At 35.4% G+C, this 72,089-nt stretch overlaps 1 pseudogene; it reads left to right on the top strand.

The window, feature by feature from the left end:
* The first annotated feature begins 26,193 nt into the window (after positions 1-26,193).
* LOC140507647 (GTP-binding nuclear protein Ran pseudogene) lies at positions 26,194-59,393 on the top strand (annotated as a pseudogene).
* The last annotated feature ends 12,696 nt before the right edge of the window (positions 59,394-72,089 follow it).

Raw genomic sequence — 72,089 nt, 5'->3', positions numbered from 1 at the left:
GTCATAACACCTAGTCTCTACCACAGCCCTTATTATGATCTGTCTCTATTTTGAAGTTCTTATTATTTTCTTATCATCCATCTGGTTCTTTTTCTCCTACCACTCTGACTAGGCAGGATGTTGTTTAGGGAAGTACAAATCTTTCTTGGACTATGAATTTCCCCCAGGTGGAAGCTATTATGAGGTCCTGGTCTGTTTTTGTTGCTATCGTTTAGTCATTTCAGTCATGTCTGACTCTTCATGATTCCATTTGGGGTTTAAAGATGCTGAAGTGGATTGCTATTTCCTTCTCCAGCTCATTTTATAGATGAGGAACTTGAGACAAACAGGGCTAACTGACTCAACCAGAGTCACACAGCTAGTAAGTGTCTGAGACCAGATTTGAATTCAGGGAGAAGAATCTTCACTGCACTGTCTAACTGTCACCTAGTTGCCCCTTCACTGTCACTGCAGTAAAATACTTCCTCTCCTTTGGGGATGTTTTTTTGTTGACACGCTTCCTCTCCAACTTTTAGAGAGAATTCTGCTATGTGTTAGAGCTAGCTCTAACCAGCTCTTATGAATTGATTGTTAAATTTTTATTGTGAACATATCTACTTCAAAAATCAGAGGTTGTTTTGTTGATGGTCTAGACTTAAGAAAGCAATGGATTTACTCTTGCATGTTAAACTTTAAAATGTCATGCAATTTCTCTTTATAGCTAATTAATAAAATGTTCCTATCACAATCCTAGGTGAAACCACCCTGCTCCTCCTGTTTTTCTTGTCTAAGTTCATCTCTTCTAATGACTTGATCTTACTTTCTCATAATCCTTATTTCTTTTTTTGGACTAAAGTATTTATTATCCTTTGATTATTCACGTGATTCAGAAGAGGTGAATCACAGAATCTCATCTATCACATCTCTCCTCTCCTCCTTCTCTCAAGTTCCTATTCTTTTATTCTTCTCCATTAAAGATAATAATCCACTTTTAAGGAGTCAGGAGATTTAATCCAGGGACAATTAATTCTTCACCTTCCTTCTTTTCTCCTGATGCTTCATATTCCCCTTAAATTGCTGCTTCTTCAGTGTTTCTATCTCCTAATAATCCCTGTTTATTTTCTTATATCCTATAAATTGATCTCTCTTCATAAAATCCTATAATATGGGAAAAATATGTGACAAACTATTTGGTTATTTAGTCTTTTATATGCAATTGTATTGGTTTAACTTTTGTGAATATATTTATTTTGATTTTTAAAGTTTAATAGTTGAACTTACTTTAAAAAAAATCTATTTGTAGAAATATTTTAAATATCTCTCTTTTGTTCAAAGTACATTTACTCCCTTGCCTATTTGGTTCATACATACAGGATATGTTACTTTGCATTGCAAACTGAATTCCTTTGCTGCTTTAGAAAATATGATACCATTTCCTTCCTTAATTTCTCTTGAATATAAAATAATCTTAGGTTATTTGAAATTCCTTTCCTTTATTCTAAAAGGTCTTTTTTACCCTGAATGATCAAAAATATATTTTTATCAATTATTGTAAAATTTAATTGCTCTGCACTTTGGAATTTGAAAATTTTTGATGGGAAGAAAGAATGCCTGGGTGAGTTGGCAACCTTTGGATTGCAGTTAGATATTTTCTTTTCATTTATAAGCTCAGTAGAGTTTTCTGGTGTTACTGCAAGGAGTATGGTATTCAGACATTTTGACTAATTATGATTATTCATAAACCTTTGAACTGTAATTGTGTATGTGAATCTTTTTGTTTGTTTATTTTTTCAGAGGTAGTGACATTGATTACATAGAATTCATGGTGTGTGTGGGGGGGTGGGGGGCAGGTGTTTCTGTTTTGCTTCCTTTATCCAATTACTCTTCCATTTTAACATGTTTGTGGTTCAAATTTTTCAGCCTCTTTTTCAGAACCTCTAATCCATAAGGAAATTTTTAGTGTATATTCAATTTCTCTTATGTTTCTACTTGTGTGGTTTTATAAATCATCATTGAGAGCCCTAATTTTTTAATCTAATTTTTAATTTCTAATTTTAAAAATGTTCACTTCTGCAGGAGGAGACAAGGTGGCAGATTGAAAATTCTTAATCACCTATCTGCTAAGACAAATTCCTTCAGACACATCTAAAAAGAAAATCTGAACAAATTTTAGAGTGACAGAATCCACTAGCAGAGAGAGTGTGGCAGATTTCTAGCCTAGGATAGCCTGGAAGGTTGATAGAATGGATCTGTTGCACAGGACTGGATGGTTGCAGAGTGCACAGCACATAGGCTGTAACAGTGTGGACCCCTTCATAGCAAGCAGGAAGCGTGGATGGTCTGAAGCAGAGGCAGCAATGTGGTTCTCAAACATATCAGCCCAGGACCAGAGTTCAGTGAAACTGAGAGAGAAGCACAGAACCCCAGGTAATGGCAGCAGCCACTCCAGAGACTATCAGTCCACAGATTAAATGTCTGTAACTCACTAGCTTGAACTTTGAGATCCAAGATGGCTGAATGAATTGTAAATGCTCTCCCCCTCCCCTTCTTGATCTTGAAAAACCCAGAGAATATTTCCACAGGAAAAATCCTGTAATACTGGGATCAGCTAATGTGGTAAATAGTTTCTTAGTCTGACACATTAGGAAAATTGAAAATGGAGGTCCCTCTTGCTGTGGCTGAAGGGGACTAGTGCAGGACCAGAGCTGTTGCAAATAGTCACACTTTAGTGAACCAGAAGGAGACTCTGAGCCCCAGGGGGTAGGGACTTCTAAGTTCCAACATTAGGACCCCAGGAGTGCCCTAGGAGAGCCAGGGGAAATGGTCAGACAACAGCACAGATGAAGTTTCACCAGTCCTTGAGACAGCATGCTCTCTAGATCAGGAGAGGAGACCTCTTGCACCCAGATCAGCCCTCCCTCACACATCATGCAGGGAACTCCAGGATAACTCCAGGGAAACTCAGAAAGACTTCACCTGATCTCTGCTTTGGCACACCAGTTACCTCAGCACCAGGTAAGCTGCATCATTCTAGCTTCTAACTGAAAGAACCAGAGGACACAATACATAAATCCTCAAGTTCTAAGCACAAGAAACATGGGGAAGAGTTCCCAGGGTGCCAGAAACAAAGATCCACTCTAAAAATCAGGAAAAAGACAATCATCATGAGCAAGAAACAAACTAGAAAAGACCATAGAATCTTACTTCGGGGACAAGAACCAGGAATACCGAAGAGATGCATCTTAAGACTATACTCCCATCTGAAAACTCAGAAGGGAATATGAACTAGTCTCAAACACAAAGAGCATTCCTGGAAAAGCTCAAGAAAGATTTTAAAATTCAAATTAGAGAAGTAGAAGAAAAAATGGATAATGATTTTAAAAACACGCAAAAAAAATTCACAGAAGAATATAAAAAGGAAATGAGACAAATGGATAAAGAGGTAAAAACCTAACTGAAACAATTGCACTAAAGGAAAAGGAGATTCAAAAGGTAACTGAAGAAAGCAAATTATTAAAATTAGAATGGGGCAAGTAGATGCTAATAACTCTATGAGACATCAAGAATCAGTGAAATAGAATATAAAGAAATAAAAAAAATTGAAGAAAATATAAAATATCTCATTGGAAAGACAACTTACCTGCAAAATTGATCCAGGAGAGAAAAATCTAAAAATTATTGGTGTACTAGAAAGCCATGATGAAAAAAGGAGAATGGACAATATCTTCCAAGAAATCATGAAGAAAAATTGCCCTGAGGTCTTAGATCCAGAAGACAAAATAGTCATTGAAGAAATCCAAGGAAAACCTCCTGAAAGAGATTCCAAACTGAAAACACCAAGGAATATTGTTGCCAAATTCCAAAATTATCAAGATAAGGAGAAAATACTGGAAGCAGTAAGAAAGAAATTATTCAGATACCAAGGAACTACAGTCAACATCACAAAGGAACTTGCAGCTTCAATATTAAAATTTGAGAAGGATTGGAATATGATCTTTCATAAAACAAAGGAGCTTGGACTACCACCAATGATCAATTACCCAGCAAAACTGAGTACAATGTTTCAGGCAAGAAGAGGGACATTCAATGACATAAGTAATTTTTAGACTTTCCTGGTGGAAAGGCTAGAGCTCAACAGAAAACTTGATCGTCAAATACAAGTCTCAAGAGAGACATAAAAAGGTAAGCAGGGGGAAAAATAACTTGTTATTCAATAAGGGCAAATGGTTTACATCACTATAAGGTAAGATGATACTTGCTAATATTAGGAATTGTATATTTATTATGATATTTAATAGTGAAATACATAGATAAAGGGAAGGGTATAAATTAAATGATGTGATTATAAAGCATGTGATTTAAGGATGTGAAGGGATTGTAATGGTGGATTTGAAAAGAGGAGGCAGAATAAGTTACATTATATCACAGGAAGAGGCATAACAACATATTACAATAGAGGGAAAGAGGGGAGGGAGATGAGCACTGTTTGAGATTTACTCTCATCTGATTTGTTTCACGTAGGGAACAGCAAATTTAATTAAGTATAGAAACCTAAATTGCCCTATAGGCAGGAGGAGGGAAAGGGGACAAGAAAAGGGAGGGGAAGCTAAAAAGTAGGGATGACTGAGGCAGGTGGTGGTCAAAAAATAAAACTGTTATGGAAGGAAAGGGAGAAGGGAGAACAAAAAGCGTAAGTGGGAGAAACAGGATGGAGAGAAAGACACAGATAGTACTTAGAACTGTGAATGTGAATTGGATGAACTCTCCCATAAAAAGGAAGCAGATTGCAGAATGGATTAAAAACTATAGTTCAGCAATATGTTGTTTATAAGAAACATATTTGAAACAGGGAGATGCATAAAGGGTAAAGGTAAAAGGTTGGAGCAGAATATATTATGATTTAGCTGATGTGAAAAGAACAGGGGGAGCAATCCTAATCTCAGACAAGTAAAAGCAGAAATAGATCTAATTAAAAGTGATAAAGAAGGAGACTACATCCTACTAAAAGGCACCACAGACAATGAAGCAATATCATTACTAAACTTATATGAACCAAGTGGCATAGCATCCAAATTCATAGAGGAGAAGTTAAGGGAGTTACAGGAAGGAATAGTCAGCAAAACTATACTAGTAGGGGACCTCAATCTCCCCCTCACTGAACTTGATAAATCTAACCTCAAAAGAAACAAGAAAGAAATAAAGAAGACGAATAGAACTCTGGATAAGTTAGATATAATAGATCTCTGGAGGAAACTGAATAAGGATAGAAAGGATTATACCTATTTTTCAAAAACTGATCATGTACTAGGGCACAAAAACCTCACAATCCAGTGTAGAAAGGCAGAAATAGTCAGTGCATTCTTCTCAGATCATAATGCAATAAAAATTATATGTAATAAAAGGTCATGGAGTGATAGATCAAAAATTAATTGGAAACTAAATAATCTAATCCTATAGAATGAGTGGGTTAAGCAAAAAGTCATAGAAACAATCAATAACTTCAATCAAGAGAATGACAATAATGAGACAATCTACCAAAACTTATAGGATGCTACAAAGGCAGATTTTAGAGGAAGTATTACATCATTGAATGCCAACATGAATAGAGAAAGAGGAGATCAATGAATTGGGCATACTGATGAAAAAGCTAGAAAAATAATACATTGAAAATCTCCAAGTAAATATCAAATTAGAAACACTGAAAACAAAGGGAGATATTGATAAAACTGAAATTAAGAAAACTGTTGAACTAAGTAAAACTAAGAGTTGGTTTTATGTAAAAACTAATAAAATTGATAAAACTTTGGACAATTTGATTTAAAAAATGAAAAAAGAAAACCAAATTACTAATATCAAAAATGAAGATGGTGGACACACATTCAATGAGGAGGAAATTAAAACTATAATTAGAAATAACTTCATCCAACTGTATGCCCATAAATTTGAAAATCTAAGTGTCGTGGGTGAATATTTAAATATATATATATATGTAAGCATGTATGTATATATGTAAATTTTCCAGATTAACAAAAGAGGAAGTTCAATGCTTAAACAGCATCATATCAAAAAAAGTAATTAAACAAGGAATCAATGAATTCCCTAGGGAAAAAATCTCCATGGTCAGATGAGTTAATTCCAATACTATATAGACTATTTGTGAAAATTGGTGAAGAAGGAGTCCTACCAAATTCTTTTTATGACACAAATATAGTTCTTATACCTAAATAAGGGAGAGTCAAAAAAGAGAAAGAAAATCATACACCAATTTCTCTAATGAATATAGATGCAAAAATTTTAAATAAGATATTAGCAAAAAGAATACAGCAACATATGATGAGAATCATACATTATGATTAGATAGGATTTGTACAAAGAATGCAGTGCTGGTTGCATATAAAGAAAACTATCATCATTATTGATCATATCAACAAAAAACCATCATATGATTATCTCAATAGATGCCAAAAAAGCTTTCAACAAAATACAACCACCATTCTTATTTAAAATGCTCGAGAGCATAGCAATAAATGGAACTTTCTATAACATAATAAGCAGTATCTACCTAAACCCATCAACAAGCATTATATGCAATGGGGATAAGATAGATGCATTTCCCACAAGATCAGGGGTGAAACAAGGATGTTCATTATCACTACTGTTATTCAATATAGTACTGGAAATGTTAGTTTTAGCAATAAGAGAAGAAAAAGCAACGGGAGGAATTAGAATAGGCAAAGAAGAAACTAAATTATCACCCTTTGCCATTAATATGGTGATAAACTTAGACAATCCCAGAAAATCACGTCAAAAACTACTTGATATAATAAACAGCTTTAGCAAATTTGCAGGTTACAATAACAACCCAGATAAATCATCTGTATTTCTATATATTACAAACAAAGTCCAACAGCAAGAAAAAGAAAGAGAAATCCCATTTTAAGCTATAGCAGACACTATAAAATATCTGGAAATCTATCTGACAAAACAAACCCATTGACTATATGAACACAATTACAAAATACTTTTCACATAAATAAAGTCAGATCTAAGTAAGTGGAAAAACAGTTGCTCATGAGTTCATATAATAAAAATGACAATTCAACCTAAATTAATTTACTTAGTGCCACAACAATCAAACTATTAAATAATTATTTTGTAGAGCTAGAAAAAGTAATATCAAAATTTATCTTGAAGAACAAAAGGTGCAGAATATCAAACTAATGAATGAAAAAATGCTAGGGAAGGCAGCCTAGCCCTACCAGATCTCAAATTGTGTTATAAAGCAGCAATCATCAAAGACACTTAACAATGGCTAAGAAATAGAAAGATAGACCAGTGGAATTGGTTAGGTACTCAAGGCATAGTAATCAATGAAGACAGCAATCTTCTGTTTAATAAACCCAAGAAGTACAGCTTTTCGGACAACAACTCACTGTTTGACAAAAACTGCTGGGAAAACTGGATAACAGTGTGGCAGGAACAGGGCATAGATCAATGCCTGACACTGTACACAAGAGTAAAGTACATAGTGATATACGATCTAGGTATTAAGTCTGATACTAGAAACAAATAAGGGAAGTAATAAATAGCTTGTTTGTCATATTTATGGAACATGGAGAAATTTATAACCAAGCAAGAGACAGAGAATGTTATGAAATGAAAAATGAATAATTTTGACTACATTAAATTAAAAGGTTTTTCACAAAAAAACCTTTTGCAACCAAGATTAGGAGGGAAACAGAAAACGGAAAGAATTTTTGTGACCAGTGTCTATGATAAATATCTCATTTCTAAAATATATAGAGAACTACGTCAAATGTACAGTCATACAAGTCTTTCCTCAATTAATAAATGGTCTAAGGATATTAACAGAGTTTTCAGAGGAGTAAATTAAAGCTATTTACAGCAATATGAAAAAATGCTGTAAATCACTATTTAGAGGAATATAAATTGAAATAACCCTGAGGTACCACATCACAGGCATCAGATTGGCTAATATGACAAAACAGGAAGATACTATCTGTTGGAGTAAATGTGGGAGAGTTGAAACACTAATTCATTGTTGGTGAAGCTGTGAGCTGATCCAACCATTCTGGAGAGCAATTCTGAGCTATACCCAAAGGGCTACAAAAACGTGCATTTCCTTTAACCCTTTTTAATGTCACTTCTATGACTAAATCCCAAAGAAATCATAAAAATGGGAAAAGATCCTACGAGTACAAAAATATTTATAGCAGCTCTCTTTGTGGTGGCCAAGAATTGGAAATTGAGGGGATGTTCATCAATTGGGGAATGCTTGAACAAGTTGTGGTATATGTATGTAAAGGAATACTATTGTGCAATAAGAAATGAGGAACAGGAATACTTCAGAGAAGCCTGGAAGGGCTTACATGAATTGATGCTCAGTGAAAGGAGTAGAACCAGGAGATCATTGTCCACATAGCAACCACAGTGTGTGAATCATTTTTCTGTTAGACTTAGCCCTCCACAACAATACAAGGACATAAAACATTTCCAAAGGAATCTTGAGGCAAAATGCCTTTCACATCCAGAGAAAGAACTATCCAACTGCAATGCAGAATGAAGCAGACTATTTTCTCTTGTGTTTTGTTTTGCTTATTTTTATCTCACGGTTTCTCCTATTCATTTTAATTCTTTCATGCAAAAATGTGTATAATAAGAATGTATATATAGAACCCATATAAGATTACATGCCGAATTGGGGAGGGAGGATGGAGGGAAGAGGAGAAAATCTAAGACTCATGGAAGTGATTGTAGAAAATTGAAAACAAATAAATTTTTTAAAAAATTCTCTTCTCTTTGTGATTTTACTAATGTACGTTTTACCATATCACTTCCACCACTGCTCCTTTCTCAATAAACTTTAGTAGCTCCCTGTTATCTCCAGGATCAAATATGAAGTCCTCTATATGGAAATAGAATTTTTCATAAGCTTACCCTTTCCAACTGCTCCAACTTTTTCATACTTTATTTCATTTCAAACACTCTATGATTAAGCCGCTCTGGCTTACTACCTTTTTTGAACGGAACATTCTATCTCCTAACTTCATGCTTTTGCATTAACTATCCATTATGCCTAAAATAATCCCTTTCTTCATCTCCACCTCATAGTTTTCTTGGTGTACTTCAAGATTCACCTCAAATCCCACTTTCTAGAGGAAATTTTTCTTCCCCCTCCCCCCATATAGGCTAATGCCTCACCGTCTGACATTACTTTGCATCTACTCTGTAAAGTGTGTATCTTGTACCTACTTAGCTAACATATCATCACTCTAATTGCCATGTAAGGTCTTCTAGAGCAGGGGTTGTGTTTGCCTTTATTTACATCCGAAGTCCTTACTACAGTGTCTGATTGTAGTAAGTGCTCAACAAATGTTTATTGAACTGACTGATTTACTCTTCTGCTTTTAAATTAAATTATATTTATTTGTTTTTAGTTTTCAACATTCACTTCTATAAGATTTGAGTTCTAAATTTCCCCCCCCCACAGATTCCCCCTCCCTCCACTTCCCCCTCCCTATAACAGTGTACAATCTGACATAGAATATGCATGTACAATCATATTAAACATATTTCCACATTATTCATGATGTAAAGAAGTTACTCTTCTATTTTTACAATGTTCTTTTCTGATTTATCTGCTGGTGAGCTTGGTTTTATCTGGCCATCCTCTGTTGCATTTTTGGTCTTTCCACTTCTTCTTTATATTCCCAGTGACTTGCCTCTGGCTTCTCTCCTCTCAGTGATTTCCCCACTTTGCATTGCTATTAAAATACCAAAACTTGTATTTGTGGAATATAAAGTTTAACCAATACCAAATTCTTGCTCTGAGTAAAATGGTGGAAGAGAGAACTAGACTGATTTAGGCTTTCAGTGTTATTTGTTTCAGGAGCTGACCTTATTTCTGCTCTATTTTATAGTTTTATATATAGGTAATATTTTCTTTCCTGGAGAGGCTTCAGCCTTCCCTCCACTAGTAGCTGTCCCTTTCTTTCCTGTGCCTGGGGTTCCCATGAGGTCATCCTATGTAATTGCCAAAAATAAATCAAACTGAAATCTCATAGTCAAACCTATAAATTTGCATGTGTTCACCATACCTTGTGCAAAGGAGGTTGGAAATAGGGATGATGAGAGGGAGTTCTAAACTTTGAAGTTCTCTGATTTGCTTAATGTAATTTTGACTTTCTTAGGTGTTGCTGTCGTATTACATGGATTTACCTTCTTCTATACCTTCCACATAATTACTTTTTTTCTTAGATTTTTGGGTTGACAAGGATTTCTGGAAATAGTTTCTCTACCATCTTACTGATTATGTGGGCTATTTCCAATGTCAAGCATGGCATTTATCTGGTGGGAACTAATAGAGGAAATGTGTCCCAAGAAATCATAAGAAAGAGAAGTAGAGAGTGTTTTTATAGTCAAAGTATGGGAGATAGGGTAGCATGGCTTCCTTCTGTACAAATTCTGAATTAACTGTGGTAAGAATCATTTGGAGATACCTTCCAGTCACTGCATAGTGCTAAGACATCAGCTCTAAGAGCTTTGATTGGCATGTGATCCCCAACTCCCTGTCCTGGGACGCTGAAGAGGAGCTAAGAACACTGAAATAGAGGTTCTGATTCTCTATATAAAGAGTAGACCTGCTGGTTATGTGACCTGAACATCACTGGTGAACTAGGTTTTATTGTTTGCACCACTTTTCCTGCTGACAGGGGTGGTAAGGGATGGGGGAAGATGGTATACAAACTGAAATGTCCCTTCCTTAAAAATGCCACTAGACAGAAACTGTCTCAATGTAAGGTAACATGAAAATACAAAGTTAGGTAGTCAATATTTTATTATATTTCTTTCCTACTTTTTTTTTTAATCATATCCCCAGCATGAAGTTCCTCTGGAAAGTTGTCTCTTTTATACTAGATTCCAACTGGGTAAATTTGGGGCATAAGACAGCATAATCATCCAGAAGGTATAGACTGGAGGATAGAAGGTTTCTGCTCCTAGAACCATAGAGAGTCATGAGGTCCTTGGTACTTCCACACTGTGGGTGAAGCACATGTGCTCTTAGTGAACATCAAACTCAAGGATTCTTGTTGAAAAGAACTGGATAGTGGCTAACAATGCCATCTTGTGGTTAAACCGCTGGAATTACAATGAAAAGTCAAGGAAATATGTAAGCAAAAAAAAAAAAATGAGTTGTTCACATGGCAAAAAAAGGATAACTATATCAGATAAACCATGTGTTCCTCTGATATAGTTGAAACTGCAATGATAATAGCTAGCATTTATATAAGCATAGTAAAAAAAAGGGATTATCAGTGCAATGGGTGGACCCCCTGTGGTAAACTTTTGGGGAATATATTGATAAGAATAACATGAAATACAAAGCTTTACTTGTCGTGCAATCTATGTGATTGGAAAGAATAGCAACAGATAACATAATTACTTAAATAATGACTATCAAAGAATACTCATAATTGAATAACCTGATCTCTTTCCTCTTTAGTACAATCTTGAATCTCTACAAGACCAAAGATTAGGAAAACTATCATTCTTAACAGATTATTGTCAGCTGACAAGGAGAAGACATTTCCCCAGGCATTTCTGGGGTCCTGTGGGTACAAAAGCCTGAGAGACATTAACACAGCTGTTTTAAACCTCACAAGTCCCTAAATCCCCTATCTGTAAAAATGTATGACAATCTCACTGTAGATAAATGTTGCTCTTTCATTTATATTTTTGACCCATTACAAAAAGAAATTTTAAAATATGGGTTGACAAACTATATGTGGCACTTTTCTTTTTAAATGATGGTGTGTGCGTGTGTGTGTGTGTGTGTGTATGTGTGTTTAAGAGGTAGTGTGATATTGTGGAATAGAAAATAGATCTTGCAGTCAGAAAGATCTGTGGTCAAGTCCTGCCTCTGACTCGTTACCATCATAATTAACAACAGAAGCAGCAGCAGCTGATTGGTCTACAATGTGATACATGTACATTACTTCAGTAATCCACGTAACAACTCCTTGAAGGAGGTGATATTATTATTTCCATTTTATGGATGAGGACACTGAGGCTTACAGAGGTTAAGTGATTTCTGCATAATCACACAGCCATTAAAGGTCTGAAGCAGGATTCGAACCCAGGTCTTCCTGATTCCAAGACCAGTGGTCTATCTGCAAATTGCACATAGCTGCCTACATATTATTTGTGCAACTCTGGGTAAATCATTTAACCTCTCAGGGTCTCAACTGATTCACATTTTAGAGTGAACTTCCTGAAGGAGTAGCTGCCCACCGTAATGAAATTACAAATTAAAATGAAAAGTTTGTTTATATTTTGACAATTATATGCTACCCTTTCTACTGTTTTTCATGCATAGAATGCACTTCTTTTTCATCTCTGTTTGTTAGAGTCTCTTCTTCAGAGGTCAGTTCAGTGCCTCTTCATATGAGAATCCTTTTCTGACCAATGATCCCCAATTGATTGTATTCATCTGTTTACATGGGTCATCCCAATACTTTGGGGAAGACTAAGAAGTTTATAAGTAAAATCTAATTTTCAGTTTTTTCTTTATGTCCACAATGCTTTTGACATTAATATGTACCTAAACAATTAAAAAACAATGTGGCATAGTGACATTGCTGGACATGGATCAGGGACACCTTATTTCAAAGACCACTTCAAATATTTAGTACTTCTAATATTTGGTATTTCTATGATAACTTCCTCTCCTCAATACATGTAGCTTAGACAAAATCTAAACTCTTTCTTTCATAGTATACATCTTACCATACAAAGGAAATGTCCAGTGATAGTGGTAGAAATGGGTATCATGGGGGGGAAAAAACAACCTGCCAATTTCCACAAGAAAACCATGACATCTGTGAATGGAAAAATTTTGCATGTCAAACAAATTAATTTTGATTTATTTGGGAATAGTCAATTAATCCATGATGTTTGAAAAAATTCTATACCCCCTATGTTTCTAGAAAACATGGATTCCTTGGGAAAACTTGGGTCAAAACTCTCTGATTTTATTTCATCTCTTATATGGAACATACCAGTCATGAGATTTGTTCTACCAGAATTAAATGGATAACCCTGATTTCACACAGTTCATAAGAGCTTTAGGTTTATCTATCAATCAATAACTGCAATTGAAATTTAGTTAAAGAAACATTTATTATTCCCTTATTCTTATAAGCCTCTCTTCTATGCATAGTCAAATTGTAATAGTTGACCTTTCTCCTATTCTAGTTCCACTAGCTCTTAAATGAAAATGTAGTTCTTGGAAAGTTTTGTCTTTGGTGAGAATCTCTAAAGCAGGCCACATCACAGACCAGTACTCTAAAAGTGACTCTCAATAATAAAACCACTCCCAGGAGTATCGATACAATATAGTACATATAGATCAGTGGGGCCACACAATGAAATTTTGAGGAGCACAAGTGACCAGAAAACACCATACTAACCACAGTCCCAAAATCATGATCATGAGCAGTACTCATGAAACTCTTATATGATGTAAATAATAACAGAAATAGATTACAGGAATATTAGACTATTACAGAGGATCAGCAAAAATAGTGGAAAAAGAGAAAATAGCATATAGGAGCATAGAGTAGAGTAGAGGAGAGTTATAGTATAGTATATATAATATAGAATAAAGTTAGAGTATAGTATAGCAAAATTTTCAAAGTACTTTGTGTGTATATGTGTATGTGTGTGTATGATATGTGTGTGATACAACATGTATAGGCTTTATATATCTATCTGCCTCTCTATCTATGTATCTATGTATCTATGTATCTATGTATCTATCTATCTGTCTGTCTGTCTGTCTGTCTGTCTATCTATAACTTAACTCATTTGATCTTCTTTTGCAGGAAGATCTGACTCTTCCTTCTTCACCTTCTGTATTCAGTGCCAAGTCCTATCAATACTGAATGAAGAAGAGTCTTCCAATCCATAGATTTCTATTAATACACAGAGCCAGAACCCTATGTCAGACTCTCGTTAACTCTTGCCTGGAATATTTTAGTATTCTCTCAATATTTGCTAATAAAGTGATTAATAAAACTTCTATTTGTAGGCCACCAAAGTAATTTTCCCAAGTAAGGCATACATCTCTCTTCTCTTCAGCACCTTTCAGTATCTACTTTTTATCTAAACTTCTCTTCGTAGCTTTAAGGCTTTCTGCAATATGTGTGATATTTACCTTTTGATTTACTATTCCAGCCAAATTCACCTGTTAGTTCGTTCTGATATCCACATGTGCTTTCTCCCATTGCTATGTGTTCCTGGGACAGTTCTCCATGCTTGAAATGTGTCTCTTCATCCCATCTCCCTTCCAAGGTTCATTTCTGGCTCATCAGTGAATCTTACCTGTTTCCCTAATTAAAATGGAATTATTGCTATATCACTTAGTATAGTTCTTCCTTTTTCTCATTTCAGTCTGTCATATCTACTTGTCTGTGTACATATTGCATCTCTCCTAGTCAAATGAAATCTCCTGGATTTTAGAGCCTTTGTTCTTCATCTTTGTTTTCCTAGCCCTTATCATACTGTTCTCCAGTTGTAAGTGGTTAATAATTGTTTACAAAAGTATAGTAAATAAATGGTCCAGGTTCAAGTTGCTATTAAGTATCACTACTGGGATCCCAAATCAGATCCATCCTGCTTTATCTAACACTCAAATGCAGTAACTTCATTTAACTCAATCCTTTTAAACATCGACTAAGTCCTAGTCCTTCAGGATGTTCAAAGCCTTTTACTGGGAAATGTAATGGACATATTCTTAAAGGATATATAATTTCCTGAATTTGAGGTATCTATAATGTGGGAACGTTTTATGATTTCATAGTTAAGTCCTAGCATATTATCTGAGAAAGAAATAGGCTAAATGACTTCCCATGGTCACAAAGCTAATAAGTACCAGACTTAGGTATGAGTTTGAGTTTTTCAGGATCTAATCTCAAGATCTAATCCACTATGTTATGCTACATGTTATTCTCAGTGACCTCTAGGTCTTTCGAATGAGTATAAATATCTCTGAATAAATATTGCAAGATAAAGGGAAGGGAATCAACACCTAAAGAGGCAGTGGATCTGGTGGTTCCTAAAGGAAGAAGGAATCACAGCAGGACCTTCCCAGATGGCTCATTAGACATAAAAATCATAAAAAGCATAATTCTTGGCCTGTAGAAATAATCAGCAGAATGGAAAAATTGGAATTCATAGGTCAAATCTCATCAAAGACATAAAAGAGAGGACAGCTGATCAGGAATACAAATAAATAGGAAAAAAGGTCACCCTACAGTAAAAAAAAAAAGACAATAATATTAGAAGAAATAAATATTGCTATATAAACAAAACACTGATCTCAACCATAAAATGTATGGAGACAATTTAAGCCTTAAATGTGCCCAACAAGAACACAAGTAAAAGCATCCTGAACATCAAAACGTGAGAAATAATGTCAAAAAAAAAATCCCTTCAGTCTACCATGTAAGGCCCTCCACAGCCTTGCTTCTACCTACCTGTCCAGTCTTGTTCCCCATGATTCCCCCATGTATATTCTTCCCTGGAGTCTATATGTTAACTTCCTATCACCTTTTACTCCCACAAGTCTTTAATACATGTGTGAGTATATATATTTAAAAACTTCTTGCTTCATCCCCACCTTTGTTTTAGATCACTAAGGAGCCACTTAAGGTGTTTGAGGCATGATAGTCAATTGTATACTGATATCCTTTGAATCCTATGGGACTTAAAGACTGTTGTGGTGGAATCACATTTAAAATAAATCTCAATAGCTGGCATGATGTCTGAAAACTGAGGTATAGAGAATACCATCAGATGGCAAGGATACTCAACTAAGGATTCTTTTGTCCTCTGCCTTATGATGAATGGGCCAGCATGATTTTTCTTGGATCTGCAGATAGGGAGGCCACTAGCAAGGAGCCTATTCTCTGTAGATAGGGCTGAGTCTAGGGCTTACAGGAAATCTGCCTTTGAATTTTGAATAGATATTTGATAGAGCCAGGAGAATAATGTCATTGTATTTTTTATTTTAATTTATATTTTAAATTGATTTACTTTATTTGTTTTCAGTGTTAGACAATCACTTCCATATATATTAGATTTTTTTCCACTCCCTCACCCTCAATCGCCCCTCCTTTCCCACTCACTCCTTGAGATGGCATACAATCTTATATAGGTTCTACATGTACATTCCTATTAAATGTATGTTGCATAGATGAATTAAAATGAATGGAAAAAAACAATAAAACAAAACAAAACATAATACAAAATAAAATGGTCTGTTAATATCTGCGATCCAATTCCATAGCTCTTTCTCAGGATGTGGAAGGCATTTTGCCTTGAGTCTACTGGAAATATTTTAAGTCCATGCATTTCTATGAAGTACTAAGTCTATCAGAAAAATTCCTTACACACTGTGGTTGTTGCTATTTACAAAGTTCTCCTGGTTCTGCTGCTTTCAATAAGCATCAGTTGATATAAGTCTATCCAGACTTATCTGAAGTCTTCCTGTTTATCATTTTTCATAGCACCGTTGTATTCCCTTACGTTCATATACCACAACTTGTTCAGCCATTCCCCAATTGTTGGGCATTCCATTGATTTCCAGTTTTTAACCACCACAAAGAGAGCTGCTATAAATATTTTTATACATGTGGGACTATTTTCCATTTCTATAATCTCTTTGGGATAGTCCCAGAAGTGATATTGCTGGGTCAAAGGGCATGTACATTTTTGCAGCCCTTTGGGCATAGTTCCAAATTTCTCTCCAGAATGATTGGATAAGCTCACAACTCCACCAACAACAAACTCAGTTAAGTGTAGAAATAAAATTAACTCTATAGGTAGTAGTAGGAGAAGGGGGAAAGAAAAGGGAAGGGAGGGTAAAAGGCAGAGAAGAAGTAGTAAAGGCAAAGAGGATTAAAAGGAAGGAGGGCTGAAAGAAGGGAGGGAAGACTGAGGGAGGCAGTGGTCAAAAATTAAAACTTTATTGTGGAGGAGGAGGGAGAAGAGAGAACTAAAAGCAGAAAGAAGGGGAAAGAGGATGGAGGGAAAGACACAGATAGTGACTGTAAACTGTGAATGGGATGAACTCTCCCATAAAATGGACATGGATAGCAGAATGGATTAAAAACCATATTCCAACAATATGTTGTTTACAAGAAACACATTTGAAATGGGGGCATACACATAGGGTAAAGGCAAAAGGTTGGAGAAGAATATTTTGTGTTTCAGTGATGTATAAAAAGCAGGGATAAAAATCTTAATCTCAGACAAAACAAAAACAGAAATAGATCTAATCAAAAGAGATAAGAAAGGAAACTATAGCCTGCTAAAAGGCACCATAGACAACAAAACAATTTCATTACTAAATATATATGCTCCAAGTGGTATAGCATTTAGATTCTTAGAGGAAAAGTTAAGGAAGTTACAGGAAGAAACAGAGAGCAAAACTATACTACTGGGGGACCTCAACCTACTCCTCTCTAACCTTGATAGATCTAACCTCAAAATAAACAAGAAAGAATTTAAGGAGGTGAATAAAACTCTGGATAAGGTAATGATAGATCTCTGGAGAAAATCAAGTGAGGATAGAAAGGAATACACCTTTTTATCAGCAATACATGGTACATATACAAAAATTGACCATTGACCATGTAGTAGGTCATAAAACCCTCGCAATTCAGTGCACAAAGGCAGAGATAGTCAATGCATCCTTCTCTGATCATAATGCAATAAAAATTACATGTAATCAAAGACTATGAAAATATAAACTAATTGTAAACTAAACAATCTAATTCTTAAGAATGAATGAGTTAAACAGCAAATTATAGAAGCAATTAACAACTTCATTTAAGAGAATGACAATATTGAGATAACCTACCAAATCATTTATGATGCCAAAGCAATTCTTAGGGGAAGTTTTATGTCTTTGAATGCCCATGTGAATAAAAAAGAGTAAGAGGATATCAATGAATTGGGCATGCTGCTGAAAAAGCTCGAAAAGAACAAATTGAAAATTCCCAGTTAATACAAAATTCGAAATACTTAACACCAAAGGACATATTAAAACCAAGAATCACCAGGAAAATACAAGAGACAAGTGGATGTCGGGGGAATGATAGGAGGGGAAATGGAAGGAGGGGGATAATTAGAAGTAAACACTTTTGAGCAGGGACAGGGTGAAAAGAGAGAATAGAATAAATGGGGGGCAGGATAGAATGGAGGGAAATGCAGTTAGTCTGTCACAACATGACTATTATGGAAGTGTTTTGGATAACTACACATGTTGTAACCTATATCATATTTCTTACCTTCTCAATGGGGATGTGCAGGGAGGGAGGAAGAGACAGAAGTTGGAACTCAAAGTTTTAAAAAGCAGTGTTAAAAATTGTCTTTACATGCAACTGGGAAATACAACACGCAGGCAATTGGATGTAGAAATCTATGTTGCCCTAAAAAAAAATAGAGGATAAGTGATAAGGGAAGGTTGGGGTGTGATAGAAGGGAGGACAGATTTGAGGAAGGGGTAACCAGAATGCATGCTGTCTTGGGGTGGCCAGAGGGAAAGATGGGGAGAAAATTTGGAACTCAAAATCTTGTGGAAATGAATGTTGAAAACTAAAATCAATTAATTAATTAGTTTTTAAAAAGCACGAACTCATAGCAAAAAAATGAAACAATAAATGAATTGATCTAAATTAAAAAAAAAGATCTTTGAATGAAATCAGTTATTTTGAATATTATACTCAAACTACCTTTGAAGAACATATGAAGTAATACACTATCCAGAGAAAGAACTAATACATGGAAGTATGTATAGATAGAATAATTTTGCACAAACACACACACAGATATGCACACAAACTCACACACACATTTGTATCTAATGGTAGCTATCTCTAAGACAAAGAGGAGAGAAAGGAAAATAAGAAATTTATATAATTTTATTACATATTTAAAATAAATAGCAAGTTGTACATAATTTGCAGTTCCATTGCAATCATCTTTTTTTAATTATACTATGTTATGGAGATCTTTATTTTATTCTATAAATTAAAATCTATTATTTTAAAAGGAGGTGAATAAATGTAGAAAGCAACAGAGTGACAAACAAAAGAACCTGTAAGAGATCTTTTCCTAAAAGTACACAAGGTGAAAATCTCTAACACCTGAGAGTCAGGAGAGTTGAAAAAGGACTGGGTGTCAGGTATGACTAATTTAGTCACTTGAAAATAATCACTTCTTATAAATCTCGCATCTGTTTATTCTATCTTCCATTTCAACTCCTTCCAACAATAACAACCAGACACCTTTCACAAAGTGAACTCTGAGACAATGAAATCAATGTTAGGGGTTTTTATGGGTGTTTTTGTTGCTTTGTTGTTGTTTTGCTTTGATTTAGGGTTTGGTTTTGGTTTTCAGTTGTCAACTAGTCAACAGTACTAGAAGAATTTGTAGACTAAGGGTCTGGATCAAGCAAGAATGATGACAATGGTGATCACAGAGATGAGTTAGATATTTGGATGGATATGATAAAAGTAGATCTATTTTTTCAAATATTCATTTCTTCTTTTTCATTATATTTGAATGTATTTTAAACTTAAACACAAAATTAGAAAAGGAAAAATAAATATTGCCATGTACACAGCAGAACATAACAGAGGATTCAAGGTAAAGCCATAAAATTCCACTTCAATAAAATCCATATAATAAATACTACGTATTATTTCCAAAGCTATCCATCTTTTCTTTGCCTCCCCATATGTTTTCTTTGGTCCTTTGTTGTGCATTTTTAATTTTGTTTTTTTCTCTTCCTCCTTCCCTCCACCCAAAGAATGCTACAATTAAGCATGAATAAGTATGTATGTATGCATCTATGCATGTGTATCTATACACATATATACATACATGTATACAGAAATCCATAAACATATACACGTTCAAATGCATATACATAAGACCATACTAAACTTATGTCCATTTGTCATTTGTTTCTTTGTGGTAGGACAGCATTTTCTTTCATCAATTCAAATCTTTCCATAATATCTTTTAAGTCACCAGTTCATCATTTCCTACACAATGACAATATTTAAACTTACTCATATTCTATTTGTGATATTATCTATGAGAATTTTTTTTCAATCTTTCTGCATTCCCTTTGTCCTTGGCTACATAGGTTTTATTTATACAGGAAAATTTTAATTTGAAATAATTAAAATTATCCATTTTATACTTCAACACTGTTCTTACCTTTTAATATGATTTAATGTCTGATTCTACTGAATCTAATTCCCCCACATCTTTTTCCTCTGGTTTCCCTAAAGTTTCTGATCCTCTGCTGTTCCCAATGAACACTGTCATATTTTTTCTGACTCAGATAATTTTTAGTAATTTAATTGGAATGGTATTACATGAATATGTTAATTAGGTAAACTTATTATTTTTATCATATTAGCAAATTTATTATATTACCTTTGCAAAATAAATATTACTTCAATTATTTAAGCCTTACTTTGTATAAAAGGTATTTTATGTTCATATTTGTATAGCTCCTTGTCTGTTTTGGCAAGTATACTCTCATTTTTGACACTGTGTGGTTATTTTATATGGTCTAAAACTACTGATTATTAGGGCTGACACAGTACAGTTTCCCTATTTTTTTCCTTTGATTAAATCTCATTTTAGATTTAACTTTGTCTGAAATCATGATTACTATTCCTGCATTTTACATAATAAATTCTACTCGACATTCATTTTATGTTTGTGTGCATCTCTCATTTTTATAGCATTTTATAAAAACAACACATTTCTGAATCCAAATTTTTAACCTCTCAGTTCTATTTTATGGCTATATTCTTCCCATTCATATTCTGAACTGTAATTACTTGTATAGTTCCTCCTTCCTATTTTCCTTACTATCCTTTTCACCTTATTCTTGTCCCTCCTCATAACTGTTTTACTTCTACCCACTACCTTACCTCCTATTCCTTAACCTATTCCAAGAGTCCCTCTCTCCCAAATCCAGTTCCTCTTATTAGTTCTTCCTCTTGGGTGTCATTTGTATGAGATAATTACTCTTTTTGCCTTTTCCTACTTCATATTTTGCTTTTGAGAATCACATCATACTCAGTCTACCCAACTCTTTCTTTTAATCTACCCAATTGTTAATGACAATCTTAGACATACGGTTTACATTTCCACATACAAAAAGTGAATAATTTGCCCTCATTGTGTGCCTTGTAATTAGTTTTTGATATTTACCTTATACTACTCTTGGATCTTGTGTATCAAATACTACTCTTGAATCTTGTATATCAAATTTTCTATTTAGCTGTGGTCTTTTTGCAAAAAAAAAAATGTTTACAGTCTTTCAATTCATTTTTTCATTAAGAATTATACTTAACTTTGATGAGTATAATTTTTTTGACTATAACTCCAGTTTTTTTTGCTCTTTGATATACAGGGTTCCAATACTTGAGATGTTTTAATGAAGCCATGGCTATATCTTATGTAATTCTAATGGTGGCTGTGCCATATTTGAATTTTTTTTTTCTGGTTGCTCATAATATTTTCTCCTTAACCTGGGGGTTTCAGAATTTGACTATGATATTCCTTTCGGTTTTCCTCAGAGAATCTCTTATGTAGTGATTAGTGAATTTTTGTGGATTTTTTTCTATTTCTACTTTCCCCTCTTATAACACTTCAGGACAATTTTCTTTAATTATTTCTTGCATTGTTTATTGTATCCAAATTCTTTTTTTAAATCATACCTTTCAGTTAGACTAGTTTTTATATTTTCTCTTCTTGATCTGTTCTCCAGATTAGTTTTTTTTCTTACATTATATTTCACTTTCTATTCTATTTTTTAATTGTTTCTATTTGGTTTTATTATTTCATGGTCTCTTTCATCTGACTTCTCCTTGCCCAATTCTAATTTTCAAGGATTCATTTTCTTCCTTAAGATTCTGGATCTCCTTTTCTAGTCAGTTGACTCTCTTTTCATAATCTTGTTTTACTTGGGTTGTTCTTACTTTAAAAAGAAGTTCACTTCAGTCCTCTGATCTGCTTTTTGAAGTCTTTAAAATTCTTCTATGAATTATTTTTGGGCAAGTGAAAATTTGGTGTTATTATGTAGGGTAGGAGAGCCTTTTTTTGTTTGCTTCAGTATCCTCCTCTGAAGTCAAATCCGAGTCTGTTCCATTCCCATGGTAACTCTTTAGGGTTGTGTTCTTTCTCCTTTGCTTGCTCATAAAAAAAAAAAAAGCTTATTATTATAATCACCTCTAATTCTGGTGTGTGGGGAATGTGGACTCTGACCTCAGCTCCTCCTTAGTGTTATATTTTGAGCTTCATCCTGGGTCCAACCTCTGTACTTCTTTCCCACTCCAAAGCCATATCTAGGGCTCCCAGGCATACTATGCTGGAAATGTTCTTGCTGTCTGAGAACCCTCCAGTGGCTATGACCTTCAGTTCTCCCCTCTAGTCTAGAGCAGAGACCAAGAAATCAGCTCTTCTGTAAGTGTTCTCAGTGGGTAGTGTCCCTGCCCATCTGCTTCTGGACTTGCTGGGATGTGTTCTCCTTGCCCAGAATGGTGTCTCAGCAGCACAGCTAGTCTTGGTGTCCTTTTATTAGCAAAGCCTCATTCAATCTTCCCCCGACTACCCACACTGTCTGGGAGGAGAAAATCTCTGTTTTTCTAGACCACCTCCCAAACCAGGGCCTGCCACTTGCTATTTCAGTGGAACTAGTCTATCACTTGGGTTGATCCTTCATTCCTAGGATTCTTTTTTGCATCTTTCTTGGTTGTCCAAGGAGGACCACTGTTCTGCCCCAATTCTTATCTATTTTTGTTGCTCCACATTGACCCTGTTTTTCTGTTTCATTGTCTTGTTTCTGGAGGAAATCTGAAGAGCTTAGAATTTTCTGACTTACTCTGCTATATTCCCAGCTAAACATTCATTTCAAAAGGCGGACCACTTTCTCATTAGTCTTAGCTAACATTTGAGTCATGTTCTCTTCTTTTAAAGAATATGATTTTTCTCTTTCAATTTTACCTGCTTGTCATTGTTCTGAGTTAACGCTAGCTCTATAGGAATATCAATTGATGGCTATCAGATGAATCAGACATCACTGACAGACACAACAGCTGGTAGATATGATTAATACAGAATGATTCACTGACATTAGCCACAATGTATTAAATTGCATCTCTGCTTATGATTTCACCTACAGCAAAACAAAGAAGTACCATTTTCTTTCACTTTTTTAAAAACACAAACTAGTTGAGTTGGCCTTAAACAAAACTGAAAATAAGTAAAGTTTGCTTTCAGCTTCCCTCAATCTCTGCTTTCTTTCTCTGCCTTTTCCTACCCCTATACTGCCTAGCAGGACAATAAATATTTATTAAGCACTTGTTATGCCCCTACCACTATGCTAAAGACAAGGGATACACTAGAAGACAAGAGATAGTTTCTCCCCTCAGAAAAACTCAAAATCTTTATTTAAGGTACCACCTAACCCACCTGTTTAATATTTTTTAAAAAAATATTTATTTTTAGTTTTCAACATTCACTGCCATAAGCTTTTTAGTTTTCAATTTTCTCCCTTTCCCTTCCCTCCTCCCTTCCCAAGACAGTATGCAATCTGATACCTTTCCCAGTGTAATAAAACTAAGTGGCTGAGGTCAGCCCAGAGTTTGGAAGAACTGGGATATTTTCTAAAGATATTATGAGCTAGGCAAGATGAATTGGAGGAGGTTAAGCTTGTGAGCTTTTGGGGAAGTAGGGGTGGAAGAGCCTTGGTTTCTCTCTATCCTAGAGTTGGTGACATGGAGTTGAGAGTACGTTTTTTCTGTCTTTAGTATGTCTACTCTTTCCTGCTTTTACGTACAAATTCATTGGCAATGCTTTGTGAGTTTAAAAATGTTGGAAGACTGAAAACTTGGCTCCATATCAGAATTTGTCCAAAGTAAGAACCTAAGGAGTAAAATCCCAAGTTACCTGCTTTGCCCATGCCAGCAGTAACCTAAATGACAGATTCCTCCATCCATCTGTCACATTGCTTTGGGCAAGGAAACTTTTTTTATGATTCCTCAGGTACCAGGGGAGAATGTAATGTAACCTAAAGTACAGAGGGGAAATGTCCATACTTTAGCATTGCTATGTCTTCTAAATATGTATTCTTTTTAAAAGTTCATATGAATTGGTTAGATTTAGTTGTGGCACTAATCACTGGTGGTTAAACACTACGGGGAATAAACAAGATTGGGGATTTGAATTGATGGAATTAAAAAAAAAAGATATTCCAGTCCCTCAGGGGTACTCCCAGAACCCTGATGGGCAAATATATCAGTCCTGGCTATGCAAAACTCAATCCCAAGTGTTACTATACACGCACACACACACACACACACACACACACACACACACACACACACATATATATGTTTGAAAAAAGACAAAAAAAGTATTATTTAATATCCAGAATAAATCAGATTTAGTAATGGTACTATTTCTCTGAATAAGTATTGCTCTATCCTAAGATTAGGGAAGAACTTTAAAAAAAAAACAAAACACCTCCAGTATCCTAATGGGCCTTTGGAAAGGATGGTATATAAAATATTTCCCCCATATTATGAGAAAGACAAGCAGGAACAAAAATTAAGAGGTGAATATGTTTCAGACCTCAAAAATGGATCCATGTACCTATACATTTACTTAGAAAACCACAAATTCACACTGTGTATGCTATATTGTATTTTTATTTATTTTGTTTCTCAATTACGTTTTAATATGGGTCAGGCCACATGGACTGTGAGTCTGACTATCTACTCCAAGCTACATTGATTAGTTATTGAATTAGGCAGACTCCTTTTTAGATAACTGAAACAAAAATTTTCTTGAGAATCCAGTCATCCCAGTTTTCTCCAGAAGGGGATTAAAAAAACTGAAGTTATTCCCTTCCTTCAGAAGGTAGGTGGTGCTATAGATAGAAAACCTGGCCTGAAGTCTGTAAGACCTATGTTCAAGTCTGGTCTCAGACAATTACTTGCTTTGTAATCCTGGGCAAGTCACATTTAACCTCTTTAGCCACTTCATCTCTCAGATTGCCCCAAGTTTAACAATCTCAGAAGCCAGTAATTCTGTTTCAGACTTTCTGTCAATTAAGGAACTTTGGATCATAAAATAAATCTTTTGTTCATAGTTGTTTTCTTATTCAAATCATAACTTATCTTTTTAGAGGAAAACTGATACCTTGTTACATATTCTGACCTCTTGGTTTTGAAAAAGATGAACTTAACCAGACAAAGCTAGTCATTAACACTTTCTATATGCCTTTGATTATCAAAAGAAAGGACCCTTTGCCTTGCTGTTTGATGAATTTTCATTGCCCTGTAAATGTCTTCATGCAATTTATTCTTTTCTTGACAGCTCAGGTTACTGGATCTCCATTTGGTTTAGTTCTCCTGATTAAAACTAAGAAGGCCCTAGCCGGTAAAACTAAGTATTGTACTTCAGGGGAAAAAAACAATATTTCGATGAAATAGAGGTCTTTCAAGCATTCTTGATGAAAAGACCAGAAATGAAATCTGCTTACCTCCCCCCTCTTTTGCTTCACTATCAAAGCTCCTGCTTGCCTCTTTTATATGAAATGATTTAGTACATTCTACCTCTCCCTTTCTCTTTCTCCCAGTACATTCCTCTGAACACTTAATTTTATTTTTTAGGTATCCATATCCAGTTCACCCTGTGTCCTCTGTCTATATGTAGATAGATAAATAGATATCTATACACACATACACACACATACATACATATACACACATACATACATACATATATATATACATATGTACATACACACACATATTCTTTCCACTTAACCTCATACTGAGAAATGTTTCATGAGTGCAATTGTTTTCAGAGATCTCTCTAGGTACCTGTGAATTCTCAGTTTCTCCAAAGTGGAATAATCCAAGGAGGGGTGGGTACTCTTCTCCTGGCCTGAACTCTTCTCTGTGAACAACACAAGCACTCTTTTCTGCCCTGGAACTGCAAATAGGATTCCCTCTCCACATCTGCCACCAGCTCTGTCGTGCCAGAGCTCTTCTTCCCCTCAGTACTGCCACTCAGTACTGTAACCTAGATAAAATGCCTGATTCCCCCACCATCTGTATTCAGGGAGCTACAAAGACAGCTACTGCTATAGCAGTTACTGCTGCTGCCCTGGAGCTGGGGCTGGTGCTGGATAATGTTCCTCTCTTACCCAAGTGAGAGAGCTTTCCCACTGACATTTTATTGAAGCTGTCTTTGGTGTTTGTCAGTTGAGAAGTCTGGAAACTGCTACAACTGTCAGTGATTCAGTGCCCTGAGGCCTGCTCCAGTCCTATCTGTGCCAGCACGGCCCATGTTGAGCTGTGTTCCACTCTGAGTCTGGTGTGATAGACCCTATATTTCCTTCCATCCTATCCTGCCTCCCATTTATTCTATTCACTCTCTTGACTCTGTCCCTCCTCAAAAGTGCTTACTTTTAATTACACCCTCCTCCCACTTGCTCTGCCTTTTATCATCACCCACACCCCTGACTTATACCCTTTTCCCCTAATTCCCTGTGGTATAAAATAGATTTTCATACCAAATTGAGTGTGCAAATTATTCTGTCCTTAAGCTAAATGTGATGAGAGTAAAGTTCACTCTTTTCTTTTCACCTCCTCCTCTTCCCCTCAGTTGAAAAGACTTTCCTATGCTTCTTTTATGTGAGAGATAATTTGCCCCATTCTATTTCTCTCTTTCTCCTCCCAATATATTCCTTTCTCACCCCATAATTTTATGTTTTAGATATCATCCCTACCTATTCAACTCACCCTGTGCCCTCTGTCTATATGTATATAATTCCTTCAAGTACTCTAATACTGAGAAAAATCTCGAGTTACAAATATTTTTCTTCCATGTAGGAATATAAATAATTCTTTAGTAAGTTCCTTATGATTTCTTTTTGCTGTTTACTTTTTCAAGCTTCTCTTTATTCTTGTGTTTGAAAGTCAAAATTTCTATTCAGCTCTGTTAATTTCAACAAGAATGCTCAAAAGTCCTTTATTTCATTGAAAAGACATTTTTCCCCTGAAGTATTATATTCTGTTTTGCTGGGTAGATGATTCTCAATTTTAGTCCTAGCTCCTTTGAACTCTGGAATATTATATTCCAAGCCTTGTGATCCTTTAAGGTAGAAACTGCTAGATCTTGTGTTATTCTGTTTGTATTTCCACAATACTTGAATTTTTTTCTGGTTGATTACAATATTTTCTCCTTGACCTGGGAACTCTGGAATTTGGCTACAATATTCTTAGGGTAGATTCCTTTTGGAATCTCTTTCAGAGGGTGATTGGTGGATTCTTTCAATACCTATTTTACTCTCAGGTTCTAGAATAGCAGGGCAATTTTCCTTCATATTTTCTTGAAAGATTATGTCTAGGCTCCTTTTTTTTGATCATGGCTTTTGGGTAGCTCAATAATTTTTAAATTGTGACTCCTGGATCTATTTTCCAGGTCATCTGTTTTTCCAATGAGATATTTCACAATGTCTGCTATTTTTTGTTCATTTTGTTTTATTTTATAATTTGTTGATTTTTCATAAAATCATTATCTACCATCTGTTCCATTCTAATCTTTAAGTAATTATTTTCTTCAGTGAGCTTTTGGACTTCCTTTTGCATCTGGCCAGTTCTGCTTTTTAGGGCATTCTTCTCCTCATTGGTTTTTTGGATCTCTTTTGCCATTTGAGTTAGTCCATTTTTTAAAGTATTTTTTCTTCAGTCTTTTTTTGTGTCTCCTTTAGCAAGCAGTTGACAGTTTTTTTTCATGACTTTTTTTACATCACTCTCATTTCTTTTCCCAATTTTTTTCTCTACTTCTCTTACTTGTTTTTCAAGATCTTTTTTGAGGTCTTCCATGGCCTGAGGCCAATTAATATTTTTCTTGGAGGCATTGGATGTATTATCTTTGACTTTGTTGTCTTCTGTTTGTTTACTTTTGTCTTCCTTGTCACCAAAGTAAGATTCTATAGTCTGATACTATCTCTGTTTTTTTTTTCTCATTTCCCCAGCTATTTACTTGACTTTTGAGCTCTTTGTCAAGGTAGTTCTCTGCATCCAGTGGGGATGGGTGATATACTGTCAGTCACTTGATTTCCCCACAATCTGTGGGCCTAGGACTCTAGGCACAGTTGCTGCCTCTGACGCTGCCTCTGCCCTGTTGGTGCTGCAGGCACCTCCTCTGCAGGCTCCTCCAACCCCTTCACAGCATTGTGACCATGGCCAGACCACTGTACTTCCTCACACAGATCCCACAGATTTTTTTCCACTGACTTTACAATTTGTCCTTAGTGTTTTGTGGTCATGAAGTCTGGAAACCACTACAGGTGACAGAGATTCCATCCCCCCAAGACCTACTCTGGTCCCAACTGTGCTGGCATGGCTGACACTACACTATGCCCTGCTCCCAGAGCAGCATGATAGACACTTCCCAGCAACCTTCCAGGCTGTCTTGGGCTGGAGAGTTGCTTCACTCAGTGATTCTGGGGGTTTTGTAGTTCTGGGATTTGTTTAGAGTCATTTTTTACATATATTTGGCTGCATTTGCAGGGAGAACACTAGCAAGTCCATGTTGTTACTATACCATCTTACTTCTGACCCTGGAGTGTTTCTTTCATCATGGTTTTCTGGTAGACCAATAATACTTAAATTTTCTCTCCTATATCTATTTCCAGGTCAATTGTTTTTCCAGTGAGATAGTTTATATTTTCTTCTATCTTTTCATTCTTTAGATTCTGTTTGACTGATTCCTGATGTCTCATAGAGTCATTAGCTTCTACTTCCATGATTCTAAGTTTTGTCAAATTTTTTCTACAGTTAATTTTGCAACTGCTTTTCCATCAGTCCAGTTGTTCCTTTTAAGGAGTTATTTTCTCCAGTTAGGTTGTGGGCTTCCTTTTCCATTTGTCCAATTTTCCTTTCAAATTCTTCTGTGATACCTATCAGATTGGCTAATATGACAAAACAGGAAGATGATAGATATTGGAGAAGATGTGGGAGAGTTGCAACACTAATTCCTTGTTGGTGGAGCTCTGAGCTGATCCAACCATTCTGAAGAGCAATTTGGAACTGTGCCCAAAGGGCTACAGAAAGGTGCATACCCTTTGACCCAGCAATACCACTTCTCAGACTGCATCCCCAAGAGATCATAAAAATGGGAAAGGGCCCCACATGTACAAAAATATTTATAGCAGCATTCTTTGTGGTGGCCAAAAACTGGAAATCAAGGGGATTCCCATCAATTGGGGAATGCCTGAATAAATTGTGGTATATGAATATAATGGAATACTATTGTGCTATGAGAAACGATGAACAGGAAGACTTCAGAGAGGCCTGGAAAGACTTATATGAACTGATACTGAGTGAAAGGAGCAGAACCAGAAGAACTTTGTACACAGCAACAGCCACAGTATGTGGGGAATTTTTCTGATAGACTTAGTCCTTCATTAAAATTCAAGGATTCAAAAAATTCCCAATGGTCTTTTAAGGCAAATTGCCTTCCACACCCAAAGAAAGAACAATGCATTTCAATCACAGAATGAAGCAGATCACTTTATTTTGTATTAAGGTTTGAGTTGTTTGATTATTTCTCCCATTCATTCTACTTCTTCCATGCAATATGACTAAGGTGAACGTGTATTTAATAGGAATATATGTGTAGATTTATACAGAATTGTGTGCTGTTTCGGAGTGGTGGTGGGGGAGTAGGGGGAAGAAGGGGGAGGGAGGGGAAAATATCTAAGATATATGGAAGTGATTGTGGAGCACTGAAAACAAATTAAAAATTCTATAAAAAACCAAATTCTTCTGTGATTTCTTTTCTCATATTTTTAAAATCATTGGTCAATTTTTCCTTCTATTGCTCTAATCTGGCTTTTGAAATCCTTCCTGACCTCTTCCAAGAATGCTCTTTGTGGTTCAGACCAGTTCATATTCCCTTCTGAAGTTTCAGATGAGAATACCTTCTCAATGCTGACGTCTTTGGTATTCATGTTTTGGTCCTTGTCCCCATAGAAAGTTTCTATGGTCTTTTCTTTTCTGCTTTACTTCTTACTCATGGTGATCACACTTATCCTGGCTTTTAATGTAGATCTCTACATCTGGGGCACAGGGGGCTCTGGCCCACAATTTTTGTGCTTAAAACTTGAGGCTTTGTGTGTGGTGGCCTCTGGTTCTTTCATCTAGAAGTTCAAATACAAATAGTGTTGTTCTGGCTGGTGTTGGAAAACAGAGGCCTGGTAAAGTTTTTTTGGGGGTGGTCTGGCCACAGGAGATCTTCTCTACTGAACTAGAGCATAGGTAAGCTCAGGTGTTGGTGATCCCATCTGCACTAGTGTCTTTCTGATTCCCCTGAGGTGCTGAGGCACGCTTGGGGTCCTCATGTTTGTGGTTGTGGACTTCACTCTCTTAGGGCTCAGGATCTTCCTCTGGTTTGCTGTGGTGGGGTTGTCTGGGACAGCTCCAGTCCTACATTGTTCCCCTTCAGCCACAGCAAGAGGGATCCTCCTTTCCTAGCCGCATGGGTTAAGAGACTATTTACCTCTTCTGCTGCTCGTATTGTTCCAGGATTTTTCCTGCGTCAATATTCTCTGGGCTCTTCAAGGTCAACATGGGGAGGGAAATAGCAATTACCAATCACTCTGCCATCTTCAGGAGTCTTTCTTAAAACGATCTGTAGTATCTACCTAAAACTATAAGAAAGTGTTATCTATAATAGGCATAAACTTGAACCCTTACCAATAAGAGTGAAGCAAGAATGTTCATTATTCCTACTATTATTCAATGTTGTACTAGAAATGCTAGCGATAGAAATAAGAAAAGAAAAAAAGAAATTTACAGAAAAAATAGACAATTGGAAAACCAAGCTATCATTCTTTGAAAATGATGTGATGATGTACTTAGAGAACCCTAGAGAATCAACTAAAAAATAAGTTGAAATAATTACCTTCAGCAATGTTGCAGGATACAAAATATCCACATAAATCATTAGCATCTCTATATGTTATCAACAAAAGTAAGACATAAAAAAGAGAAATTCTACTTAAAATAACTGCCAATACTGGAAAATACATGGAATCTACCTGCTAAGAAAACCCACAAACCATCTGAACACAATTACAAAACCCTTTTCTCACAAATAAAGACAGATCTAAAGAATTGGAAGAATATGAATTGCTTATGAGTAGACTGAGCCAATATATTCTTATGAATTCTTTTCAAATTAATTTACCATATAATGCCATAACAATCAAACTACCAAAAAGTATTTTGAGACAGAAAGAAAATAATAACAAAATTCACCTGGAAGAAAACAAGGTCAAGAAGATCAAGAAAATGAATGGAAAAAAATGTTAAGGAAAGTGGTCAAGTAGTTCTGAATTTCAAAGTACATTACAAAACAGTAATCAGGAAAGCAATCTAGTATTGGTTAAGAAATGGAATAGATTAGATTAGGTACATAATACACAGGACTCAATGACCATAGTAAACTAATATTTGAAAAACTGCAGATGTAAGTTTTTGGGGTGAAAATTTGACAAAAATTGTTGGGAAAACAGGAAATCAGTTTGGTAAAAAGTATTATAAATCAACATCTCACACTATTTACCACAACAAGGGGAAAATGGATTAAAGAATTATATATAAAGTGTAACATCATACATAAATTAGAGGAGGATAGAAAAATATGTATCAGATCTATGGACAAAAAAATAGTTTACATCTAAACAAGAGATAGAGTGGAGTACAGAAAATAAAATAGATCATTTTGTTTGTTTATATGTGCACATGTTCTGTCATCAAACAGCATATAAGCTCTCTGAGGAAAGGCATCATGTCATTTAGTTTGACATTTGTATCTAATCTAGCATAGTACTGTTTCACATTTTTTTAGGGGAGATAAATGGTGATATGAACTTCTGAGTTCATCTGTTTGAGGAACTGTGGATGTAAAAATTCCCTTCACTAATATTACTGTGCAACACTTCTTCAACTTATGGTTTTAGGGAGTTTCCTAGGACATAAAGAAGTTGTCACCTAAGTTCACACATTTAATATATCAAAAACAGGAATTGAATACCGTATTTCTGATCCCAAACCTTCTATCCACTATACCAAGCTACTTCCTGCCTGGGGTTTGCATATTGCAGGGAATTAAAATACTTATTGAATTAAACAGAATTACCAGAATATAATCTGACATCTTGCAAAAGACAATAATATAAGGTCTCCTTCCCATTGTCTGATGTTATAGTAGTTTGTCAACCACAAAATTTTAGTAAGCAAAATGCCATGATTTTGGAAGTCACTATTTCTCTTTGACTGATCTTTCCCTCTCTCATTTTGCTTTGCAAATGGTATTTTTAAGGTCACATGGAATAGCACATTTTTACAATTTTACCTGATGATAACTGTCCTAAAGCTAGTACTATGTCAACATGGTTCTCCCAGGTACTTCTGACAGGACTGGGTTTAATTATAGAAGGCAATACAGTGTCCTATGGGGTAACCGGATTTTTTTTAGATGTTTGTAGGAGGCATCTCCATGCCCCCACTCATGGAAACTCAACACCACAAATTCTGCCCACAACAGAGTCAAGTAGACCACAAATAGAAAAAATTCTGAGGTGGTATTTATGAAATAGCATATTAGCAAGGGAACTGAGGAAAAGTGTAGCTTTTCCCAGCTTGTAGGAGGACCTGGAAATCTTAGAATATGGAGGCCAAAGAGCAAGAGAGGAAGCTCTGGAAATTTTTGAAATTTCCAGGAGCAGCGGAGTAGGAGGCCAGAAGCAAATTAGCAGAGAGAGGAGCTGCTAGTCAGAATTGAGGGCAATCAGGAGCATCTGGAGACTTGCCTGTTTCATTGATCTACTTAACAGTTTTGTAACTTGCCTGGAGAGAATTTACTACCACACATGAAATGGGGGTGACACACTTCCTTTCTCTCTCCAAATCATCCTGGCTGCAGTTGCCTAAAAATCTTGTTGCTGCCTGCACTTTTACAATTAGGATTGGTTTTGTCACATTGCCTTCTGAATGTATGCTATACAATATATAGGTGTGGGAAAGGGAATAGGGAAACTTCTGGGTATGTTACTCGAGGCTTAACCTTGATCTTTCATGGAAGAATTGAATACTTTGTCTGTCTTGAATATATTCCTTATCAACTTTCACTTCAAAAAGCACTCCTCTTTATGACTAAGTTCAAGCATTATTTTCTCCATAAAACATTTCCTGAACTGTTCAACTGTTCGCACTCTCCCTTTCAAGCTATTTTTTACTTTAACTGCTTTGTATATATTTGTGTTTGTTCACTTCAAACTCATAACCTCAGACACTTCCAATCTGTGTGACCCAGGCTAAGGCATTTAGCCACAGTCCCTGTTTTGTCATCTGTAGAACAAAGACAATAATTTCACCTATTGTAATAACCTATGGTCATTGTGACCATCGGTAAAAATGGTACCATATGTAAAATATTTCACAAACTTTAAAGTACCTTGTAAATGCTAATTATTATGTTGTTGTTTATATTTTCCTACATATTTGTCTCCACCATTATGATGTCATCTCATTGCAAACAGAGATTGTTTCACTCTTAATATTTACATCCCCAGTGTCTAGCACAGTGCCTGATACATAACAGGTGCTTAATAAATGCTTACTAATTGCTTCCTTTGTCTCCAAAGATACGCGCTTCCTTTACAACACCATAGACACATGCTTGGGAAGAGTCACTGATATCAAACAGGATGACAGGAATTTCGTGAAGCTCTAACAAAGTCTTCCTTTAGTTGCATCAATTGACAATGTGTGTGTGTGTGTGTGTGTGTGTGTGTACATATAATTTTACTTAAAAAAAAGTTCCCATTGAATTATCTCTACCTTCTTTGCCTTATGGTTAAAAAAATGTATTGCTGTAATTAACACATTTGTCAGTCCTTCAAGGATTTATTAAATTCAGGTCATTCTACTGTTAATACAATATTATTATAGGTCCCAAGTGAGTTGACTTCAGTTATTTTCATATGTTGACAGTTCAAGTTTGAGCCCAATCAATCCCTGGCTGCTGAAATATTTCTGGGACAGTGGTTCATGCAGGGGAGAGAACTAGTAGGCATTTTACATCCAACCATATCCAAGATGAGGCTAACTGAACTTCAAGGTTTAATGATAAAGTATCCTGTGGGGAGTTGTAGCTATATGGTTCAGTGGAGAGAACTTCTGGCCTGGAGTCAGAAAGAACTGGGTTTAAATCCAGCTTCAGACTACTACAAGTCAACTTTTTTTTTTTTTAATTTTTTATGAAGAACAGCTGCTCTTGAAACTAAATTGACATTATGTTAATGATAATAATGGCTAACATTTACACAGTGCTTTAAAGTATCCAATTACTTTTCCTGCCCAATCTTTTTTGAGCCTCACAGAAATCCTCTGAGGTAGGTGTTATGACAATCCTTATTTTATTGATGAGGAAACCAACTCACAGTAGTTCAATGAATTTCCTGAGATTATTAAGCAAGGAATCATCTGAAGCCAAATTTGAACCCTCATCTTTCTGGCCTAAAGTCTAGTTCAATAACCACCATGCAGCACTTCCTCTCAAAATCTGTCAAGGTTTCACTTGCAGTTCTTTTATCTTTTTTAGTTTGCATTAAAGATCCTTCATAATCTATTTTCATTATCTTATTATGTTTGACTGTTTAAAAACTCTTTTATTTAGGATTCTTGGATCTGTAGGATTTCATATAAACCAAAGTTCTGGATTGGTATTTTTGGGCTCTTGATAAACTTAGCTGGTATTTTAGCTAGTATAGTACTCATACCTAGTATTAAGAATCTAATGGTTCTTATGAAAGACCGTGTGTGTGTGTGTTCGTCCTTCATTGCCAAAGAAGACCATGACATCCAAGAAATGATGACATGACTTGCATTTGACTTTGTTTTGAGTGAGGGTGGGCTGTGCAGGTCACCAGCGTCACTTCTGTTCCAGAGCCATCTGAATCCAGTGACCAGATATTCATCATGATGACTGGAGATGACCCAGGATGAGGCAGTTGGGGTTATGTGACTTGCCCAAGATCACACAGCTAATGAGTGTTAAGTGTCTGAGGTGAGATTTGAACTCAGGTCCTCCAGACTCCTACACTGGTGCTCTATCCACTGCACCACCTAGCTGCCCCTTGAAAGACAATGACCTAAAGCACAAAGGGTAATGAAAATTAAACTGAGGCGTTCTCTCTCTCTCTCTCTCTCTCTCTCTCTCTCTCTCTATCGCTCTCGCTCTCGCTCTCGCTCTCTCTCTCTCTCTCTCCCTCTTTCTTCATATGTATATGTGTATATGCATATATATGGATATATTTGTATCTCTACATATTTATCTATATATATATTTATGATTTATGTATATATATATATATAATATGTACAAATAGATGAAGTAGAATACATTATTAAATCAATTTTATTTAAATCATCTATTACATACAGTTTGGAATCAAATAGAAAAAGTTCCCATAAAGCATGAATCATTTCTCATTTTTTTAAGGTAAATAAAATTTTTTTAAGACAATAAAAGGAAATTTAAGTAAAAATAAATAACATTTACCTTGGCTTTAATGTAACTAGGCACGATTAACAAGTTACATGTAAAACCTATATTACTATGTATCCCCTTCTATCTATTTTTACTGAACCTCTGTCAAAATTGAAAGCATCCATCTGGATAATTAGATCATTCATGCAGCCACCCATATATCCAAAAAATATACTGGCATTTAAGTCATATGAATGAGAATTATGATTAGAAAACACTTTTAAAAAGAGTAATTAGTCAGAATCACAATGAGTAAGAAATGAACCTTAAGCTAGAGGTATGATTATAATCAACAGTATATGCTTCCAATGACAGCATCTGGTTTATAGAAAATAGCAGAAATTGACATTATAGAAAAACAAAATGAGTGATTTATACAATTGACAAAATGCAACAATCCCTGGGATACTAAATACTTCATTTCCCGAATTAAGCACAGATTTTGAAACTTATTGAAAGAGAATCATAATGATTGATTTTATTACTTTTTCTACCTATAATAAAAATAAATTTAATATTATATATTTATTTTTGCTTTTTGTCTTGTCATCCCAATGGTTTTACAAGCTTCTAAATGGTCAAATGTTATATTTATTTTTATATCCCCCCACTTCACTGAATATAACAGGCACTTAGGAAATATTTCTTGAAAAAACTGAATTTACACAAATCTTTAATTACTCAAAAGTTTATTCTTCCTTAAAGTAAGCCATGAGTTGTCTACTTGTTCTCATTTTTATCTTCTTGAAAAAAAGAGAAGGCAAATTTCTTTGCTCAATCAAATATGTATACCTATGTCTATATGTACATCTGTATCTATAACTATAATTATCAATACTTGACATATATATGTGCATGTATATGTATAAATATTATACATATACACACATATGAAGACCAGTATCATATACCCCAATATCCTGATTTACAATTTAAACATTTTCAGTCCTTTTATTTTAATATTAAATTTGGAATTTTTAAAATACATTTTCACCTTAGTCATGTTGCATAGAAGAATTAAAATGAATGGAAGAAACTATAAAACAAAACAAAACAAAACATAAGAGAAAATGGTCTGCTTCATTCTGTAATCCAGTTCCACAGTTCTTTCACTGGATGTGGAAGGTGTTTTGCCTCAAATCCACTGGGAAATTTTTAGGTCCTTGAATTGCTGTGAAGGACTAAGTCTACCAGAAAAATTCCTCACACACTGTGGTTGTTTCTGTATACAGAGTTCTCCTGGTTCTGCTCATTTTGCTCAGCATCAGTTCATATAAGTCCTTCCAGGCCTCTCTGAAGTCTTCCTGTTCATCATTTCTTACAGCACAATAGTATTCCATTACATTCACGTAGGACAACTTGTTCCTCCATTCCCCAATTGATGGGCATTCCCTTGATTTCCAGTTTTTGGCCACCACATGAGCGCTCCTATAAATATTTTTGTACATATGGGACCTTTTCTTATTTTTATGATCTCTTTGTGATAACAGTCCTAGAAGCGATATTGATGGGTCAAAGAGTGTACACTTTTCATAGCCCTTTGAGCATAATTCCAAATTGCTCTCCAGAATGGTTGTATTCCCTTTTAACAACTCTTTTGCATACACTTTCACTTTTCATCATTTCTCTTAAAATGTGGAACACAGAAAAGGACACTTTACTCAAAATGTGGTATTGATATATCAGTTTGGAATACTGGGATATTTTTTGTCCTTGATATATATTTCAATAAATAAAGCCATACAAATTGACAGATTTTCTTTTTGTTTTTGTCATTGCTACTGTTGTTGCTGCTCTTAACTCATCCTGAGCTTTCAGGTAATGAAAATTTTCTAGGTAATCTTCACATAAGCCGTTCAAACTATTATACTTAACACTTAAAGCAATAGTAGTTTAGATCCCAAGTTTACATTTATTGCTATTGAATTTATATTCTAGTGGTATTAGCATTCAGTCTTTGTGAGATGTTTTAAAATCTTGTTCCTTTAAGTAAATATATAGCTTTTCAGTTTTATATTACTTGCAAATGTCATAACCATGATTTCCAAAATGTACATCTGAACCCAAGAAGGATATATTGGCATCTCACTGGGGACCATCTTCCAGGGTGACTAATATAGTTAAATTACAATTGTTCAAACATCCACAGAAGTATTTAACTATGATATAAACCAAGTCACAGGCATCTCAACTCCTTTTCTTTCTTTCTTACTTTTTTCTTTCTATCTTTGTTTCTTTCCTCCCTCTCTTTCGCTTTCTTTCTTCCTTTCCTTCCTTCCTTCCTTCCTTCCTTCCTTCCTTCCTTCCTTCCTTCCTTCCTTCCTTCCTTGTTTCCTTCTTTTTCTTTTTTTCTTTCTTTCTCTCTTTCTCTCTCTCACCTCCTCTCTTTCTCTCCCCCTTTCTTTCTTTCTTTCTTTCTTTCTTTCTTTCTTTCTTTCTTTCTTTCTTTCTTTCTTTCTTTCTTTCTTTCTTTCTTTCTTTCTTTCTTTCTTTCTTTCTTTCTTTCTTTCTTTCTTTCTTTCTTTCTTTCTTTCTTTCTTTCTTTCTTTCTTTCTTTCTTCTTTCTTTCTTTCTTTCTTTCTTTCTCTCTTCTTTCTTTCTTTCTCTCTCTCCATGCTGTCCTGATAGTAAAATTATTCCCCCAGAGAAGTGAGATTAGTCTAGCATAGCATACTCTTAGAAGTTACTAAGTGGTACATTGGATTGAGTGTTGGGCCTGGAGTTGGGAAGACCAAGTCAAATCTGGTTTATGTAACTTAGTAAGTATGTCACTTTGGACAAATCATTTAATTTTTTGTTTGTTAAGTTTCCTCACCTACAAAAGGAGGATAATAATATCTCCTGCCTATCAGGATTTTTGGAAAGATCAAATGATAAAATATTTGTAAAGTACTTAGCACCATACATGGCTCTTAGTAGGTTTTTCATTAATGCTTCCTTCCTTCTTCCTTATTAAAACCACAGTGGTACTAAGTATACATTGATTTGATTTCCTAACGATGACCTGTATTTGTAATATTCAGTCACAGATTTTTTTTTTAGGAATTAACATCAAGCTCACAATTCTATAGTTTCAAAAATGTATTATAAAAAAAGTTTCCTGCTCTGGTTCTAGTTCTCCATTATTTCTCATGGATTCTTTAATACCTCCCCTCCTTCCCTGCCCTTATCCTGCATACCTAAATTTGTTTAAAGCAGCTAGGTGCTTTCTTATATTTTCCTTATCTACCTTACTCTCTAATTTTCTTTTAGCTATAATTATTGTCCCATTTCTTGTTTGGATGAGAAATCCCCTTGCCAAAGGAGAAAAAATAGGCATTGAGTAGCTTGCTTTCTCTTTGTCATATGGTAACATTTTATCATCTGCATCAAGCATTGGTCTCAGTTCCTCTCCCTTCTTTTATTTTTTGGTCCTCTGATTCCTATCATCTTAATAAACCAGTTTTTGCAGACCTCATCTTATTTCTTTGATATTGATCCGTAGTTAATTATCTTCTTATTCTTTAGATATGCCTTAATTAAATCCTACAATTTTGTGCTTTCCCTTTTAGATAATTTCTGTGTTTCCAGAATTTTTTCTTTGCAACCTCCCACCTCACTTTTGACATCTTCCCACTTTTAGGCAACTTCTGCCTAAAAGTTTAAAAAAATCTTCTTCAAAAAATGCCTGAATTAGCCTTCTTCAGTTCTATATAACTTAAGGTGATTTGGCAAACTTTTTCAAGGTTACAAACATGTCTACATAATCAAATGCTAAATACTAACAGTGCAAATTATATATATTTGTGTGTGTACATAAGTATATATGTGTGTGTGTATTGTGCATTTATGTATGCATGTGTCATAGATGCACACATATACAGGTGCATATATGTATACATATGAAACTTATAAACATAGATGTATTTGCACATTTATATCCTTTCTGCTTCTTTAGAGAATTATAGAATATTTTTGAGAACAATGTGTTTTCTCTAATTCCATGTATTTACACACGTACATTTGCTTGTATATATACATACATATAGATATTGCACAATAAGCATGTGTGTATGGATACGTAGACATATATGCAGATATCATATATGGATAGACAGAGAGATAGATGTATACATGTATGTCTATGTGGATGTATGTATATTTCATTAGGCTGGACTAAATGACAAAATGACATTAACATTGACATTAAGTACTTGTTGACTTGACATCAAATAGCCAGATTTTTGAAGCCAAGTTGCTTTAGGCTTCCTTCTTTCATGTTGTTGTCAATATGGTGTAACACTTAGGAAACATTTGGGTGTAAATAATAATACTGATTTCCTTTTGAGATGCACTTAAGCAACTCTTCTCAAGCTGTCCTCATTATATTTTCATGTGAGGACTAAGCCAAACTCAACACATCAAAACTGAACCAACTTTACTTTGATCTTCACCAAACACTTTTCCCTACTGTCTCTTTAAATGGCAAGATGCTATATTTTTGACTCTATATTTTCTTCTTTCTTTTTCTTCCTCAGTCAAGATTTAAATCCTGATCATTATTCTTCAAAATGTTTCAGACATCATTCTACTTCAGTGCCACTATAATTATCATGCTCCTATCTCTTCATTTAAGTATTCCCAAAGTCATTTATTAAGTTGTCTCCCTTTTGGCACCTTCTAATATATACTAAATACAAATGCCAAGCTATTCTTTCTACTCAGACTATGTAACACTCTTTCTCAAGAACTCACTTTGGCTGCCTATTGCCTTTCAAAGAAAGAGCAAATACATATTACCTGCCTCAGTCAAACCGAGTCCTGGTAAAGACCTTAGCTTAAAAACGCCGAGGTCTCTCACTGCATCCAGTGCCATCTCCAGTTATTCTGATCAACATCTGGCCACTGGACCTAGATGACTCCAGAGGAGAAAGTGAGGCTGGTGACTTTGCACAGCTCTGCGTCACTTAAATCCCATTCACTGGAATTTCAAGGCATCACTTCTCTGATGTCATGGTTCTCTTTGAGAACGAAGAACTAACAATAAGAAGAAGTTCCCCATAAACCTTATCTGTCATGCCTCATCTCCCACTGTCCTCTAGCGGGTACTTTTTCTCCTAACAGGTCACTTAAACTTTTGTTCATTGTTCATGTGGGAGAAAAACGGTAGAAATAACCACAACCTACTCTCTTTTCTCTTTCTTCCTTTGACATTTTGATTAAGCTGTCAGTTATAATCTCTACCATATGTTCTAGAACTTTATGCTCAATTTGCCATTCACTATGTGTTGTCTTGTTTTTTATGGTTTTATGTCTAAATCATATTGCTCCTACAAGTGATGACTTGAGAATAGGTAATGAACATAAGTTTTGTTTTTTCAAAAAGAGATAAGGTTCATGAAGGCAGGGACTGTGTACGTATACCCAAAGCTTTGAATGTATATTTGGCCTTCAGTACATATCACTAAATTTAAATGACTGGAATTCATTAAAACCGTGTACCTTGACAACTAGCTATGTAACAACTTAATAAGTATGTGGCTCTAAGCACTGAAACGGAGAAACAAATTTTCTCCTTTTCCATCAATTTGTGGAATGTGATAAGTGACTTCATATACTTGTTCCCCTACAGATTCTTTTGCTTTGAAAAAATGTATGACCTATTAATTATATGAATTCATGTGTAAGAATGCTTCATATGTGGGGGGAAATAAGCCATAAAATTATCTGTGGAAAAATGGCAAGAGCTTGAGTTTGGGTTCTTAAAGGAAGACTATTTGTCTATTTGTAAGATCACATGACATGAGAAGGTGCTTGGGGGCTAATTTCCTGACTCAGGATCTCTTTAAGTAAAGTTCAGTGGGTGAGTAACATTAAACAATAATAACAAAGCCTTGGCAAAATCATTATTTGTGTAATATTTTTACTGCTTATTCTAGCACAGAGTGAGCATTCAAATTATAAACTTTCCAACTAAGAAAAAATGTTCTCAGCAAAAGAGAAATATTTGCATGCACTTTCCTTCTAGAAGATCCAAAATTAACTTGCTAGCATAGCTAATTTATACATGGCCCAGCTTGGTAAAGGTATATATACCTGAAAAAAATGAATTACCTTTTAGATCAAGTCAGTTGTAATAGAACAAGATAACTGATGGTCAGGATGGTACAATGAATAAAGACCTGGGCCTATACTCAGGAAAGATTTATCTTCCTGAGGTCAAATCTGACCTCACACACTTACTACCTGGGTGTGGCTGGGAAAGACATTTAAACCTGTTTGCCTCAGTTTCCTCATTTGTAAAATGAGCTGGAGAAGGAAATGGCAAACCACTCCAATATATTTTCCAAGAAACCCCAAATAGGGTCAAAAAGAGATGGACATGGTTGAAAAATGACTGAAGAACAACAACAACAAAAAACCTGATAGTCAATGGAGTGTGTGTGTGTGTGTGTGTGTGTGTGTGTGTGTATAAAATGATAGATTTTATCTAATGGAAAAATAAGGATCCTGGAACACATTCATCTTTTATTTAATCAAAGTGGGGAATGACTACTGCTTTAACTGAGTTGTTTAGAGTTGATGAAAATAATCAATCAAACAATAGACATTTAATAAGTGATTAGTATGTCTAAGTAATTATGCTGTGCTGAAGTTACAAAAAGAAGCCAGACAGTCCCTTCCCTAAGAGCTTGCAAACAAAGCTATGGACACTAAACATAATATGTACAACAGAATATCTCATTCAAGTTTAATAAAAACTAGGAATAGACCAACATGTCACACCATATACCAAAATAAAGTCAAAATGTGTAAATGATTTAGACATGAAGGGTTAACATAAGTAAATTAGGGGAGAATGGAAAATTTTACCTATCATATCTATGGACAAGTTAAGAGTTAATGACTAAACAAGAGATAGAAAGGATCATAGGGAATAAAATGGATAATTTTGATTACATTAAATTAAAAAGGTTCTACATAAACAAAATCAATGCAACAAAATTAGAAGGAAAGGAAGAAACTGGGGGGAAATTGTTTAAGTCAAGTTTCTCTGGTAAAGGCTTCATTTCTAAGATATCTAGGAACTGAGTCAAATTTATTTTTAAAAAAGAATCATTCTCCAATTGAAAAAAAATCAAAGATATGTCTTTCTTTTTTTCCAGCTTGGCTAATACAAAAATATGCTATTTTAAGACTTCACATGTATATTTGATATCACATTGCTTGTCTTCTTATTGTGTGGGGAAAGGTCAGGAGAGAGGGAGAGAATTTACAACTCATTTTCAAAAAGAATGTTAAAAATAAATAAACTTTTAAAGAAATATTTCCTCCAAGAGATAAGACCCTTCCACTCAACCAACTTCTCATTTCAAGCCTATTGCTTTAAATGGCAGTTTTCAGAAGAAATAATCAAAACTATTGATAGTCATATGAAAAAATACTTAAAACCACTAATGATAAGAGAGATGTAAATTAAGAGGTTCCACCTCCCACGTCTCAGATTGGCTAATTGGACATTAATTCATATACATTTTTTCCATGCTTTTCTTTATTCATTCCATTCATCACTTTTTATAGTACAATAGCATTCCATCACAATAATATACCATAACCTGTTCAACCATTTCCCAATTGATGAGCATTCCTTGAATTTTCAATTCTTTGCCACCAAATAAAAAAGATGTATTAAATATTTAGTACTTATACGAACTCATGCAAAGGGGAGTGAGTAGAACCAGGAAAACAGTGTATATAATAGTTGTAGGATGATTAATTGTGAAAGATTTAACTACTTTTATCAAGAACATGATCCCGGACAATTCCAAAGGACTCTTTCTAAGAAATGCTATCCACTTTCAGAGAGAGAAGGGGTGAACTCTGAATGTGGAATAAAACATACATTTTTCTTCAATTTATGTTTATTACTTTTCTTTCCTTTTTTTTTTGCAACATGACAAACACAAAAATATGCTTTCTCATGACTTCACATATGTAACTGATGTCACATTGTTTGCCTTTTTAATGTGTGAGGGAAGGTCAGGAGAGAGGGAGAGAATATAAAACTCATTTTTAAAAATAATGTTAAAAATAAATAAGTTTTTTTAAAAGAAATTTTTCATCCAACAGATAAGACTCTTCCACTGAACCAACTTGCTCTTTTCTTGATCATGTAGACTAATAATTTTTAAATTATCTCTCCTAGATCTATATTTCAGGTCAGTTGTTTTTCCAGTGTGATATTTCACATTGGCTTCTATTTTTTAGGTTTTTTTGGCTTTGTTCTATAATTTCTTGATTTTTCATAAAGTTATAAGCTTCCATCTGCTCCATTCTAATTTTTAAAATGCTATTTTCTCCAGAGAGCTTTTGAAAGTCCTTTTCCATTTGGTTAATTCTGCTTTTCCTAGCACTCTTTTTCTCATTGGCTTTTTGGATGTCTTTTGCCACTTTTGTTAGTCTATTTTTGAAGGTGTTATTTGCTTTAACATTTTTTTGAATCACCTTTAACAAGTTGACTCACTTTTCATGATTTTCTTGCATCCTTCTCATTTTTCTCCCATTTTTTTCTCCATCTTTCTTACTTGATTTTCAAAATCCTTTCTGAGCTCTTCCATGGCCTGAGACCATTGTATAGTTTTTTGGAGGTTTTGGATGTAGAAACTTTGACTTTTATGTCTTCCTCTAATGGTATGCTTTGTTCTTCCTCATCTGAAAGTATGGAAAAAATACCATTTCACCAAGAAAGTAACCTTCTATAGTCTTAATTTTCCCCTTTTCTGGGCATTGTCCCAGCCAGTTACTTGACTTTTGAGTCATTTGTCAAGTGGACAATGTAAGTACAGGGTACTCTAGGATACTGTAAGTTCTTGGTTCATCCAAGGTGACACAATTAAAGGAGAAGAGTTTACTCCTCTCTTGGTCTATGCTCTTTTCTGTGAACAACCAGAAGCACTATTTTCTTCCCAGGATCTGTGAGTAGGCTACCCTCTCCACAGTCACCAACAGCTCCACTACACCAGTGCTCCTTCTCACCCCAGGACCTCCACTCAGGGATGAGATCCAGATCAACAGCTTAATTCCCCCAGAGAGTTTAGGCTGAGGACTCAAAAGGTGGACTCTGCCCCAGTGACTTCCATAGTCCTGGGGTTGGGTCTTGGACCACACCCATGTCCTCCATCTCACCCAGTGAAAGAGCTTTCTTACTGACCTTTGAAGCTGTTTTGGGCATTTGTGGATTGAAAAATATGAGAACCTCACCTTCTACCTGTAATTACACACCCTGAAGCCTGCTTCAGTCCTGTCGGTGCCATCCCACATGGCTGGGCCTGAGCTGCACTCTACTCTGATCCCAGTGTGATACACCTTTCCTGTCAGCCTTCCAGGCTGTCTTGGACTGGAAATCTCTTTCACTCTGTCATTTTGTGGCTTATGCTGCTCTAGAATTTGTTTAGAGTAATTTTACAGGCATTTTATGGGCTATGGAGGAAGACCCAGATTAGGTCTATCTTTCTACTCTGCCATCTTGGCTCTGCCCCACCCCCAATGATTTCAAAAATATGAAAAAAGAAATCAAGGAAGAATTTAAAAGAAAAATTGAAAAAAAATGGAAAAGGAAGCACAAACCCTAACTGGGAAAATTAGACAAATGGAAAAGGAAATGCAAAAACTAACTGAGAAAAAAACTGCTTAAAAAGAACAACTGGACAGATAGAAAAGGAGATGTAAAATGTAACTGAAGAAAACAATTTGTTAAAAATTAGAGTTGGACAAGTAGAAACTAATGACTCTATGAGACATCAAAAATCAGTCAAACAGAATCTAAAGAATGAAAGATAGAAGAAAATGTAAAATATCTCATTGGAAAATCAGCTGAGATAGAAAATAGATCCAGGAGAGAAAATCTAAGCATTATTGGTCTACAAGAAAGCCATTATGAAGAAAAAAGAGCCTGGATAATATCTTCCAAGAAATCATCAAAGAAAACTGCCTAGAGTTCTTAGATCCAGGAGGCAAAAGAGTCATCTAAAGGATCAATTCTTCACCTACTGAAAGGGATCCCAAACTGAAAACACCAAGGAATATAGCTGTCAAATTACAGAACTATCAAGTGAAGTAGAAAATACTGCATGCATCCAGAAAGCAACTATTCAAATATTGAGGAGCTACTGTCAGGATCACACAGGGCCTTGCAGCCTCTACCTTAAAAGAGTAGAATGATTGTAATATGACATTCCATGAGGAAAAGGAACTTTGACTACAACCAAGGACCAATTACCCAGCAAAACTGAGCATAATATTTTAGGAAAGGAGATGGAAATTTAATGAAATGAGGGATTTCCAGACTTGTCTGATGAAAAGACCAGAGCTCAATAGAAAATTTGATCTTCAAGCACAAATCTCAAGAGAGGCATAAAAAGGCAAAAAAGAGGGAAAATACTTGTTATTCAATTTGGACAAACTATTTATATCCCTATAACGTACTATGATACTTGTTAATCTTGAGAATTGTATATTTATTATGATATACAAATGAGATAGACATAGACAGACAGAGTGGGTATAAATTAAGTGATGTGATGATTAAAATGGGATTTAAGGGTGCAAAGGGATTGTAAAGGGAGAGGTGAAAAGGAGGAGGAAGAAAGGTAAATTACAGCACATGAAGAGGCAGAAAAACATATTAAAGAGTAGGGAAAGAGGGGAGGGAGATGAGCTTTATTTGAGGTTTACTGTCATCAGATTTGGTTCAAGGAGGGAACATCAAACTCAGTTAAGTATATAAATGTAACTAACTCTATAGACAATAGTAGGGGGAAGGGGAAAGAAAAAGGAGGGGGGGCTAAAAGTGAGGAATGAAATAGTAAGGGAAAAGGGGAGTAAAAGGAAAAGGGTCAGAAAGACGGGAAGGAATACTGAAGGAGGCAGTGGTCAAAAATCAAAAATATTGTGGAGGGGAAGAGAGAAAGGAGAAAAAAAAGCATAAACGGGAGGAAAAAGGATGGAATGAAAGACACAGGTAGTTATCATATCTGTGAATGTGAATGGGATGAACTCTCCCACAAAACAGAGGCAGATAGCAGAGATTAAAAACCATAATCCAACAATATGTTGTTTGCAAGAAACTCATTTGAAACTAGGAAATTCACACAGGGTAAAGTTAAAGCCTAGAGATGAATATATTGTGCTTCAGCTGATGTAAAAAAAAAGCAGATGAAGCAATCCTAATCTCTGACAAAAAAGAAACAAAAATAGATCTTATCAAAAGAGATAAGGAAGGAATCTATATCCTGCTAAAAGGCAATATAGACAATGAAGCAATATCATTACTAATCATACATGCATCAAGTGGTATAGGATCAAAATTCTTAGAGGAGAAGTTAAGGGGGTTACAGGAAGAAATAGAGAGCAAAACTTTACTACTGGGGGACTTCAACTCCCTCTCGTTGAACTTGATAAATCTAAACTCAAAATAAACAAGAAGGAAGTTAAGGAATTGAATAAAACTCTGGATAAGGTAGATATGATAGATCTCTGGAGACAACTGAATGAGGATAGAGCAGTACATGGCACATAAACAAAAGCTGACAATGTACGAGGCCATAAATACCTCACAATCCAGTGCAGAAAGGCAGAGATCATCAATGCATCCTTCTCAGATGATAATGCAACAAAAATTACTTGTAATAAAAGGCTGTGGAAAGATAAACCAAAAATTAATTGGAAACTAAATAATCTAATCATAACTAATGAGTAGTTTAAAGAACAAATCTAGAAACAATCAAGAACTTCATTCAAGAGAATGATAATAATGAGACAACCTACCAAAACTTATTAGATACTGTAAAAGCAGTTCTTAGGGGAAGTTTTACATCTTTGAATGCCTACATGAATAAAATACAGGAAGAAGAGATCAATGAATTGGACATGCAGCTGAAAAAGCTAGAAAAAGAACAAATTGAAAATTCCCAAGTAAATACCAAATTAGAAATATGGAAAACCAAAGTGGATATTAGTAAAATTGAAATTAAGAAAACCATTGAACTAAATAAAAAAAAAACTGCAAGTTGGTTTTATGAAAAAAAAAATTGTTAACTCTTTGGTTAGTTTGATTAAAAAAAAGAAAACCAAATTACCAATATCAAAAATTAAAAGGGAGAACTCACCTCCAATGAGGAGGAAATTAAACAATAATGAGAAATTATTTTGCCCAAATATATGCCCTTAAATTTGACAATTTAAATGAGATGGAGGAATATTTTTAAAAAAATATAAATTGTCCAGATTAACAGAAGAGGAAGTTACACACTTAAATCGCATCATCTAAGAAAAAGAAATTGAACAAAACATCAATGGACTCCCAAGGGAAAAACCTCTGTGGCCAGATGAATTTACAAGTGAATTCTATCAAACATTTAATGAACAGTTTATTCCAATACTATATAGACTATTGGGGGAAATTGGTGAAGAAGGAATCCTACCAAATTCTTTTTTATGATACAAATATGATTTTGATAACTAAACCAGGAAGAGCCCAAACAGAGAAAGCAAATTATAGGCCAATTTCTCTAATGAATATAGATTCCAAAATTTTAAATAAGATTTTAGCAAAAAGAATACAGCAACTTATCACTAGAATAATACATTATGATCAGGTAGAATTTGTACCAGGAATGCAGGATTGGTTCAATATTAGGAAAACTATCAGCATTATTGATCATATCAACAACAAAACTAACAGAAACCAAAGGATTATCTCAATAGATGCAGGAAAATATTTTGTGAAAATACAACACCCATTCCTGTTGAAAACACTGGACAGCATAAGAATGAACGGAACCTTCCTTGCAATAATAAGTAGCATCTACCTAAAACCATCACCAAGCATTATACGTAATGGGGATAAGCTGAATACATTTCCAATAAGGTCAGGGGTGAAACAAAGATGTCCATTATCACCACTGTTATTCAATATGGTACTAGAAGTGCTAGCTTTATCAATGAGAAAAAACAAAGAAATTGAAAGAATTAGAATAGACAAAGAAGAAACTAAGTTATCATTCTTCGCGGATTGTTTTATATCATTATCTAAAGTATTAAGAGAGTTTTTTTTCTGGAAAATTCAGGTGAGTCCCTTGCCTTTTCTCCACCAGCTTGGCTCCATCCCAACAAGATTATTTTAAATGGAATTCCTCTATCTCTTGAAGGATGAACTTAAAATGACTCACTTAAGCAAATATTTTATGCCCTTCTTTATGCAAGTAGGTATTATAGCATACAACCAGATAATTGCTTCTAGGTGGCTTATTTTTCAGAAGAACTTCAAAGTGCCGCCAAGCCATTTTCCCCTCATGATGACTCAAATAGATCTATAACCCAAATGATGTGGGAATTCCCTCCAATAATGCAGAAAACACTCTATCTACTTCTACCTATGCAATGTGATTCTGGTCCCCATTAGCCTATAAGTTCATCACCAAGAATCCACCACAAATTCTATGAGACCTCCTAACTTTCCCTTGAGATAGTGAGCATCTTAGTTGGACACATGGGTATCAAATATCCCTGCTCTAAATATTTAAACAGACAATTTTTCTATTTATCTATTTTAATGCCATCATTTTAGTGATTATTAGGCCTTGGCATTTCACTTGCTCATTAATGTCAGATGCTTGGCAACTGCTAGAGTCCCAAGTAGGAGGAGAACACTAGTAAAATAGGGAAAACAAGAATCACAGAGTTTGAGACTGACCCATTTTCCAATTTTGCCTAAGATAGACCTCAACAATGAATGCCTGGCAAGCAGTACTGGCTCCATAAATGGAAGGATCTATTTCATATGCTGTCAGTGTGTAAATACTGAAGTTCAAATAAGCAATATCTTTAGCTATAATCATGTACCAAATCTAACAATATTTCAAGAGGATCTTAAAAGATAAAGTTCAATTGTTTCAAGGGTCTTGTTTTAGCACTTTGCTATTTCTTATGATATGAATGAATCATTATGAGGTTTACAACCCTTAAAGCACTTGAAAATAATTCCAAGATGGAATATTACTTCAAGTTGCCAAATACTTTTGAGTAAACAATTTTATGAATGTGCATGATTGTGATGTAGTAAGTTGAGTGTTCACAATGTATTTTCAGTGCTATTGTTACTAAAATATTCTTATTCATTTTAAGTAGAAACAAAGATATGACAAAGTTAAACTCACTATTTCCAATTTGGATTTCATTTTTAATTGTAATTACTTTGGCAGATATTCAATGTAGGCTACAACAAATATTTTAATAAGTATTTTAGAGATTCCTTTTTTAATCATAATTTTTTTCTCTAGTGTCCTTTCCCTTCTTCCTCCCAAAGAGCTATGTCCTTTAATAAGTGCTATTTTAAATAAATATATGTAAGACCATCAGTATAACTAGTTAGTGCATCACTAAACTGAAAATATTGAAATGTACAATACTTATAGGCCTCCTGCCTCAACAAAGTGGCCATAACTTATACTTTTAAAAAGACAATACTTTATGCTTTGTGAGGAAAATATAAAACTGAATCTCACATTTTCTCTCAATATCTTTTAATGTAAAATTTCATTTCTGGACTTCTGTTGAATCTAGATCTGTCCTGTTTTTTTTTTTTTTTTACAAGAGGTAGGAGGTATATATTTTGTGATTTTTGGCACGTATTTCTTCTGGGCTTCTTTGCCAGCTGCAGTTAGTTAAAATTGCTAAAGCCCCACCAGGACAGCATGTTTTGCTTTGATAATATCTTGCTTCAGTAGTCATTGCTGTCTAAATACAAAGATATACCGAACTTTCTGTGAATATTATTTGAAAAATTATTCCCTAATGTTTTTCTAATATGTTTGAGAAGGCTAGGAATAAACCTTCTCTATTAATTAAAACTTAATCTCAAAATAAGGATGTTTTAACCTGAAAATACACATACACACACATATATATGTGTGTGCATGTGTATACATATGTGTGTAAGTGCATGTGTGTATAAACATTAAGTAACAAAACATCTTCCACCCATTTAAACCAGATGATCAAAAGGATGAAAAAATGTTTAGTATCAGAGAATTTCTGAGTGGGAAGGATTTGAAATGTCATCTATTCCAACTTCTTACTCAATGAAAAAATTCCTTTCTTAACATTGCCGATATACGCCCATTACTTGAACTGTAGTTATAGTGCGCTCATCGTTCACCAACCCACCTATTCTATTTTGCAGCAATGATAATGATCACAAAATTCTTCCTCATTTTCACCTGGTGTCTTCCATTAATTTTGATCAGTTGTTTCTTGCTGCAATCCCTAGCCTTATTCTGTAATATAATTCATTTTGTCAGTTCTTGGGAAACTATGGAATCCCTAGAAATTCCTAATCCCTATACCTAAGGTAAATTCCTGGGAATCTCTACTGTGACAAACAGTATCTAACTGCCCCTGTTCCTGTACATAGTGCCAGGGATATTTCTGCAAATCCTCCCTTCCTGCAATTCACCTATTCTGTTGGTCCTGTAGGTGACCATAGCTACGGTAAAATCAGTGGCCTGCCTTGCTGGCTAGAAGTGACCTAAATCTGATTCTGTGGTTTTTCTAGGAATGAGTTATTAAGGGGCTGCCTGAATTTGTTTATTGAGCTGCCCTGTTTTTTTCAGAGATTAAGCCCCGCTAAACTAATATAACTGTGATCATTTGGAACTTAAATCTATTAAACTTTCATTGCCCTTGAAGCCAAACCTGGCTCCATCCAGCCTGACCAAACTGATAAACTCTTTGTGGAACTGCTTCCCTTTCAAATAAGCAGAGCATCCTCCCTCCGTAGTCCAGTATTCCCAACCTCTCCTGTTCCCTCACACCCCCACTCTTACTGTTCTCTATCTCTTTCCATGGTACCCATGGAAATTCCTTGGGAGGGAATTGTTCTCCACTCCTCCCATGAGACCTCCCCTTTTTATAACCCATAAAAATATTCAAGTTTCTGTCCATATTGAGACTCCTTTGTAGTTCCCACATGAATGTGCCCTTCTCTTGTAATAAAAGAAGTTGTTTCCCATGTCTTGTGAAGTTGTGACCTTGGGTTAACAACTTAAGTTCTAATAAACTCAATATGATATTATGACTTTATTACTGCTTGCTGTGTGTGTGTGTGTGTGTGTGTGTGTGTGTGTGTGTGTGTGTAGGGGTCTTATGTGGGGATTCAGGGAATCCTTGGAAAGTGTGTATGTCCAAGTCTGGCCCTACATCATAACTAAGTAAAACCTAACTCCTATCATGGTCATGACATTGGAGGGAAAGACTCAAGATTAAGATACTGTGGCCCATACTGCCACCCTATGTCTCCCTCTCTCAGTGTAGGAAGCTCTTTCTAAGAGTTTGCCTGAGAAAGAGAAAAGATACCTAGAACAACAACTTGAAGGGGTGGTCCTCAAGGTCAAGTGAAAGGGTTTTGCTTGTTTGTTTTTATTTGTTTTAGGATATAAAATCCTGGGGCTTGTGTGAAGACCTTTGAGAAAGAACCAGTGCATTTGGAGAAGTTGAAGACTCAGGGTGGGGAGGTGGGGAATGACTGAGGCACTTCTCTGGAAAAGACATGAGGAGAAGGGATCAACAACAAATATAGGAATTTTCCTTGACAAGGAGATGAATCATTTGATTATAAGAAACTGGAGAAAAAGCAAATGAGTTTGGGAAGATGATTTCAAGGGTCTTTGAGATATAGGGAAGGGGAGAAAAGTACAATCATGGTTAATGTCCTCAACTGTATCAGTAAAGAATGAGGTACTTAAGTAGGAGAGTGAAGAAGGGGAAAGTAATTTGAGGAAAGAAGAGAGAACTGAAACCAGTTTCTGTGGGAAGTGAAATAGGGAATCAATTGGGAATGAAAGAATTGACTTGCTGTAATGAGGGCCAAATTAGAATTAGGCCAGTGGTGTGCTCAATCAGTACAGTGGTGTGAATGAATTAGAAAAGGGAGAAAGTATTTCTTAAGCATCTACTATGGGCCAAGTAGATACATAAGTGCTACATAAATAATTTCTCATTTTATTCTCAAAATACCCCTTAGAAGTAGATGCTAATGTTATACCTAATTTACATATGGGGAAACTGAGACAAATATGAGTTAAATGACTTGCTCCAGGTCACACTGCTAGTGTCAGAGATCAGATCTGAAGTCAGATTTTCCTGGTGCCAAGTACAGTTCACCAGTGTCTAACAGAGTACATAAAATTTTGTTGAAAAATTTTCTTAAAAAATATTTTAAAACAATAACTCAAATAAATATCCACCATTCTTCAATTTCCCATACAACCATTAGACATTTTTAACTTTATTATGAGTGCTGTATTGATTTTATGATTTTTTTCCCCATTCTTTTTCTTTTTTCTTACTGGGAAACCACTTCTGAACTGAATGTACAAGCTCCATTGCACTTTGCTTTAATTTCCTAATCATACTACAAATGTGTGCAGTTTACCAAATGGTATGTTTCTTTCACTTGAAATTTATGCTAATGAATAATATCTTATATCAGACCTAAAACTGCATGAATATATACATACATATATATATACATATATATATATATAACCTTCAATATTTTTATTTGTTACATTGTTATGTACATTGTATAGAATATAGGATAAAAGTAGAAGACTTGAAATTTTTAAGTGCTTGTATAAGTCATTTGAGTTAAATGCTCAACAGGAATTTTCATTTTGAGAATGCTAAATGATATTATAGAGAATTATAGAGGAATCACTGAATAGGGCAGTGAATAATTCGTGGAGATGTGAATTATTTACAAAATCTTACAGTGTTAGCAACCTGTTTATAGTGTGTAAACAAATCTAGAATTCTTATAGAAATTAAAGATTAAATTCCCAATAGATTTAAGTTGGCAGGGGTGGGCTGGATGACTGGAAACTAATCATTGGAAAAGAGATAGAAATAAATTCCAGACCTGCAAAGGAAATATCTGTTAAAATGTTGTCCAATGCATTCATGAGACAGAGTTGAGTTGACATTGGAAATACAAGGTAAAATGAATATAATTCAGACTGAGGATTTCGCCATGTTCTAAAATACTACCTTGTCACTGGAGAGGATGCATCTGTGTCCTGAATAATGCATTACACAACTGCTTTGAAGCAATGTCAGCTAACAGAAAAAAAATAAATACAGAAAAAAAATAAATTTTACTTAATAGTCGAGAAAGACCAGTTTTTAATCTGGTGCGTGTTCTTAAATCTACAATAAAGCAAAACAAACAACAACAACAAAACCCCTGATGTGACAGTATAAGAATGACTCTTAAGACAAGAGAAGCAATTTTTCATTACAGAGAATTTTTGGCAAGACCACACCAGCACAAAACCCCAGAATGGATGTTAGGTCCAGATGCTGCAGTGCTTGCCTTCTCAGAAGTTCCCTAACTCTGGAACCAATTGAAGACCACATCCAGTCTTGGGGGAGCCTACTCCATATAGATGAATGAAGCTCTTTTTCTTGAGCTCTCTGACCCTTTCTGCAACCACCGTGGAGCCCCAGGGAGAAAGTGCAGCTTGTCCTATTGTGATCATCAGTGGATCTCCAGTAACTCCCATGTTTACATTCACTATAAGTGATACAGTTTCTGTCTATGCAATCTCTTGGACTCTGTGGACTTAGTGATAAAGACTACATTGGTGTATGAAGGTCTTATATCTCATACTGTATATCCTTGCCAATGTAAGAATTAGCAAGTCTTTTGAACTTGGATATAATGTTTTTTTGTCTCTTGTAAAAGAGAGGAAGAATAGAAGCATCATCCTAGTAGCTAAAGTATAGCCAACCAGGAACAGATCATCACTCGAATGATGTGGGAATATTTTTCTGCCTATGGTTTTCTTCCCAGAATCTACATTGAAAAAAGTAAAGATGGTGAAAGCAAACTCCTTAAGCAAGTGTTGGCCTTGAGATGAAATGAGGAAATCTAGAAGCATACCTTATCAATCTTAGTGAAACCCACAGCCCAAATGTTTCAAGCATACGTTGCTAAACATGCTAGAAACTCTGAAGAGCAAGAAGTCTCAGTGTCTTTTAGATTGTAAGCTCCTGGAGTAGAGGAACTGTCTTTTGTCTCTTTTTGTATTTACCAAGCTTAACACAGTGCCTGCCATATGATGGGCACTTAGTGTTCTTTTTTTAATTTACCAAATGATTGAATTAATACATCTCTTTTCTAGTGTATGCATACAATACTAATAGGAACAAGGCCACAGGTTTTTCACTGTCTGATGACATGTGAATGGGAAATAAGCTATCCACTGATTCATGCTTTGAAGTTATAGAAGATGTCAGATTTGAAGTCTCAAAACCAGGATGTTTCTCAAATGAGATATAAACCGAAGGTTTACAGATTTTTTCCAAAAAAAAAAAAAAGATTCTGATCATAACAAGTGATGTATTATTCTCAGATCCATTGGCAAGATCTCCAGTCAGGCTACCTCAAAGACATGGCATCCCATCACCTACTGCCTTCTAGGAATATAGTTGTACCCCTCATTGAGCAGGAGTAGAATCTTAAAAGAAGTCATTCACCAGTTTCTGAGCTAAATAAAAGTTCAGACTTAAGTGAAGCAGGGTGTGTGCTTGTGTCCTCAGAGAAGCTGAAGAAATTTTTCCCAATTCACACAATATTGGGGAGGGGGTATAACTCTGTTCAAGGAGAAGGAGGCTGAACTTAGAAGTATCACCATTCCTGCCTGATTTAATACTCTACATGTGAACTGAGAAGATTATGTATTAAGCTTGGAGATAGTTATTATGAGCCAGAACCATTCAAAAGTTCAAGATGGAAACCACAGGCCAGTAGTTTTTGATACAATAATAGGTAGGTTGGACCTTCCAAAATCTCAGAGCTTACCACAGAAGTGATCAGTGATAAAAGTTTACTTAATGGTGCTTTAGAAGTTGCTATTCACATTGTAAAAGATCATGCAGTAATATTGTTTCTAAATGTAATTGCTATGCATATATTATAGTGATGTACATATCCTGTGTTTCCTATACAGAGCATTTCATTGCTATGTTATGGGTTGTTGTTGGTACTTGGTATTTAAGACGTTATAACATTTTGGCATGTCATGTGTTATGTATGCATATATCTTTGCATGTGGTCCACCAATGTGGCAATTGTAGACAACCAGTAACAAGAGAGTACATGTTATGATGTCTGCATTCGCTAATATGAACTACATGCAATCGTAATGTGAATCTAATGTTTAGGTACCTTTATGGCTTTTGCATTATAATTAAACTGATTACTTGTGCATCTGAAATTATATGTTGTTAAAATGCTATGATATAAGTTCAAAGATATTCATATACATCCTATGTATTTGCAAGTGACTGACAGATTTCACCAGGGGTAGGTTAGATGTAATGTCCCTCACTTTGCAGCTACTTATGTCTCCTGATACAAGAGGAGACTTTGAGATGGTGAAATCAGAGAAATGATTATTTCATAATGGCAGCAGAGTGGTACTCAATATCAGAGAAAAAGAGACCCTGGACATCTCAAAGACGTGGTAGCCATTACAGAAGCTGGCTGCTACTTCTGTTCATTCTGATCCCAAATGGGCTAGCTGTGGCCGGATGGAGTCAGAGGTTACTAAGAAATGGTTAAGCACCAACATTCTTCAATTCCAGTTTTCAGCGGATCTCATCTTCTAGACCCTACCTCTAGAGTTCCTATGTCTGGGATTGGTAACTAATTTTAAAGAAGATGTGAACGTCTATCAAACTCTCCCGGTTAGTACATTCATTTACCTGCACAAGGAAAGATATTGTCTGCAACTCTTGAGCCCAAAATAAAATTTTACTATTGTTACTGTTGTTGTTAAGTGCAGTGTACTTATTGAATCTATATTAATAGTACATATGCTATGCCCTACAATCCTGCAGGTGCTTTTACTTTCATCTAATGAACTACTATTGAAATACAGGAAGTTTAAAAGGAGGCAGTGATAATCATTGAATTGGGGGAGGGAGGATGGTCCTAGAGATAAACTTTGATAAACATACTCCTAGAAAATAAGTCAGACCCACCCCTAGAAGGAGAGGCTGAGCTAAATTTCTAACATTTAAAAAGCCTCTCTAGAAGCCTCTGATAACAGTGCTTTCACTCTCTTGATTAGCTCCAATTTATCCTGTTTTGTTTGCTGTTTTGTTACTTCCTCAGGTGTAGCCCACCTCCCTAGCTATAGATGTACTTAGAAGGCTTCATCTCTGTCATTTTAGTTGCAAATCCTTGAACTCCCAAATTAAGCAAACGTCAGAGATGTTACTGCTCACACTTAAAAAAAAAAAAGCTTTTTGACATTATCCAGCCTTCTATTATTTAAGGCAGACAAGTAATAAAATATGTCTTGGGATTGGAAGCTCAATTCCATGTGGATGGTCTCGGGTGGGTAAAAGTGGGACTTCTAAATCTTAGAGTCTTACGAGGCCCTCCATGAACAGCGGGGATTCGAGAAGGTCAGACTGAGCTAGTTCGGTTAGCTCGGGTATTTCCGCCTCTCCCCGGGAGATACGTGATGGGTGGAGTCTCCCTGCCCTCGAGGTCGTCCCGGATCTGGGCACACTATTGTTATCTAACAGCACGGTATTTAGATGCAAACTGTGCGGCTGAAGGTTAAGTAGGATTGAGGAAGCCTGAAAGCGCTCTTAGCACGTGAGGAGCCAAGAGGACAGTAAGCTCCATTTCTCTTCTCTTCTCTCTCCCCTCCCCCTCTCTCCCCGCTTGTACTTCTATTTCCAAGCCCTTAAGATCCTAGCCTCCTTAGGAAATCTCCCCCTCTTCCTCCTAAGGAAGATTCCCCTGCACTTGTAACTAGACCCTGAAATAAAGCTCAACCCTTGTTCGACTCTGGAACGTCCTTTCTCTCATATGTGCATCCGGCGTGGCCAGCCGAAGACCTCGGGAGGTGAGGTAAGAAAGACTCGGGTAGCCCAATACAGGCCTCTAGGCTTGGCAAATATGAATCTAGGTAAGAGAATTAAAAATATTTACATAAATAAAGGACTACAAATCCTTACTTTTTGGCAATCTCCAGAAGATTTTTTGTGTATGTACATATTTCTTGAGGAGAGGCTCTATCATGCTCTCTCTTACTTCTTGCAAGCACCTATCTCTGCCTCACATTTTTTTCCACTCACATATTTACACACTATTGGATGACTGAGGTTCTTGAATTCTCTCTTACTGGTGCCAGTAAATTCCACAGGTTAGCTAGGCAAAGCACTATTCTTCCATGAGATAATTAATAGTCATGTGTTGCCCTTAACAACCCCAGGAAACTTACAATGGTAGCACTATTTTTTCTCCTCAATGGATCAAGAGTTGACATTGAGATAATGAGGTTATATTGGAAAAAGATTCTTACATGTTTCATGAAATACTACATTTTTGGCATGTACAGTTTTATTATACCTTCAAAAAAGATATTTTGCCATACTTTGATGCTGATTCTAAAATATTAAATACAAGTAATACAAGTAAATATACAATTAAATACAAGTGTCATGTCAATAAAATCTTGGAAAGGTCAGCTTCTCAGAGTGACAGGGAGCTAATTTTTTCCACACAACTCCCCTCCAGAATCTTACAAAAAGAGAAAGAAACAAAAGGATCAGATTCAAGCTATAACATGATGCATACTCTAATTACTGCTAAAGTTTCTTTAGCAGTTCAAACTGAAATACTTTTGGGAATAAAAAAAAAAAAACCACACATACAAAATAGCTTTTAGAAGGTATTAGTTGCCAGAAAAGGAAGGTCACTTGAACTAGTCTCAAAGTTGTCTAGTCTTAATGTATAATTGTTATTTAGGTCCCCTGGGATAAGAAAATTCAAACTAGTCTCAGATGGAGTCATTTCCATATGAAAGACTATACAATAAATGGATTTTGGGGTTCAGTCAGGCAGAGATGGAGATGCTTCTGGAAGAACCATCACAATGGCCACCCAAGGAGAACACTAAGTGCCGTTGAAACTTGTATTAGTTGGAAATGGAGGTACTGGGAAAACCACATTTGTAAAATGTCACTTGACTGGTGAATTTGAGAAGTATGTAGTCATCCTGGGTGTTGAGGTCCATCTTCTCATGTTCCATACTAACAGAGGTCCTATTAAATTTAGCGCATGGGATACAGTTGACCAAGAGAAATCTGATGGTCTGAGAGATGGTTATTTCATCCAAGCTCAGTGTACCATTATAATGTTGATATAACATCAAGAGTTACTTACAAGAATGTACCTAACTGGCATAGAGATCTGGTATGAGTATGTGAAAATATCCCTGTAGTGTTGTGTGGCAACAAAGTGGATATTAAGGACAGAAAAGTCAAGACGAAATCAATTGTCTTCCACAGGAAGAAGAATCTCCAGTATTGACAGCTCAGTCAAAAGTAACTACAACTTTGAGAAGCCTTTCCTTTGGCTTGCTAGAAAACTTACTGAAGGCCCTAATTTGGAGTTTGTTGCCATGCCTGCTCTTGTACCTCCCAAGGTTGCCATGGATCCAGCACTGGCCACACAGTATGAGCAGGACTTACAGATTGATCAGACAACTGCATTTCCTGATGAAGATGATGACCTGTTAGGGAATGACGCTAGAGCCCAGTGATGTCAGTCCTGTGATGTTGGTGGTATAGCATGTTTTCCACTTTATTAGCTGAGCCAAGCACATACTTAATCTTTGGGATGCTGAAGGAAAGGAATGGGCTTCAGAGTGAATGTGGCATTTTAAAAAATGTACGATCCATATTTTGGACCTGTGTATTTAGTTGTTTTGGACCACAATTACATCCCCTTGAGTTTCAAATATAAGACTGCTGCAGTCCCATCACAATATTCAGTGGTGAATCTTGTTTGTTACTTTCATTCCCATTCCTTTTACATTTAGATCATAATAAAGTTGTATTTCAAATATCAAAACATAAATAAATAAATAAATGGATTTTGGCTGTCTTTCCTTTTCCCCACCCCCATTATCTAACAAGTACAATGAAACCTAGAATGCAGTAAAGTCCTTTGAATTACTTTAAATACTTTGACTATTCTGTGTATCATATTATTCTGAGAAGTAATTATATTGGGAAGTAATTATATTGGGAAGAAAGATAATAGGAGGAAAAAACCTGGTTAGTGAATACTATGAGTATCAGCACAGTTTCACTTCTTAGGGAAATTCTAATATCTATTTGAATATAAGAAATTGATTGCATTCTTCATCAGGCTAGATATAACTTCTGTTATAATAATTTTATCATTCTTTAATTTTTCTTCAATGAATCACTTTAATGTTCTATCAGATTTTGGGGGGATATAAAAATACAAATAAAATAAATCTTATTAGAAGATTATGCCCTTTCAACAAGCAATTCTTCCAACTTAAACCTGACAGGAAAACAAAACTGTTTAAGCATTTCTGTTAAGGTATTTCTTTAATACCTTGTGATTTTCAAAATACTGTCAAATATAATGTCATTTGATTCTCAGAACAACTCAGTAAGGTAGGTGGAAGAGGTAAAATAATTTCCATATTGAAGATAAGGAAATTAATGTGACTTGCCTAACCTCTCATAGAACCACGTTATTCTGACTACTTTTCTAATCTAGTGATTTTTCCAAGTTAGCCATGGGGGCTTTCATTTCATACGATGTATTAGAATTGCATACTGTCCAAAGGTTTTATTATAACATTATTAAGTTTTCACTATTATATAATCATTAGGCAAATTTCTCAAAAATAACAAACTGACCTTTAATATAGAATTAAAGAACTTTAGAGCTGTATGGGGCTTTGAAATAACCCAGTGCTCCCATTATTCATATAAAGAAAATAAGACTTAAAGAAAAATATTAAATGAATTGGCCAAAGTTGTACAACAACTAATTAGTGGCATAATTAGGACCTGGATATAGGAATCTTTATCACTCCTAGTCTATTACCCATCTTACTCTCACCATTTTTTCCAACCACATCATGATTGTACATGAGAGTGTAGTTATATGGAAAGAATACTGGCTCCCTTCTCTAGTGCTTACAAGTTACTTAACCTCCCTGCCTCAATTTTCTGACCTGCCAAATTGGATGGGAAAAAATAACTTTTGAAGTTCCTTCCAATTCTGGTCTATGATCCTAAATATTGGCTCCACAACATGGTAGGCAATACAACAAATGTTACTAGCATGTTTTTTTAGATGTTTTGATCAATAATTTTAAGAACTTTTTAAATTTTTCTAATTAAAGAATATAACAATCTGAATGTAGACTGAAAATTGATATTTGAAAGAGTCAATCTGTTAGTGAATATTTAACTGGAACTGAAGCCAAAAAGCAGAGTATGAGAGGATGTGAGCAATAAATCTCCAAGTGTTAAATATCCTGAATTTCTTTTGATCTAAATCATGACTGGTTCCTGTATTTTAGACAACACCACCCACTCCTAGAAAATTAAAGAAGAATATCTCCAGAAATCTTACATGGAAGTTTTCTGTGAAACTTCATACACACACACAAACACACACACATGCACACATACACACATAAACATATACACACATCACTGCCAACAAAATGTTTTCTTTATTTAGAATAATTGTAGGCAGCAATATCAGTGGTCTTAAGTTTTCCAGTTCTGGGAGCCAAGATGAAAGAATGATCGGTAATTATTATCTCCCTCCTCTTGTTGACCTTGACAAGCCAAGAGAATATCTCCCCTGGAAAACACCTTGGAAAAGTGGGAACAGAAGAAGGGATAAACAGATTCTCAGCCCATGAAGCTAGAAAGATTGCTAAGGAGGGTTCATCTTGTTGTCACCAAAGACAAGCAGTTCAGGACCAGAGTGGTCTCAGACAACCCCATCTCATATAACCTGGAGAAGATCCTGAGCCCCAGGGGAGTGAAACAAGCAACTGCCAACACCAGGACCCCAGGCATGCCTCAGCACCTGAGGGGAATTGGGAAGACACTAGGGCAGACAGGTGAGCTTGCCTATACACTAGATCAGCATAGCAGACCTCCTGTATCCAGACCACACCTCTCCAACACTTAACGAGCTAGCTCTAGGTTAACTGCGGGAGAAATCCAAAAAGACCTCACCTGGCCTCTGCTTTCAAACACCAGCCAGCTCAGCACCAGGTAATCTGCAAGATTTTAGCTCCTAGCTGAAAGAACTAGAGGACACAACACAGAAAGCCTCTAGTTTTAGGCACAAGAACTGTGGGAAAGAGGTCCCTGTGCCACAGACACAGAGATCTACTTTAAAAGTCAGGAAAAGGGATATTATGATGAGTAATAAGCAAAGCAAAAAAGAAAAGACCACAGAATCTTTCTATGGGGATAAGGACCAAAACATAAATACCAACAAGTACAGGTTAGAGACTCTACTCTCATCTGAAACTTCAGAAGAGAATATGAACTGGTTTGATGCAGAAAGAACCTTCTTGGAAGAGCTCAGAAAAAATTTTGAAATCCAAATTAGAGAAATAGGAGAAAAATTGGCCAATGATTTTTAAAATATGAGAAAAGAATTCACTGAACACATCAGCTCCTTAAAAAGTAAAATTGGACAAGTGGAAAAGGGAGTACAAAACCTAACTGGGGAAAATAACTCCTTAAAAGGAATAATTAGATAAATGTAAAAGGAGATGCAAAAGTTAGCTGAAGAAAACTATTTGATAAAAAAATAGAATCTGGCAAGTAGAAGCTAACGAATCTATGAGGCATCAAGATTCAGTCAAACAGAATCTAAAGAATGAAAAGATAGAAGAAAATATAAAATATCTAATTGGAAAAACAACTGACCTGGAAAACAGATCTAGGAGAGAAAATCTAAGTACTACTGGTCTACTAGAAAGCCATGATGAAGAAAAGAGCTTGGACAATATCATCCAAGAAAATATCAAGGAAAATTGCCCAGAAGTCCTAGACCCAGAGGACAAAATGGTCATCAAAAAAATCCATCGTTCACCTTCTGAAAGGGACCCCAAACTGAAAACACCAAGGAATATTGTTGCCAAATTCCAGAACCATCAAGTGAAGGAGAAACTTGTGCAGGAAACCAGAAAGAAATAATTCAAATATCGAGGAGCTACAGTCAGAATCACTCAGGACTTGTAGCTTCTACATTAAAAGATCGAAGGAATTGGAATATGAAATTTCATAAGGCAAAGGAGCTGGGACTACCACCAAGGATTAATTACCCAGAAAAGTTCAGCATTATATTTCAGGAAATGAGATGGACATTCAATGAAATAAGGGACTTCCAGACCTTCCTGATAAAAAGGACAGAACTTAGTAGAAAATTTGTTTTTCATATGCAGGTCTCAAGGGAGGCACATAAAGGTAAACAGGGGAAAAAAACTTGTTACACACTATGGGCAAATTGCTTACATCCCTATAAAGGAAAAAGATACTCGTTAATCTTGAAAATTGTATGGTTATTATGATTTGTAAAAGGAATATATGTATATAAAGAGAGAGTGGGTGTAAATTAAATGATGTAATGAAAACAAATGTGATTTTAAGGGTGTGAAAGGATTGTAATAGGAGATGTGAAAAGAAGGCTTAAAAATATAAATTCCATTACAAGAAGATACACAAAAAATTATTACAGTAGAAGGAAAGAGGGGAGGGAGATGAACAATGTTTAAGAGTTACTCTCATCTTATTGGATTCAAGGAGGGTACAACAAACTCAATTAAGTATAGAAATAAAATTAGCTCTATAGGCACTAAGAGGGGAAGGGGGAAAGCAAAGGGATGTGAGGATAAAAGGGAGGGAAGAAGTAGTGAGGAAAAAGAAGATTAAAAGGGAGTGGGGTTGAAAGAAGGGAGGGAAGACTGAGGGAGGTGGTGGTCAAAAATTAAAACTATTGTGAAGTAGAGGGAGAAGGGAGAAATAAAAGCATAAACAAGGGGAAAGAGGATAGAGGTAAAGACACAGATCATAACTATAAATGTGAACAGGGTGAACTCTCCCATAAAATGGAGAGCGTTAGAAGAATGGATTAAAAACGATAATCCAACAATATGCTGTTTACAAGAAGAACATTTCAAAAGGGGACATACACACTGGGCAAAGGTAAAAGGTTGGAGCAGAAGATTTTGTGCTTCATCTGATGTAAAAAAAGCAGGGGTAGCAATCTTAATCTCAGACAAACCAAAAGCAGAAATAGATCTAATCAAAAGAGTTAAGGAAGGAAACTATATTCTGCTAAAAGGCACCACAGACAATGAAACAATATTATTACTAAACATGTATGTTCCAAATGGTATAGCATCCAAATTCTTAGAGAAGTTAATGGAGTTATAGGAAGAAATAGACAGCAAAACTATACTAGTGGGGGATCTTAACCTTGCCCTCTCTGAACTTGATAAATCTAACCTCAAAATAAAAAAAGAAAGAAGTTAAGGAGGTAAATAGGACGCTGAATAAGGTAGACGTGATAGATCTCTGGAGAAAATAGAAAGGGGATAGAAAGGAATATACTTTTTTCTCGGTGGTACATGGCACATACACAAAAATTGACCATGTACTAGGCCATAACAACCTAACAACACAGTGCAGAAAGGTATAGATAGTAAATGCATCCTTCTAAGATCATAATGCAATAGAACTTATATGTAATTCAAGGTCATGGAAATATAGACCAAAAACTAATTGGAAGCTAAACAATCTAATCCAAAAGAATGAGCGGGTTAAACAAATTATAAAAACAATCAACAACTGCATTCAAGAGAATGACAATAATGAGACAACCTAACAAATTTTATGGAATATTGCAAAAGCAATTCTTAGTGGGAGTTTTATATCTTTGAATGCTTAAATGAATAAAATAGAGAAAGAGGAGATCAATGAATTAGGCTAGCATCTGGAAAAGCTCAAAAAAAAAAAACCAAATTGAAAATCTCCAAGTAAATATCAAATGAAAAATACTGAAAAGCAAAGGCGAGATTAACAAAATTGAAATTAAGAAAACTACTGAAGTAGTAAATAAAACCAAGAGTTGGTTTTATGAAAAAACTAATCAAATTTAAAAACCTTTGACCAATTTGATTTAAAAAAAGAAAGAAGAAAACCAAATTACCAATATCAAAAATGAAAAGGGTGAAGTGACCTCCAATGAGGAGGAAATTAAAATAATAATTTGAAAATACTTCTCCCAACTGTATGCCCATAAATTCTACAATCTGCTTGAGTTGGATGATTATTTTAAAAGATTTAAATTGCCCAGATTAACAGCAGAAGAAATTGAATATTTAAATAATTCCACCTCAGCGAAAAGAAAATGAATAAGCCATCAATAAACTCCCTTGGAAAAAATCTCCAGGACTGGATGGATTCACAAGTGAATTCTATCAAACATTTAAAGAACAATCCATTCCATTGCTATATGGACTATTTGGAAAAAATGGGGAAGAAAGAATCTTCCCAAATTCTTTTTATATTACAAATATGGTTTTAATAACTAAGGAAGAGCCAAAACAGAGAAAAAAATTATAGACCAATTTCTCTAATGAATATAGATGCAAAAAATTTTAAATAAGATTTTAGCAAAAAGAATACAGCAACCTATCAAGAGAAAAATACATTATGATGAGGCAGGGTTCATACCAGGAATGCAGGGCTGGTTCAATATTAGGAAAACTATTAACATTATTAGTCATATCAGCAACAAAACTAACAGAAATCACATGATCATCTCAACAGATGGAGAAAAAGCTTTTGACAAAATACAACACCCATTCCTATTGAAAACACTGGAGAACACAGGAATAAATGAAACTTTCCATAAAATAATAAACAATATCTGCTTAGAACCTTCAGCAAGCGTTATATGCAATGGGGATAAGCTAGATGCATTTTCCATAAGATCAGAGGTGAAACAAGGGTGTCTATTATCACCACTATTATTCAATATAGTACTAGAAATGTTAGTGGTAGCAATAAGAGAAGAAAAAGAAATTGAAGGAATTAGAATAGACAAAGAAGAAACTAAGTTATCACTCTTTGCAGATGATATGATGATATACTTAGAGAATCCCAGAGAATCAAGTAAAAATCTACTTGAAATGATAAGAAACTTTGGCAAAGTTGCAGGTTACAAAATAAACCCACACAAATAGTCTTCATTTCTATATATTAGTAACAAAGCCAAACAGAAAGTGATAGAAAGAGAAATTCAATTTAAAACTAGGGTAGACACTATAAAATATCTGGGAATCTACCTGCCAAAACAAACCCATGGACTATATAAACACAATTACAAAACACTTTTCACACAAATAAAGTCAGATCTAAGTAAGTGGAAAAACTTATGGGTTTTTCTCATGCTCATGGGTTGGTCAAGCCAATATAATAAAAATGACAATTCTGCCCAAATTAATTTACTTATTTATTGCCATGCCAATCAATCTATCAGCAAATTATTTTGTAGATCTGGAAAAAATAACATCAAAATTCATCTGGAGGAACAAAAGGTCCAGAACATCAAGGGAACTAATGAAAAGAAATGCTTGGGAAGGTGGTCTAGCTCTACCAGATGTGAGCTTATCAATTATCAAAACCACTTGATATTGGCTCAGAAACAGAAGGGTAGATCAGTGTAATAGTTAGGTACCCAAGTAGTCAATGACAGTAGTCAATGAATATAGTAATCTACTGTTTGATAAACCCAATACCCCAGCTTCTGGGATGAGAACTCACTGTTCAAAAAAAATTGCTGGGAAAACTGGATAATAGTCTGGTGGAAACTAGGTATAGACCAATGCCTGACACTATACGCAAGAATAAAGTCCAAATGGGTACAAGATCTAGGTATAAAGAATGATACTATGGACAAATTGGTGGAGCAAGGAACAGTGTCTTTATCAAATTTATGGAGAAGGGAATAATTGTTGACTAAACAAGAGATAGAAAACATTATGAAGTGCAAAATGTGTAATTTTGATTACATTTGATTGAAAAATTTTTGCTCACACTAACCCAATGCAACCAAGATTAGCAGGGAAGCAGAAAACTCAGAAAGATTTTTTGCAAGTAGTGTCTGTGAAAAAGGTTTCATTTCTAAAATATATAGAGAACTGAGTCAAATGTACATGAATACATGTAATTCTCCAATTGATAAATGGTCAAAGGATATGAACAGGCAGTTTTCGGAGGAAGAAATTAAAACTGTCTACAGTCATATGAAAAAATCCTCTAAATCACTATTGATTAGAGAGATGCAAATCAAAACAACTCTGAGACAGCACATCACACCTATCATATTGGCTAATATGACAAAACAGGATGATGATAAATGTTGGAGAAGATGTGGGAGAGCTGGAACTCTAAATCCTTGTTGGTGGAGCTGTGAGCTGATCCAGCCATTCTGGAGAACAATTTGGAACTATGCCCAAAGGGCTACAAAAATGTGCATACCTTTTGACCCAGCAATACACTTCTAGACATATACAAAATAAAAATGAAAGCAAGGGGAAAATACCATGCATAAAGACAATATAAAAAAGTAGGAGCTGCAAACATGACATCTCCAAAAGAAAAACATTCAAAAGTAAAAAGAAATAAAAAGGGAAATTGTATTATACTGAAAGGAACTATACACCACAAATCAATCTCAGTTAAAAACATTTTCAAATTTCTTAGTATCCAAATTCAAAAGCAGCAGTATAAAAGTCCAAATGGGCCAAGCACAGGATTGTATAGAAAGCAAACAGAGGCAGAACATCAGTGAATAGCAAATATCCAGAGACAGCAGCAGTACTGCTGGTAGTGGATGGTTTATTAGACATTCACTTCCCAAAGTCCTGTGGAACTGAAGCCAGAATTTGTAAGGCAGTACCCAAGGCTCCACTGGGCTGAAAACAAGCCCAGTCTGAGAGGGTGGTTGGGTTTGACCCAGTGTGGACTGTGTGCAAACTCAGCTTCCAGGTACAGGGAAGAGCACCAAGAAAAATGGATTTGTTAGAGTGATATAGTGATAGCCAAAGAAGAAAGATCATGTATTCAGTGCCTGATGGTTAGACTTGGTGCTGACTTCAGGCAGGGCAGTTCTAAACCTTCCTTAATGTCACCATGACTCCAGACAAGAAAAGATAAGCCAAGAATGTCTGGCCAAGACATCATTGCTCTGGAGGCAAATGGAAAAGCAAAGCAAAAGGTGAAAGCCTCTGCAGCTACAAACTTGGCCCAGGGGAAGAACCAATGAGAGGTTTGGCTATAACCAGGACATTTGTTCTGTCTCTGATGGAGTCCAGACACACAGCAGTCACCATGGTGGGGTCAGTGCAAGTCTGGGCCCAAGTCAGAACTGTCTCCTTTTGGTGCTGATGCCAAGGGCACAGCTTATGCTCAATTCTCCCATGCCTGAGAAGCTGAGGCTAGATTAACAGAGTCATGAAACCCCAGAGAAATCCAAAGTCTTTCCCATAGGAAACTGGAGGGCAGAGTGGTGTACAAGGCCTGCCTGGACATCCCCTGGACCCAAGCTCTTTGCAGAACAACCACACACATTGTTGGGGTCAGAAAATTGAGTTATTGCTACAGGCCTTCCCTCTTGGGAAGGGACTCCCTACACACACACACACACACACACACATGCACACGCACGTACGTACGCACATACACACACACCACTTCCTTGGACATTTGCACAACCAGCTACAGTAATTATCTATAATCTCCCTGCAAATCAGGGACACTCAGATCCTCCGAAGCCACCTAAGGGATTCAAAATCGCATGTCTCTGAGACTCAGCTTATGGCTGGTCTGGGGATGGCATTGTGGTCAGTAATTTGGGAAGGATGGTAGCATTTGCTTGGCTTGGGTCATATCCAGAGCCATTACTGCCCGCTGTCTCACTAAAAACCTGGTCCTGCTAGCTGAGAAACAAAAACTGGTAATGTCACAAGAATATCAACAGGGATTGCTTCATGGATACTCTTGGCTTCCAGGCTGAGTGAAACTCTAGAAGATAGTTTCACAAACTAAGCTTCAGAGCTCAAAGAAGATCAATTTACCCTGCCTTCTGGCCATTCTTTGCCTTTTCAGCTCATATCCTTCTACCAGCCTGGTTTTAGGTTTTTTTCTAGCTGAAGCCCAGCTTATCTCTATCTTCCTCAGGGTAGATGCTACTCCTGATGCCATGGTGCTCTATGCACAAATCTCTCTCTCTCTCTCTCTCTCTCTCTCTCTCTCTCTCTCTCTCTCTCTCTCTCTCTCTCTCTCTCACACACACACACATGCACATGCACACGCACACATATATATGCAAAAATTCCTTCTCTAATGCCTTGCTGGTCTCAGAATGAGACTTCTATTTTTTTCCTTTTTGAGATGTACTATTTTTATTTTTTATTTTTTTTAATTTATTCTTAAACTGTCCTCTTTAAGATATATTGAAAATCAATGCTGAGTGCCCTTAAAACCATCAGCTCCAGGAGGATTTTCTTCCATGTATATTGGTTCAGGAACTGGAAAAGCACCACCACATTTGAACTCTCCACCTTGGCTCCTATGGAGAAGATGGTGTGTGGGAAAGTGAATAGGGAAAGGGTATTACAGGCCTGTGATATATTGGTATGAACACCGCCCAAGTGAGGAAAACTCCCTCTACCATTGTGGATCAGCAGCTACAATACAATTTAATCTTGGAGAGCTGCTGGGACTTTGAGAAGTGAAACAATTTGAGTAGAGTCCCAAGACCAGTATGAGTCAGAGACAGGACCTAAACCTAAGTCTTCTTGACTCTGAATATGGTTCTCTATTCAGCATACCATGTTGGCTTGTATGAAGAACAACAATAGTGCTAATAACTAACATTAATTTAAAGTTTAAGGTTTACAAAGTCGGGAATATGAAATGGGAAAAATTAGCTGAACTTGAAACAGAAGTAATTTATGCCAGAGATAAGAGTTTTGTAGACACTAGCTGATTTTCAAGATCTCAAAGAAGGTAAATTTATTTTTACATATATATATATATATATATATATATATATATATATATATATATATATATATATATATATATATATATGTGTGTGTGTGTGTGTGTGTGTGTGTATGTATAAATTTTAAATGTAACTAATACATATTTAATATATATAATACATTTATTTATTTTTATCTAATATTATTTAATATAATTAATTAATTTTTCATTTTCCAGAAGGACTGAATGGATTCAGAACTCCACCAGAGCATATATTAAGATAGCTATTTTTACCCATTCCCTCCAACTTTTGCCACTCTACTTCATTCTTCTTTCATAGGTACCAGTTTGAATATGGCTCTAAGGTGGGACAATGGGGTTGATTAAAATTGCATTTCTCCCATTTTAGTGAATTGAAACCCCATTTCCCCTACTGCCATTGATGTATTTGACAACTACTTGATTGCTCCCTTAATCATTTGTTAATTGGGAAATGGTGATTGTTAAGCTCAGTTCTGTTCTTTACACATCTGGGAAATAAGAAATCTCTTGGAGAAACTTGGGGCAGAGATTGCCCCAGTCACCATTATTTTCCTGATCAACTTGGGCTCCAGTTTTAGTTCCAAATAGGAAATACCTGGACATTTGTAACCTGAACACTTTGAAGATATTTACCAGCTTATAGCTCAAAACCTCTGCCAATCCTAACTCTTCTCCCCCAGTAGTTCCTTGCATTGATGTTGTATTTCCTTGGGGCCTAGATATCTTAACTATATATTATCTTATGATTTTATAAGCATATATAGAATAATTATTTTATATAATTGCATTTTATCAATTATGCATTGCCTCATATGAATTCCATTTCATGAAGACTACATATAATCACAGAAAAATTAAGGTCCCTGGCCCAGGAATTAGTTTTTAGATAAGATAATTCATAAAATTAGTGAAGATGAGAACTTTGGTTATAATATTCACTCTTCACGGAACACATGAGGATATAGCTGTATATTTCTTTACTTGGTAAAAAAAATGGAACTCATTTAAAAACTAATTATAGTCATTTTTATTATATACTTACCTAAAAGTGGTACCCAAAGCATTTATATTATCTAAGTATTATAACTTTAACACTATAACTATTTTTTCACTAAAAGAATAAAAAGAATGCTGAAGATAAGGTCAAAGTTACTATCAAGTGGAAGACTAACATGATAATCCTAGATCATATCTAAAATTATACTCAATTGTTTATTTTGGGTTTAGTATTCAAATTTCTTTGTAAGAGATAAATGTGTACTATTTTTACCTTATTTTGAATGACTTGTATAATTAGTGTTGTGGTCATTTAATGTTAGAGACATTTGGAAAGCATAGAGTATAATTTCCTCATTTTAAAGGTATAAATATTGAGCTTAAAGCTATGTGTCTATATAAAGGCTTCTTATTGTTGTTATTATTATTCAGTTGTGTCCAACTCTTTGTAACACCATTTGGGATTTTCTTGACAAAGATACTAGAGTCATTTGCCATTTCCTTCTCTAGTTCATTTTACAGATGAGGAAACTGAAGAAAAGCAGATTAAATGACTTGCCCAGCTAGTTAAATGTCTGAGGACAAATATGAATTCAGGAAACATGAGTCTTTATAATTCCAAGTCTGATAGCAACCTAACTGCCTCAGGCTTACTGAATCTCAATTTCCAAGTTCTATCCTAGATCTAAGTAAAGGTACAGTTGACTAATCAAACATATTTTGACATGAATCTTTTTTCAAGCCAGTATTGCACTACATTGCTTGTGGACTCTTCCCATGAAATTATTGAGTTGAAGTATACTTACCTACTTTTCCTATTCACTCATTATTCTTTGAACAGAAATTAGCTCATTTGGGGAACTCAGAAGGAATTCTCACCATGTGTTCTTTTCCTTCCCCTGGTGTCTACTCTGATGTGAATCTATGTTTTCTTTCAATTATGGTTCCTGGTCTGCCTGAGAAATCAAGTCTATTTCACTTAAAACCTTACCCCTTTGCAATTCTCAAGGATATATTACTCATGTATAAATAACCTACTCAACCACACCTATTTTTATGACCTTTTATTGCCTTGAAGTAGGGAGGTGATACAGTGGAGAGAGCACCAGTCCTAGTGTCAGTAAGATCTGGGTTCAAATCCAGTCTCAGGCACTTACTAGCTACAGATAACACCAATGCAATATTCACAATCATTGACAGAGGGTGACATCAGACTGAAGTCATCAGGCATCTGTAGGTGGATAGTATTAAGCCTGCAAAAAACCAAATCTGACAAATAAGGTGAACAGACAAAAACCTGAAAAGAAACGAGACAATTACCAGATGCAGGGTAGATATAG

Source organism: Notamacropus eugenii, chromosome 5, assembly GCF_028372415.1.
Source record: "Notamacropus eugenii isolate mMacEug1 chromosome 5, mMacEug1.pri_v2, whole genome shotgun sequence".
Lineage (NCBI taxonomy): Eukaryota > Metazoa > Chordata > Mammalia > Diprotodontia > Macropodidae > Notamacropus > Notamacropus eugenii.
Note: the sequence above shows the minus strand (reverse complement) of the source record. Positions and strands in the feature narration are given on the sequence as shown.